Consider the following 72089-nt stretch of genomic DNA (forward strand, 5'->3'; position numbering starts at 1 on the left):
GAGTTTAATGAGAAAATAATAATAATATCCGGAGAATATGTTGTATCGTTACCATTTTTTGCGATTATTAGGATTGAATCTGATTTCGAGCTCATCCATAGACTTATGAATGAAATTTCAAAATTTAGGTTCGTTGTTAAAAGAGTTTGTACTCACGTAATAGCATAAACGTACGTGTTATTTTCACTTTATTTCGCAAAAAATATATAATGACCGAAATTTGAAAAGAATATTTTTTATAACTGAAATCAAGTGAAAATTAAGTTTACTTTATAACTATTTATGTGAGGCGTTGCAATAGAGTCGATTGTTTGTCCGGTTTTTGAAGACGAATTGAAGTTGGCGGGACACCTTCTTGTTTCGTATCAATTTGCTAAATCAACTTGGTGTATTATTACTAATTGGTGTAAGGTCCCGACAACATTTGCTTTTTTGATTCAGGATTTGTTAGAATTACATAAAGATACATTATTGGCGAGTAGAAAGGCAAAGACATTCCACGTGGTGTGCTTAACCACAATTTGGTGCCTTTGGGGTGCAAGAATCCTATGGTGTTCGAGAGAAAATCGCCTAGATTAAGGAGTGTGATCGCTGAGGTCAAGGTTATAAGCTATGTGTGGGTAAAAATCAGTCTAAATGGTCGGATTTAACGTGTGAAAGGTGGTGTGGGTTTAATGTATACTCATAATTACAAGTGTAATCGGGGCGGAACTTGGGAGGTGTGTAGTTGTAATTTCTTAATTGTACGGGTGGACTTGGTGTTCGCTAGTATCTTGCTAGTGTTTTGAATAAAATTTTTTTGGTCACTAAAAACAACTATTTATGTGAGTTTAATTGACTTTTATATAAAAAAATGAAAGCTAAGAGTGTCGTTAATTAAATTGACAATATAAAATAGTATTTGTTATTATCTTAGGGCATTTGGGGCATTAATCGGTGAAGCGGTCGGTTTGGTCGGTACCATCGGCTACAATGCTGCCACCATCTTGGCTTGCTTCACCAAGTTGTACTTTGATTTAGTGAAATCAATTGTAAGTGTGTGAGCCGTGAATGAATAGCCTTGCATTGGGTTACTCGACTGGCTCCCCTGGCTACTATATGTGGGTATCCTAGTCTGTTTGTGAAATCAGTTAGGTGGATTGCGAATTGATCCGGGTTTTAATTTATACCCCGAGCATCCTTATAGTTTAAATTAATAAAATGCAACTTATGATTTTTTTAAATCAAGTAGTTTAAAATTTTTAAATCCAGAATTTTTATCGAAATACTTTTCTATATGCTAACTTTGTTAGAATTTTTGTTTATACAACTAAAATAACCAATTTCTTTAAACTAAAATGTAAATACATTAAATTAAGATAATAATAACATTTAGTAACGATGTGTTATTAAGATTTCGATATCAAATTTCTTCATGATAAGCGATATATATAGAAGCTGCTCACCGTAATCCTTTATCACTGGGTGGAGATCCTTGCATCGATCATTGTCGTAGAAGCCACTCATCAACACTACTTCCATATGTTGTTCTCACAATTGCCCTCTTTCCCCCTATAATTGCGTCTAATGTTGCTCTTTCTTTTCAATGTCCCTTTATGGTTGTGTGACCCTCGTGACATACATATCATCATTAATTGCGGTGGCGTAGACTTGCATATTAGGTTGTATCTTGTAACCTTTTCTCTCTTTGTGGTAGAATACTAGAATACTAGGATATTGGCCTGTGCTACACACGGGTGAAAAATATTTCAAGCGTGTTGAAAGATCACCAAATTATATTTTTTCTGGTAATTTATTTGTTTCAATTCAATATGATATATTTGGTTGTTTTATAATTCTAATATTTGTTCTTTTATTTTTATGAGTGTTGGACCGGGTCTAGATCTTGTTGGGCTTTACAAGGAGCGATGCTTATGGAGCTTGGGCTTAAGGATATACTATTGGGCTCAGTCTGAAGAAACTTACTTGTGATATTATCCCTTTACAGGGCCTCATGTGTTATGTGGTTCAGTGGGCTTCTATCACTATATAAATACATGTTTCTGCTGAAGAGAAACACACACAGATATTATAATCGTCTCTTAAGTTTCTATTGTTTTCGTATAGTTAGATCTATGTGTGTAACAATCTAGGGTTAACTTCAATGTATAGGTGAATCGTTAGTATGATAGATTGTTGAGAGATGTAATCAGATCTTTGTATTGAAGAGTTGATTGGTTATTGTATAAGAGTTCTTGGTTTGTATTATAATCAAGATCAAGAGATTGAAAGTATTAATAATAGAAGAGTTTATGGCATACCTTTTGACATGGTATCAGATCTTGCAACGCTCTGATTCTAGTGGTTTTGGTCTTCGATTTAGCTTGTTGTTAATTTAGGGTTTTCGTTGAAACCCTAGTTCTTGGAAATTTGATTGTGATTACCCTGGAGGTGTCTGATATACATCTATTTATACATCTCGAATCCCTTGTAAAATTATGTGTATTTAATGTTTTGAGTTCAGTTTAGTTCGTGTTTTGTTTATCTTTTATTTTTTAAGGTTTTGAGCCAAGTATTTTGTATTTATCATGTTTTAAATCTTTTGGTGTCTTGCATGTTAAGCTTTAATTCTTTCTATCATTCATGTGAAGTTTAAGCTCGTTTTCGCTCATCATTGGCTACATGATTAGTTCACTTAGAGTTTTGATTTTCTTTCACGTAGATGGTGGCTTGAGAGTCAAGGAAAAGAAGGCCTAGAAGGTTCCTATCGTTGCTTGGAGTTTAAGGAAAAGATCTAGCTTGATTTAGCAATAAAATAACAAGAAAAAAACAAACTCCCCTCCTGGTACACGCCGCGTCGCGCGACCAGGGAGGCCAAGCCCGGTCGCGCGGCGCCTAGGCCTTCTGATCAGCCAAATTTTGCAAGTAAAGGCAGCTCGTTTTTATACACATCTCTTTGCAAACCTAGACGGGATTATACACTTGTTGCAGCCGATTTTCCAAGGGAGAGAGCCAAGATTGAAGGTGTTTTAGAGGCTAGGAAGAGAGAAGATCATCAAGCTTTCATACGGGTGTTCGAGGGTTGATTAAGAGGGGTTCTCTCGTTCTTTTTCATTGTTCTTGTTCATTATCTTTCATGATTCCACTCTTTGTTCTTTGTTTGGATTCGTTTTTAATAATGATTCTAGGCTAGACTTCATGTCTACCTAGGTTTGATGAACATGTTTGACGCTTGATTCTTGCCTTGGACTATTGTTTTGATTATGGTTTTGTTGATTTAATAGTATAGACTTGATTTTGTTTTCATGATGCATATGAGTGTTTGTTATCTTGATTGATTGTTAACTATTGCTTCACATGGATCTTGTTTTCTATTGATTGTGTTCTTTAGATATTAGGGTTTGTGTTTAATCAATTACTTGGTGTTTTGATTATTGTGATTGAATAGGCCTATTAGATCATAGAAGCTTGTTGATCGTTGATTAGGATTTTGAATGTTCTGCTAAATTCCAATAGCTGTGAGGTGAGGAGTTGTTCATGTGTCTTGGTCAATTGCATTCTAGGTTAGATTGGTGACAGTATTCTTGCTTGGTTATTGTGTTGATCCTTGTTCATGATGTCATGATAAGCTTATCAAGTTATCTAGGGTTTAGTGTTTCGTGAGATTACTTGCTTTAGATACTATTAATTAACCCTATTTGATAGTTGTGAGGAAATCAATATAACTGATTGCTTAATAATCTAATAATTATTATTTGGGATTTCGTTTGATTCGGTTAAGGGTCCTCTAGGGTTTGTTAGATGAATATGTTTAGAAATCAGTCTCCATATCATGTTAGTTGTCCATTACTTGATGATTGTTGATACATGGGATTCTTACCTAGGTAGATTCCTTCTCTTATTGGTTTCGATCTTGTGTTTGATTGCTTGTTTCTAGTTTACTTGTTTATTTAATTTCTTAGTTTAATATTAGTTTAAAAACCCCTTAAAACATTAATAATAAATAGTCGTGTTGTAAGTCGAGTATAATTAGTTAATTTACGTAATTTATAGAGTCCCGTGGGTTCGATATTCCGAATTTACTTAGCTTTAGTACAATTGATCGGTTTACTTGCCGGTGTTTTGTGTAGTCCGGTTGTGCCTAAGACTGAGACCTGGGCTGCCTTTTTGAACTAATTACTTTCATTTGTGTGTAGGGTACATCCAAGACCATTCCTGGTGAAAACTGGATCACGGATAGTGGATGTTCTCGTCATATTACTGGGAATCTCAACCTCTTAACAAATGTGAGTAATATTCAAGGGGGTTATGTGGCTTTTGCTGGGAATTCTGGGGTTATGATTACACAGGAAGGTGATGTTTCGAATGGGAAGATTACTTTTGAGAAAGTTAACTATTGTGATAAAGTGGACCATAATTTATTGAGTGTATCGCAAATCCCGATAAGCAATACACTACAGTTTTTACAGATAAAGAGTGTCTGATTTTGAAACCGGGTTATGTGATTCCCGAGGACATGGTTGTCATGCGATCACCTCGATCAAATGCTATTTATGTCTTAAATATGAATTCTAAAGTATCTACATCGAACGAAACATGTTTTGTCTCGAAAGCAACCGAGAAAGACTCAGTGCTTTAGCATTGAAGAATGGGTCATATACATGTTCGAAAAATGAACTACTTGATGGCAAATGATCTGGTAGAGGGTGTGTCGTTAAAGAATTTTAAGTTATCCGATCACTGTGTTGCTTGTAAGAAGGGCAAACAGAAGAAGAAACCGCATCCATCTAAATTATTAAATTCCATTGATACTCCGCTTGAACGACTTCATATGGATTTATTCGGTACTGTGAATCGTACGAGTATTTCTGGAGATTGGTATTGCTTAGTAGTTACAGATGATTATTCACGATATTCATGGGTCTTGTTTATGAGTTCAAAAGATCAAACACCGGGTCTTGTTCAAAATCTAATCACTAAGATTGAATCACTATACAAACTGAAGGTGAGGAGAATCCGAAGTGACAATGGTACTGAATTTAAAAATACTGTATTAGATTTCTTTTGTATTCAAAAAGGAATTCATCGAGAATACAGTGCCCCATATGTACCACAACAGAACGGTGTCGTTGAAAGAAAGAATAGTACATTGATTAAAGCTGCTAGAACGATGCTTGCTGATTCAAAGCTTCCTGTCCAGTTTTGGAATGAGGCGGTGAATACTGCTTGTTATACACTCAATCGAGTTCTAATTGTTAAACGACTCAAGAAGACCAGTTATGAATTATTGAGTAATCGTAAACCTAATTTAAAGTACTTGGAACCATTTGGGTGTCCTTGTACTATGTTGAAAAAGGATGTGGGAAAGTTTGATGAAAAAGCCATTGAAGGTTATTTCTTGGGGTATGCGTCACCTAAGAAAAGAGTGTTTAACTTTACGTCCGGTTGTGTTGAAGAATGGTACCATGTGGACTGTCAGAAGTACACTACTCCTTCTCAAGGAAAAGGTCCTGACTGGATGTTTGACTATGATGGCTTATTTAATTCTTTTACTCCAACAACTGATCATCCAGATGAAGATTTAGTTCGTGCTTATTTTGAAGAACATTTGGAAATTCCAAGGTTTGCAAGTTCAAATGATGTTGAAGCTCCATTTGTTTCTCCAACTGAAGAACCTAATAATGAGTCTCCTGTTCATTATGATAATGCTTCTACTTCATCTGATGATAATGCAGTTGTGGATCAAGTTATTGAACTTGACAGTGATGTTTCATCTCCTGAATTGGGTGGACATTACACTAATTTATTTGAAAATGTTGTTGTTTCTGAGAATCCTACTATCAGGATTCACAATTACCATCCATAAGAAAACATTATTGGAGAACTTGATGTGGGAGTTCAAACACGATATCAAGTTGCTTCTTCAAGTGAAAATAATGTCTTATGTGCTTATGCTGACTTACACTCGTCTGGGATTGTAAATCTTGCTAAATTCACTTGTTTTCTATCTCAATTTGAGCCAACGACTCCTCGTGTGGCACTTCAAGATCATTCTTGGGTAGAGGCTATGCAAGAAGAATTACAACAATTTGCACGTTTAGGTGTTTGGGATCTTATACACAAACCTGCTAGAGTCAAGAAAGCGATTCCGACCAATTGGGTATACAAGTGTAAGAAAGACGACCGTGGGGTAATTGTGAGAAATGAAGCACGATTAGTTGTGCAAGGTTTTCATCAGCAAGAGGGTATTGATTACACTGAAGTATATGCTCCAGTTGCAAGATTAGAGTCGATTCGAATCTTTCTGGCATATGCTGCTTACAAGAATATTAAAGTTTATCAAATGGATGTCAAGAGTGCTTTTCTCAATGGTGAACTTCATCAGAAAGTGTTCGTCTTACAGCCTCCAGGTTTTGAAGATCCTGATTATCCTGACCGTGTTTACCGATTAAACAAGGCATTATATGGTCTACATCAAGCCCCGAGAGCTTGGTATGGCACGCTCGCCGACCATCTGATGGATAATGGTTTCAAACGTGGAACTGTCGACTGCACTTTGTTTTATGAAAATATTGGTGATGATCTTCTACTCGTTCAGATTTATGTTGATGACATAATCTTTGGGTCTACAAACGACACGTTGTGTAAGGAGTTCGAGAAGTCTATGCAAACCAAGTTCGAGATGAGTTTGATGGGAGAGATAAATTTATTTTTAAGGTTGCAGGTTCATCAGTCTGCGAAGGGAATCTTCATTCATTAGACAAAATATGTGAACGACGTCTTGAGCCGATTCAAGATTACTACCGGAAAAATCCCTTCTACTCCTCTTCCCGTGGGTCACAATTTATCACCGGATGAATTGGAAGATACCGTTGATCCGAACCTCTATCGTGCTATGATTGGTTCTTTAATGTATTTAACTGCTTCTCGACCCGACATAATGTTTGCTGTTTGTTTATGTGCTAGGTACCAAGCTAGTCCCCGAGTGACTCCACTGGCAGCGATCAAGCGTATTCTGCAATATCTGAGGGGAAATCCTGACATCGGGTTATGGTACCCCAAAGATGATACTTTCGATCTTACTGCTTATTCAGACTCAGACTATGGAGGATGCGAGATCAATTTCAAGTCTACTACAGCGGGATGTCAATTCTTAGGAAGCCGGCTTGTTTCCTGGCAGTGTAAGAAACAGACAACGGTCTCCACTTCAACCGCTGAAGCTGAGTATGTTGCAGCCTCGAGTTGCTGTTCCCAGGTATTGTGGATAGAATAACATCTTCGCGACTACGGTTTGAAGTTTCTTACTACTCCCATCTTGATTGATAATTCTGCTGCTATTAGTATCATCAAAAATCCCGTACAACATTCTAAAATGAAACATATCGAAATTCGATATCATTTTATACGGGATTGTTATGAAAAAAAATTAATTGATCTTGAGGAAGTACATATGGATTTTCAGAAAGCCGATCTATTTACCAAAGCCTTTTATAAAACGTGTTTTCAATTTTTGCTTGGTTTAAATGGATTGAAGACCCTTGTTGAGATCATAACTTTAGGATAATTATCTTTTATTTTCGTTTGTTCTAGTTTCAATTTTATTTTGCTTTTTAGGTTTTAGGGGGTGAATCTTAGAAAATACAAAAAATATTGTGTGCTTTTTGTTTGTATAGATAAAACCCAAAAACATTAGAAATTTTTGAAAAATAAAAAATAGTGTGATCTTTCCTGTTTTTAATATTTGAAAAACCAAAAACATCTTAAAAATTAGAAAATACAAAAAGATTGTGATTTTAGTTTGTACAGAAAATTTTGAAAAGGTCAAAAAGAATGTGAATTTCTCGTTTTGTAAAGAAAAATTCGAAAAGACAAAAATATTGTATTTTTAAGTTTGTAAAGAGAAAAACCAAAAAGATTTTTGCTTATGTTCACTGAAAATTATGTCATTTGCTTATATTTTGAAGGACATATACTCGTATATGTTTGGTCCTGATAATTTCTTGTAAATTTTCGGGTTAGCCATTCACCTGACAAATGGAAAGTACTTGGGGCGTTCATTAAGGTTTCTATTTTATTTTAGATGAGAATTATGTCAGTTATTTAAGTTTGTGAAGCATGCTTGCATGTATTGGTCCTATTATCTACTTGTAGATGGATAGGATAGCCGTTAATTTATGAACTTAAATTAACTGGGGCAATTAAATTCATTTTGTTTTACGCTCCTCAAAATTTTGAGTTTTTGAAGCAAAAAGAGAAAATGATAGTACATTGATTATTTGACCCCAAATCCAGAAAGAAATAAGCTTAAAAGGTTGTGTGCTTAATCTTTGGTGCATTGATAGGTCTTAAAAAAGCTGTTAGAGTAAATTAAGTGATATAAACCTAAAGAAAAGCCAAATTGAAGGAGGTGTTAGTCTCTAGCAAAAGTTTCGGTGATGATGGCAGAAATGTAATAACCGGTCATACTCAAGCCTTATAGCTGTTGATCTCCCAAAAATACAATAAAGCAAATAACAAGCGTTAGGATTCTGGACACTATGAGTCTTTATGCGGCTTAATCATCTGGGTATTCATATGCATGAATATTTCACTCGCTTTTAGAGCAAACCCAAAGTCATTAAACTTGATCACTGCTATACTTCGTACAATCCAAATTACTAACTTGATCAAAATCCGCTGTTAGTCATACAATTGTTCCTCCCTTGCGTGCGTCTTAATACCAATAAGAAACGGACCCCATGGGATACAATGTATGTAAGCCGACAGATGGACTCGTGCATACTCACTCACGGTAAAGGAAACTTGATGCATTGCTCAAAATTTCACAATTGATATTCAAAAATTTTTTTTTATCAACACTATAATGGTTATAAGTCAAGTTGGGGTGATTTGGCAAAAATCAAATTAAGCTTGAACCAAGATTAGGGGCTGGTAGTTTCTAATATTTTGTGCGCTAATTGAACCATAAATCATATCACAAAAATGCTCGAAGGTTTGTTATAAGATTTAAGTGGACAATAATATCAATGACCGACTTAACGCAAGTCATAATATCGCTGAAATATAAAAATGTGATGGAAAGGCATTTTGGTCAATATGATTTTCTGCTCAAACTCAACAAAAACACAAAAATATGTACTGTTTTTGAAAAACATAGAAAAACACAAAAAGATTGTCTATTTTCTAATTCGGATATTTCTGTAAATACATTCTTTAATTCTTTCACAAAATACCAAAAAATATTTTATCCTTTTACTTTACATATTATCTAATATTTTTTAAGTTATGTTTCGAAAACGTGAAACGTCTTTAAAATATTTGATTATCGGGATAAAGGTTTTCGGTAATTCCTTTAAGTTAATTCATTTATTTATTTATTAATTGGATAATATTTAATAAATTCTTTTATTAATTCATTTAATTATTTAAGTTAAAATTAAATAAACTTTGAATTGTTAAGTATGGATAACGAATTAGGTGGTTTTCTGGCGAACTACTTTCTAGTTCGCTCACCTAATTCGCTTCCGCACTCTGTAACGAACCACTTCTAATTCGTTAAACATATTTAACGAATCAAACGGCGAGTCAAATATAATTCGCTACACTACGTGGGTAATTTGAAGAACGAATTAGATAATTCGTTAGTTCAAACTCATAGCGAATCGGTCTAATTCGTATCTTGGAAAATGTGCAAGGGCTGTGTATAGAGGACAAGAGTAATACGAATCGTCCTTCACTGTTCCTATTTCTTCCTTATACCTAAAGCAACCCTTTTCAAATTTTTCTCTGAATTTTCAACCTTCGAATTTCGAATTTTTGAGTATTCCATTGTGTTGCTAAGGTATAGATTATCACATCTTTGTGCTTTACGTCAAAAATGACACTGTTTTGATGGTCTAATTATGTGATTTTGTTCTAAGGGTTTTTACAGCTTGATAAGCCCTGGTTAATCGTTGTCATACTGTGTTAATGTAGTTTATTTATGGTTCATTGAGATCGGAATGTAATTCCGAAACCCTTGGTAGACTTTAATCAATGTTTGATTATTGTTTGCCAGGTCGATTGAATGTTTATGTTTTCGGGGTTTTAGACTTTGTTAGCACTCGGAGTATACTTAATTTATTTCATGATTTTGAGCCACAATCTCAACATCATGTGCTTCGTAATGTGTTTCCGAGATCACTGCGCATGATGATTCGGTTATCCATCGATGATTATGGACTTATAGACACTGGATTCATATTGTTGACTTTCTATGTTCATAATCCTATTTTGACTTTGATTATGGGAGTTAAACATCGAGTCTTTATCGACCATTCGTTAACCTTAGGGAATTGGAACTGCTTTCGTGTCCAATTCGTTAAGGATACATACGAATTAGCTCAGCGAATCATTTTATCAACGAATCAAGTGTGGATTCGTCAAAATTGGAGCGAACTGGAATTTAGTTCGTTAATATTTATAGTTAATTCGCTTGGTCTAATTCGTTAACTTATTTACCTGATAGCGAATTACTTGATTAGTTACAAGTCTGTAACGAATCAGAGTGATAATCTAACGAATGACATTTTCCTTTTAAATATTGAAATTAATTAACTTTTGTAATTAATGATTTATTCCAATCGTCTAAACGCATAAATTACACACGACATATAAAATTAAATACACCATCTATAAAAATATAGATAAATATATGTTAATTGTATTATTTCTCCACATTACTTATACTCGTTCCAATTTATTCAGTAAAATGGCTGATCAATTGAATCAAGATCCACCGATTGCTGATCAAGAGCATCAAGAACAACCACCACAAGAACAACCACCTCAAGAACAGCAGGAAGTAATCATTTTATTACCTTATGACACAAAACAAAACATTTGTGCTTATGTTGATCAAGATGTTGCTGATGTTCCGGTGTTCGGAGACATGTTGGCATTCTTAAGACGCTCAGTGATACATTATGCAATCACTGCTCTACCTAAAGTTTATCTGAGCATTATTAGGCAGTTTTGGGATACTGCTGAGTTTGTTGAGGTGGAGAATCACATTCGAGCCATGATTAATCTAACTCCTATTAGAATTGATGTGGAAGTAGTTCGCCGTGTGCTTCGTTTTGTTGACAATGATGACAACCCAAGTGAATTGACAAGCAGCTGATCAAGGGTTTGTTTACTCGTCTTCGTTACGGTGGTGGTATTGATGAATCTATGTTGAACATGAATGGATTATGCCCACCATACAAGTATCTTCTACATGTCTTAATTCATTGTATGATTGGTCGTCGTGGTGGATTTGATCAATGCAGAAGCAGTGTGCAATCAGCTTTTGTTGCACTTATCCTCAACAAGCCATTTAACTACTCCGAGCTAGTTTTTGATCATCTGAAAGAACAAGTTCAGCAAACACTTCAAAAGAATAAATTTTTAATGTATCCACGATTTCTACAACTGATCATTCAAGACTTAATCCCCAATTTGGTTATTGATCAAACTCTGGTGAATGATGTGCTTCCTATGGAACATATGAAGGCTGATACCGTGCATCGAATGTTGCTTTATAGAAAGGAGAAGCCAAGGGATAAACGAATGATTGGTCACATTATTAATCCTAATTATGTGTGTCCTCCCAATGAACACTGGATCCACGATGACTCGGATTCAGAGCGTGAGGGGGGGGAGAAGGTGGGAACAATGATGACAATGATGGTAATGATGATGGAGTGGTGGTAATGGTGGTGCTAGTGATGCTGCTTTTCAAGAGCAACAAGATGCAGTAAATGTTGCATTAGCTGCTACCATTGCAGCTCAACAAGAAAGGAAAAGAAAAGGGAAAGAAGTGGCAACTGGAGAACCATCAAAGAAGAGACGTGTGTCAGCTGGGGCTGGGGTAATTATAGGTGTGCCACCGCCTCGTCAAACTATGCCTCAACGCCCGGTAGTGCCGCCTACTACTAGCACTTCGGCGCTTACATTAACAACAACGATGGTCCATCATGAGCAGCTGGGTATAATTCCACATATAGCACTAGCTGAAATACCAACGCCTTCTGCAACACTGTCCACTATTCCTCCAACACTGTCCATGAGGCCTCCTCCACCTAGTGATGTCTCATTCATGAGAATTACAAGGCCTCAGGGACCTATCCAACCTGTTCATCCATCCTTGTACAACATGCCACAGAATCGTCATACAGACATGTTATTGAACTTGCTACACTTGTATGAGAATCAGATGTCTGTTGATCGTTTGAATCAGGAACGTCTCATGGAGAACCAAAAGAGACTTATGGGATATGTCTCCTTCTGCCAAAGAGAGACAAAGGCCCTGCGTGAGATTGTTACGTCTCAGGGGGTGAAATTAAAAGAGCAGGAGGAACTTATTCTGCAACTTACTTGTAAGGATGATGCACTGAAAAGACTCAAGAATGACGATGAAGATCCTGATGAGTCTGGTGCTGGTGGTGAGACGAAACAAGCTCACGATTCATTTACAGGTGCAAGTGCAGGTACTAGTGGTGGTGATGACTCGGGTAAACAGGTTGTTGTGTATCAGGATTCAACTGCTGTTAAACCAATTGAAATGATTGATGCCAACACTGTGATATTTGTGGATAAATCGGGGGTGGTTAAAAGTGTGGTAAACAGGGATAGGTCTCTGACATGGGAGAAGATTTCCATAGTGCTTGGGTTGAATGATTAACAGTTGACTGTGTTAGAGTCTGAGCCTGACATCGAGGTGGTGAATGAGGAAGGTATAACAGATGATTCGTCTATTCAAATGAATCCGGATTTTATTTATGAATACGAGGATGTTGAGATGGAGGACGTCACTGCTGAGGAGTATCCTGACTTGTTTCAACACACAAACGTTGATCAAGGTGCTCCAGTATTCAATGAACAAACGGTTAAAGCAGCTGAAGATGATTTAGAAAAGACGTCCAAGGGTAAAAACATTGTGGACACTCGTTTCAACTCGATTGAGAACCCAACTGATGCCGATATTGCTAAGTGGTTCAGCTACAAAGCGGCGGGTAAGATTATCAAGGCGTATCGGTATGTTGATCAAGAACGAAAAGATGTAGCTGCAGCTTGGGTCAAAGCAAATCAGGTGACCTCATTCAAGACTGTATCCAAGGTACATGGTGATATCGTCTCGTGGCTATATGATGCCGAGCTTAAGGTATGTATAATTAAATGGGAAAAGGGAATCCAGTACTACGAAACGATAATGGACGTTCTTACACTACCGCGTTGGGATGTTCGTACCCTCGCGTGTCGTCAATTTATCAATCGTGGTGGCTACCGGACAGCTAAGTGGTTTCATCAACACTTACTGTTCGAGGTTAATCATGGTTTCAAGTTCTTCAAGCCCCAGGTCCCGAGACGTAAACGTATTGATGAGATTGATCCAAGGACTGGCTGGAGGAAACTTGTTCTTAAGGTAAAGCCGCCAAAGACGATGAAGCGGGTGCCGGTAAAGACGATGCACCAACACATGCATCTCTCATTTGACCGCTGGTTCTACGACAATCGTACTAGCGAGGCCGTCATTGTGCTTGGTAAAGGATTGAAGACTGAACTTATCAAAATAATCGACCCGATGTGGTTAGTTAATTTATCTGAGACCGACAATGACGTGCTGCACATGAACAAGATTTTGTTTGAGCGCAATGAAGACTATGACCTGGCTATGCAATTCCAACGCGTTGTGCGTGTTTGCCATGAAAATGGAATTCATAGTTGTAGAGACTGGCAGTCCAAGCGTTTCAAGTGAAGACCAAAGACAAATAGCTCAAGACGAGGGGGTGTCTATTAGTGCACGGTTTTGCGTCTTGAGTCTTTGTAATTATCGTTAACGTATTTGTCGTTTGATTTAATGTAATAAACAATTATTTAGTTAGTTCGCTAATGTAAGTGTCTAGTTCGCTAAGGTTGTTTAGTGAACTAAGCCGTAAGTTAAGTCTCCCCTGATTCGTTAAGGATGTTTAACGAATCAGGGGGTGATTCGTTAAATTATCTATTTCGTAATGTATGTAACGAAGCGGACTCTAGTTCATTAGGGGATGTTAACGAACTAGGTCCGTCTTCTATTTATAGGTGAACACTGTTCACGATTAATTTAAGTTTTGAGAGTTAATTAATGAATTTCTGTCCAAATCGCTCTCGAGTTAATTAACACATTATCTATTTCGTAATGTATGTAACGAAGCGGACTCTAGTTTATTAGGGGATGTTAACGAACTAGGTCCGTCTTCTATTTATAGGTGAACACTGTTCACGATTAATTTAAGTTTTGAGAGTTAATTAATGAATTTCTGTCCAAATCGCTCTCGATCTTCATCTTAATATTATTAACACATACAACTACTAATACTGATAATATATATACATATAACATATAATCAAACGTAATTATGAGCTAGATCCGAGTTAAGAATTAATCGAATACACACAGATCCGAGATCAATTATAGTTATAGTGATTGATTCAGGGTTCCAATAAAGTTATAGATTTTCACTTTTTGTTTTTATTTTAAGTAACAAAACAAATTAGACTCGAATTCATTATTTTGGGCCAATTGTTTTTCAGCCCAAAAACTTTAGCTCAAATTGCAAAACCAATAAAAACCAAAACCAAACCAAAATTGAAAATTGAAAAAACCGAAACCTTGTGGATTTCACAAATTCAAAAACCAAAGTTTTGCTTTTTGGTTCAGTTTTAGCCCAAAACTGACCCAACCGAACAGGGCACACCACTGATTAACATCATAGTTAGTTAATGAGATATGAAGTGAATACTATTACCAAGCAATAAGCATTTTAAAACAGGAATATGAAATGACAGATGAATAAGCATAAATAGTTTTCCCACAATTAGTAAAACTTTAACCTGGGTGTTTGCTAAATATGGTGTGAAACCAAAGGGTAAAGTGACGTCTATAGAATCTATAATAATAATAATAATAATAATAAAAGTTAACTTTCGGAAATCCTTAACTTCATTCACAATCATGACAGACAAAACTATAATAATAATAATAATAATAATAATAATAATAATCAATCAACAACGATTAACCTATCACCGTTATCACAACAAATCAGCTAATTAATACACAAATCTCAAATTAAACATATTAAACCTAAACCTTCAATCAATTTAATATATAAATTCAATCAAAACATACAAAACGATGAAATCGACATGTTTTGTGAAATTAAAGACAATTGAATAATATTATTAGATGAAGAAAAGAGTTAACAATAATAATATTATTACCAGGTGAAGATGAGAGAAAGAGATTTAGAGGTTTTGAGGTTGTCGGCTGCTGCGAATGATGGGTACTGTGTAGATATAGTGGAAAGGGGCGATAGTAGTGGTGGTGGCGGCGGCAGTGGAGAGGGGCTATTTCGTTGCCGTCACTGGTGGTGGTGGAGGCCATGGAGAAGGGCTATAGTACGATGGAGTTAGGAGAATTTTGGGATTCAGGGTTTGATTGGGATAGAGTAGGTTTGAATAACAATAAAGTGAGTTGGTAATGACCCACGGAGGATCTATGTTTTAGTAAAAGAGTTAAAAAAAATATAAGAATAAATGAGAGTATGACAAGTGGCATTAGTAGTTATTTATTAGAGCAGTAAGATAAGATAGTTCAATAGTCAATCATACCACAATGTTTTGTAGCAAACTTGCAATTGTCCCAAAATCATTTTAATAATAATCAAAATTGTTTTTATTAATAAGAAGGTTGTGCGTCAATAGAGTTTACATATGTATATAGCTAACATTAAAGTACAAATACAAAAAAAATGATCAATTGGGGCCCCAACAACAACTCAAGTACATAACTTTTCTCAATGACTCTTCTGATTGTTCAATGCTTGTGCTTGAAGCCGTAGCCGCGGATGATGATAACTTTCGCTTGGGTGACTGACCGGAGATTGGATTTAGCATGGTGATGGATGGTTCTGACAGCGTAGTTCCACCGTGCAAAGCCTTGATCTTTTAAAGCCTCCACCAATCCAACGGTACCGGCCACCATCCATGCCCTTGATGTTGAACTCATGGTTTATACTTAAATTTAGGACTCTTGAAAATCGTTAAAATGAAGCAAGTTGTGTTGTTAGTCGACAAACGTATGTAATATGTGTTTGGTGATGAAGTAGTACAAGATAAGGATCGGGTATTTATATATAGACAACACCAAGTTTTTTGGGGCGAAAACGGTAGGCTGACATTTAAAAACGCAGATGGTTTTATAGGGGAACAATAGTTTTGTTTTACTGTAGTGCCTTTAAATAAAAAATATGGCTGGCACTGGCAGTGGCACACACCTTTATTATTTTAGAAAACAGGGGGTGCACCATACAAAACGACAAATTTTGAAACGCTACTCTTTTGGGTTTTCTCTCCATAATCCTTTTCTCTAAAATCATGAATATAAAAATCCCAAAACTAAAATTTTCATCGGAAATTAGTAATTTGAGCGGAGAATAATCATAGAGCTGAGGTTATTCTAGAGGCAGGGGTTATCCTAGAGCAATGTTATTCCTACATTAGGAATACCTTTAGAGCATCCATAACGGTGCCAATGTGGCACCGTCCGGATCTAGCTGGAAACAAGCGGACGGAAGGTTGCCGAACTTTACCGATGTAGGGTTGGTATTTGACTGCAGTTTGTAAAGTAAGTTTGCATACACAAACTAGAGGCGGACTCCACGTGGCTATTAATCTTCTTTTTATATTTTATCATCCCCGAAGAGAAATTCCTGAAGGTCTAATTCAGTCAGATCCGAGTTACTGGCAAGGTCGGTTTACCGTTGAGAAATTCCGGAAGCAACAACAGCTTTCTGGCGAAGGTTAAAAACTGATAGATTGGGTGTTGTACAATCAGATCTGACCAGATTTATAGATTTAGTGATGTTCGGTTTCTCCGACGAAGAACACTCTAGCAACCGAGTTCCATTTTCTTTTTATATAACTTCTTAAATATGGAAATTGCTTATTGTTTTCTTACTAGTCATGTGCCCGCGCGATGCAGCGGAAAACATACGTAAAAGTTATTAGCAAGCCAAGTCTAGCTCAAGCTCGACTCAACCTTCAATCCGAGCTCAACCTCAAGTCCTCTTGACTATTGTTAGTGCACAGAAATTTGACACTGTGGATATGTTATCCTGACATATGTTTTGGATCAGTTATCCTTAGCGTGTGTTCCAGATCCCGTCAGGATCAAGGATCCACAACTTATTATCTATTAACGGTTGTTCTCATGTGTAGTCTTATATTTAGCAGGTATAATGGTTAGAAGACTCAGTCTATCCACTAACTTGCAGTCAAGAAGATATTGACGTGTCTGGATCAATTATTCTTCTGAAGAATTCCATAGCTACGTCAAGATCAATGATCCTCAGTACTTATTGTTTATTAACGATTTTCCTTTGTTATGTTGATATTTTTGGCAGGTATAACGGCTAATGACCAAGTCAAAGCTATAATCTCGCAATCTAATTAATATACCGCGTGGATAATGAAGGAAACAATCACAATTAAGGAATGGCTTGATTGGCGGCTTAAATTAGGGATATTTGTTATTCTTTTCTTGTATATAATGAAGATGTGATCAGCTAGGTTAAACACATGTACGAACACACACACTAGAGCAGAAGCAAACATTCTCTCTACACACTAGTTTACTTTGTAATCTCGATCATATACTCCACAACACTTGTAACCACCTTTTATTATCAATATAATCGACGGTGATAGTTTTCTCCGTCCGGGGGTTTTTTGTGCCGGAGACCACGATAATCATATATTTATCGACCAAAGGTTACCTTGTTGATCATTGACTAAAGTAATTCGACCAAAGATTATCTTATTAATCCTTGACCGAAGTTATTTTACCAAAGATTACCTTGATAAGTTTTGACCGAAGTAAGACTATTTTGGTTAAGGGTTTTTTCCCTCGTGATCAATCCATTGTGTTCACCAAGATTTCGATTACACATTCAATATTATCATCATAGCACTAGACCTCACAATTACAAATTTGGATACATTATCCTTAAGTGATTTTTGTCCAATACAATTTGGCGCCCACCGTGGGGCAATTGGTGCTATAATCCAGAAAATACCTTATCAATATTCAACCTTTCTTACCCATATTACTATCAATGGCCTCTCAATCAACCTCTGCTTCATCAACCATGCCATCTTCGGTTTCTCTCTCATCAAAGACTTTGCCGCCGATGCCTCCTCCAATTACGGGAGTATCACGGGCTGCTACTGCTGGAAACAAGACACAAATTCCAGTCTTCCAGAGCTCAAAGACCACTGCTGCCACATCGGTGGTTAACTCTAACAATGATGTTCCTGCTATGTTTTCACAAGTTAAAGCATACATGGAGCAGTAGAACAAGACTAATCAGAAGATCCTTTGTGAAATTGAAGATCTCAAGAAAAGAAAGAGATCACTGGAGGATGAGACTCCTTTGATGCCAAGGATTCTGGATTTCACTACTCCAGGATCCATGGCTCAACAGACTCAAGGATCCTCCATCTTTCAGCAAGGATCATCTATCCTTCAACTAGGATCTATGGGTCAGAAAACTCAAGGATCCTCGTTCCTTCAACAAGGATCATCTATCCTTCAATAGGGACCCATGGGTCAGCAAACTCAAGGATCATCATTCCTTCAACCAGGGTCCTCTGGGATGTATCACCAAGGATCCTTCAGCTCCCAACCTCAAGGATCCTCAGGGGTGCAACATCAAAGATCCTCAGAAGTTCATGAAGGAGACATAATCCCCATGCAAACCATTGCCTATGGTGGACCAACTCCTATAGCAGATGCTTCTTATCTTGGCTACACTACTGGGATACCAACGTTCAATCAACCGAGAGGTAACATGTATAATCATATATCCTTAGACACTAACCTTGGCTCTATGCAGGATACAGGTATCAACCTGGCTATGGCTAAGGAACTTCAGAAGCTTAAGAATATGATATCCAGCGTGCCAGGAGTGGTCCGTCCAATTCCTGAAATACCAGAAGGGAGCCATAAGTTGTCCAGATTTGCTCCACCTATTTGTGATGCTGAAGTCCCGAAACGTTTTCAAACCCCCAACATGAAGGTGTATGATGGGACCACTGATCCGGAAGAGAACGTGGCTCAATATAGGGAGAGGATGGAGATCAATCCAATTCCTGAAAGACTCAAGGAAGCATGTCTATGCAAGGGTTTCGGATCCACACTAATAAGATCTACACTTAAATGGCTGCTAAGTCTTCCTCCCTATTCTGTTACTTCTTTTTCGCATTTAGTTAACTTGTTCGACAGCCAATTTTCTTTTAGTAGGAAATTTGAGAAGTTAACTAGTGATTTGTATAGAGTTGTCCAACCTTATAATGAATCCTTTAGGGATTTTGTTACAAGGTTTGGCAGGGAGGCCCTAGAGATCCCTAGTCTTGATATGGCTACGGCTGTTGAAGCATTCAAGATGGGACTTCAAAGGGGCTCCCCATTTTATGATGATCTTGTGATGACTCCATGCAGGACTTTAGATGAAGTCAGAAACAGGGCACTCAGATTTATAAGACTAGAAGATGACAAGAAGATTCAAGAACGGTTAGGAGCTCCAACGAAACAAGAGTCACCTAACCAGAAACAAGGATCCTCATTCAGGAACAACGACTCAAATCCGTACTCAAAATCCAACAATCAAAATGTCAGGGCAGTTGAAGAAGGAGAAGATGATGAGGACTACCCAAGTATTTCCGAGTATTGCTTCTCTGTTGATACCATGGTTTGATTTGTGCCATGAAGGATCTTGGAGAGAAAGCAAGGTGGCCTCGAAAAAATGAGAAAACAACATCCTTCATAGACAAGTCCAAGTGGTGTGCATTTCATGAAGACTTTGGCCATCAGACAGAAGGTTGTATTGGTTTAAGGAGGGAAATTGGATACCTCCTGATCAAGGGTCATTTCAAAGAGCTCTTGGGAAGAAAAAAGTCTAAGATCCAGGATCCTGAAGATGTACCACAAAAAGCAACTCCGCCCCCACCAGATGCACAAGTAATCAACTTCATCTCCGGTGGCTCAGATATATGCGGTACTTCTTTCTCCTCAGCAAAAAGACACGCCAAAAAAACAAAGTTGGAGAACGGAGACCGACCAGTCATATCCACTACTTTGACGACTGACAAAAGAATCTTCTTTAACGAAAAAGATAAGACAAGCATCCAGGATCCTCACCACGATGGTTTGATTATAACTTTATTTATTGCTAACCATTATGTACGCAGGATCCTAGTCGACGGTGGAAGCTCGGTCAACATCATCCAACATGACGTACTACAGAAAATGAACATCCCGGACTCAGAAATCTTCCCAAGAACGTCGGTGTTAGTGGGTTTCAGTGGTGAAACCAAGAAAACATTGGGGGAAATCAAACTCCCAATATACATCGAAGGGTTAAACTCATACCAAAAGTTTTGTGTTATTGACAGTCTTTCTTGTTGCAACGTTATTCTTGGAAGACCTTGGATACATGGAATGAAGGCTGTAGCCTCTACTTACCATCAGTGCATCAAACTGCCAACTCCTTGGGGAGTAGTAAGGATAGATGGTGACCAAGTGGAAGCCAAGAATTATTATTCTTCATCAATGAAGCCGACAGCTAAAGAAACGATAGCATAGCAATTACAGCAACATCCTAGGGATGTGCTGGGAGCTCGGGAGCGAGATGTGAAAGAAGTATCTTTAGATCCTGAAGATCCAGACATGAAGGTGTTCCTAGGATCCTGTATCCCTGACGAGATCGATGAGGGTATAGTATCCTTCCTAAAGCAACTAAAATCCACGTTTGCCTTCAGACATTCAGACACGACAGGTATTTCTAAGGAGGTAATTACTCATAAGTTGGGCCTTGGTTATTCTATTAAACCCGTCCATTAGAAGCGAAGGAAATTTGCTCCTGAGAGGAACGCGATCATACAAGAGGAAGTTGAAAAACTTCTTAAGGCCGGTATGATCAGAGAGGTTAAGTATCCTCGATGGTTACTAATGTGGTTGTTGTTTCTAAAAAGAATGAAAAGTGGAGGGTGTGTGTCGATTTTACCAATTTAAACAAGGCATGCCCCAAGGATCCTTTCCCGTTACCACATATAGAATCCATGGTGGATGCAACGGCAGGGCATGAGATGCTTACCTTTATGGATGCTTCCTCTGGATTTCAACAAATTCAGATGGAACCATCTGATCAAGAGGATACAGCATTCATGACTCCTACCGGAATATATTGTTATATTGCTATGTCGTTCGGACTAAGAAATGCAGGGGCAACATATCAAAGATTGGTCAACGTGATGTTCAAGGATCAGTTAGGAAAAACCATGGAAGTCTACATTGATGACATGGTAGTGAAGTCGAAGAGGGCTGAGGATCATCTTAGAGATCTTGAAGAAGCATTCAATATCCTTGATCAGTACAATATGAAACTGAACCCGTCAAAATGCCATTTTGGTGTTAAGGCTAGAAAGTTTCTAGGATACATGGTGACCAAAAGGGGAATAGAAGCGAGCCCCGAGCAGATAGAAGCCATCATTAATTTAAAGTCTCCTGTAAATGCTAAAGATGTCCAGAAACTGACGGGAAGAATAATTGCTCTCAACAGATTCATTTCCAGATCCTCAGAGAAGTGCAAAGACTTCTATGATATCTTGAGGAAAAATATAAAGTTTGAATGGACTCAAAGGCGTGAAGACACACTAAAGGCTCTTAAGGATTATCTATCCTCAGCGCCTGCTTTGATGAAGCCAATAGATGGTGAGCCGCTGTCTCTGTACTTAGCTGTGTCAGGTAATGCAATTATTGTTGTTCTTGCCAAGGATCATGAAGGACAAAAGCACCCGATATATTATGTAAGTAAAAGCCTGTTAGACGCAGAGGTCGGGTATTCTCACCTTGAAAAATTAATTCTTGCTTTGATTATGGCCTCAACCAAGTTGAGACACTACTTTGAAACACATACTATTATTTTAAGAACTAATTATCCTGTTAAGAATGTGCTTAGAAAACCAGAATTGTCAGGAAGGATGGCCAAATGGGTTGTGAAATTGAGTGCATATGATATTCAGTATGAGCCCAGAACAGCCATTAAGTCACAAGCGCTTGCAGAATTTGTGGCTGATTTCGTAGGGACATGCAAAAGGAAGCTGATTTGGAGGTTCAACAACTGGAAGAAACCAAGGATCCTTGGATCCTCTTTACTGATGGAGCATCCAACGTAAGAGGAACATGATTGGGTATCCTACTGAAATCGCCACAGGGGGGGCATAATACCCCAGTCCATTGCATGTGCATTCCAAGCTACCAATAATGAAGCGGAATACGAAGCTCTGAACGCAGGTTTGCAATTAGCTAAACACATGAGGATCAGGTATCTTCAAGTATATGTAGATTCTTTATTGATGTCTAACCACTTTAATGGCTCATATGATGTTAAAGGTGAAAAACTAATCAAATATCTAGATGTTGTGAAGGAACTATCAAAGTTCTTCGATTCTTTTAGTATTATACAGGTACCAAGAAAAGAGAATGTTGGGGCAGATGCCTTAGCAAATTTAGCTTCATCATTGAAGATTCCAAAAGATATGAAGATCTCAATTATCCGTGTACTCTCACCAGCAATAGGAGAACAAGAAGTTGGGGAGATAACAACTGACAAAGATATTGTGTCTTTGGATCTATTATCCTCAAGTAATCAAGGATCTTGGATCCTCCCGATCAAGAAGTTCATTCAAAATGGAGTGATTCCAGCCACAGAGAAACCTAAGTCCTTCAAACTTAAGGTATCACAATACATTTTATTAAATAATATTCTGTATAGGAAATCTCTTGCAGATCCATACTTAAGATGTATCGAAGATCCTGAAATTCAAGAGGTGCTCAAAGACTTTCACGAAGGAGATTGGGGTAATCATACCGGAGGTAGAGCCCTATTCTCTAGGATTCTGAGAACATGATACTTCTGGCCTACCATGAAGAGAGACGCCATGGAGTACTCAAAGAAGTGTGATTCATGTCAAAGATATGACAATATTCTGCATCAACCAGCAGAGCCTATGTATCCTATATCCTTATCATGGCCTTTCATGAAGTGGGGCATGGATATCGTGGGTAAGCTACCTAAAGCGCCAGGAGGAAAAGTATTCATGCTTGCAATGACTGATTACTTTTCAAAGTGGATAGAAGCAGAAGCTTTCGTTCAAGTCCGCGAAAAAGAGGTGATATCCTTCATTAAAAGAAATATTATTACTAGATTTGGTATCCCTTCAGAAATTATTTGTGACAATGGTTCCCAGTTTATCGGGAAAAGAACCACTAACTTTTGTGACAGTTGGGGCATTAAGATGATTACCTCCACACCTATTCATCCTCAAGCTAATGGTCAAGCAGAATCAAGTAACAAGATTATTATCAACAACTTGAAGAAGAAACTAGGATCCAAGAAAGGCAAGTGGGCCGAAGAGCTACATATGTTCTTTGGGATGATAGAACAACACCAAAGAATGCAACAGGTCAAACACCCTTCTCATTGATGTTTGGCTCAGAAGCTGTAATCCCTACGGAGATGGTGGTTCCTACTGCCAGAACAAGCATCCGTGATCCTCAAGCCAACAACGAAATCCTTCTCCAAGATCTGGATACTGTTAATGAGCTCAGAGACCTAGCTAAAATCAGAATGGCAGCATATCAACAAAGGGTAGCTGAGGCATACAACAAGAATATCAGGATTCGAAGATTTCAAGAAGGAGATCTAGTTTTGAATAAAGCTTTCCAAAACACAACTAATCCAGCAGATGGAAAGCTAGCACCCAAGTGGGAAGGCCCCTACTTGATCGAGTCAGAAGCCGGAAAGGGGGCATATCACCTGCTGACTATGGAAGGCAACAGGTTACCTAGAGCATGGAATGCTATTCATCTCAAGAAATACTTTTTCTAATCAGGATCAAGTATCCTCAGAAGGATCAAGGATCCTGAAATTGGTAATATCTATCCGATCAGTTATTCATTTCAGATTCTTATTACTTTAAGGATAATATATTTTTAACGTTTGTCTTTTTCCAAGTTTTAAATAACAATGCAAATTTCAATAAGAGGTTCAATGTCTAAGAGGTTGGCCACCTCTCCCTCACACTTAAGGTACTTTACTATTTCCTTGGCCTAGCCCACGATTGGATATGACCCCCGATGGTCATATCCCCTAAGGTTTAAAGGTTTTCACCTTTCTTATAAATTAGAGTTTCTACACTCTCGCCTGGAGCTCACGCTATCCAACGTATAGTCCGGGGCAGCGGGACCAGTAAACGTTTAGTGGCCGACAATTTCGTTGTCTTCGGCTATATGGAGGATCCTACGATTTATGGTAGACGTACCATACCACCGGTTTATAACGTTTTCACGTTATCTCACGTTTGGGCTAAATCCCGATTTGGGCGAGTCCCCAGTTAACATCCGTATCTTTGGGCCAGTCCCCAGTTTGGGCTTGTCCCCAGTTTTTTGGGCTTGTCCCCAGTTTGGGCTTGTCGCCAGTTCACGGGCTTGTCCCCAGTTACACGGGCTTGTCCCCAGTTGCACGGGCTTGTCCCCAGTTTATTTGGGCTTGTCCCCAGTTTGTTGGGTTTAATCCCAGTTAATATCATAAGTTATTTGATCAGGTATCCTAAATTCAATTACGAGGATCACAAAAGGATCAATACTTATGGTAAAAGGATATACAGCCGGAAAGGAAGTTCCCATGGAAACTCCATGATGACAATTATATCCAGCTTATCAAATCTCATCTGTTTTGCAGGAAGTTTGATTTCAAAGGCAAAATGACAGCTGTGATCTTATCAAAACCGCCATTTTGGGGGCAATTGTTAGTGCACAGAAATTTGACACTGTGGATATGTTATCCTGACATATGTTTTGGATCAGTTATCCTTAGCGTGTGTTCCAGATCCCGTCAGGATCAAGGATCCACATTACTTATTATTTATTAACGGTTGTTCTCATGTGTAGTCTTATATTTAGCAGGTATAACGGTTAGAAGACTCAGTCTATCCACTAACTTGCAGTCAAGAAGATATTGACGTTGGATCAATTATCCTTCTGAAGAGTTCCAGAGCTACGTCAGGATCAGTGATCCTCAGTACTTATTGCTTATTAACGATTTTCCTTTGTTATGTTGATATTTTTGGCAGCTATAACGGCTAATGACCAAGTCAAAGCTATAATCTCGCAATCTAATTAATATACCGCGTGGATAATGAAGGAAACAATCACAATTAAGGAATGGCTTGATTGGCGGCTTAAATTAGGGATATTTGTTATTCTTTTCTTGTATATAATGAAGATATGATCAGCTAGGTTAAACACATGTACGAACACACACACTAGAGCAGAAGCAAACAGTCTCTCTACACACTAGTTTACTTTGTAATCTCGATCATATACTCCACAACACTTGTAACCACCTTTTATTATCAATATAATCGACGGTGATAGTTTTCACCATCCGGGGGTTTTTTTTGCTTGAGACCACGATAATCATATACTTATCGACAAAAGGTTACCTTGTTGATCATTGACTAAAGTAATTCGACCAAAGATTATATTGTTAATCCTTGGCCGAAGTTATTTTACCAAAGATTACCTTGATAAGTTTTGACCGAAGTAAGACTATTTTGGTTAAGGGTTTTTTCCCTCGTGATCAAATCATTGTGTTCACCAAGATTTCGATTACACATTCAATATTATCATCATAGCACTAGACCTCACAATTAAGAATTTGGATACGTTATCCTTGAGTGATTTTTGTCCAAAACAACTATTTTGATATTTATATAATTTAAGTTCTTTTAATCATATTTTTATAAAACATATTGAAGAAAAAAAAATTAAAGTTGAGTAATTTAGATAATAATAAGTGGTCAAAGTTGTAAGTATTTCTTAAACTTTGAATTATAATAAGTTTGTTTATGTTTTTTATAAAAAAGATAAAGCGCTAGATATGTAATTAAATCAAACATGAGATTGTAAATTTTATCCTTTAGAAATTTGTACATTCATGCATAATTTCATGCAGTAATGACTTGTACATTTTAAACCGTTCAACTGTTTTGATAAAAATTTGTACGAAACGTCAACAAATATAAACACGTTTAAATAGGTATGTTTGAAAAATTTTTAATCTTATTTTTGTAAGGCATATATGAAGAAAACCAAAAAAATTAAAGTTGAGTAAAAAGTGGGTAATCATGAGGGATCAAAGTTGTAACTATTTTCTTAATTAACAAAATTTAAGTAATGTTAAGGTACCATACTTGTAATTATATTGATAAAAATCAAATGAACGTGGGTTTTATGGGTGTAAAAACAAGTGTATTCTTACTTAGATTTGTATATAATGCTTTGGGTGTTATAAATCCCTTAAAAATCTAGTGTCTTAATTTCCCCCTTTTTTGGTGTATTATATAAAGATAAAGATAAAGATATACCATTAACCAAAACAAAACATCTATACATACTATTAAACTAATAGGCTTTAACTAAACTCCCCCTCTTTCTATTGGTTGTTGCTTAGACTTTCAATGTATATCTATCACTTGTCTAATTTTCATGTTAATAAAATAAATCAAAAATAAATTAAATTACTATACAATCAATGATTATTAATAATTCATGTGTATAAAAAATGTTAAAATAAATTAAAATAATAGACAATAAATGATTATTAATAATTATTAAAAAAATTTAAAATCTGGTCAAACATCATAATTAACCTATTAATGTAATTATGATATTAATTATTTTAATTGTTATAAGTATTCAAAAACTTACTAAATCATCTCATTTACATTATATAAATCTCAAGATTGAAAAACTCTAACCATTTTAATCTCTCTCTCTCTCTCTCTCTCTCTCTCGATCTCTCTTTGTTTCGTCTCTCTTTCGGCTTATTCCTCCACCGTCTCTTATATTCCGGTAATGGTTGATTTTGTTATATGTTTTTCCAGTAAGGTTCTAGTGTTTTCTAGTAAGGTTTTCTGGTAATGTTTACATTTATTTTAAATGTTGTATGCTTTTTTTATAATCTCTTTAAGTTGTACATCAAAATCCAAGATTTAATTGATATGTTGAAATTATTAAGGTTTCCCGGTAACGTTTTCCGGTAAGGTTTTAAATTTGTTTTAATATTTATATTAGATTGTTATAATATTATTCCGGTAAGGTTTTATATCAATTACAATTAATTTTTGTTTGTATTTATATTAATAATTATATGTTTTTTTTTCTTATAATCTCTTTAGGTTATATATCAAAATCAAAGATTCAATGGAGATCTTCACTATTTCGTTTTTCCGGTAACACGATTCAAATTTTCCGGTTGTAAATTAAAACATCAATTTTATTTTTTTCACATGATTCAAATCTTCCATAATTTGTAATTTATTTATTATGTGATATTAATATTAATATTTAATTTTATCATTTCAAGTTATTGTTCTCAACATGATATAGCTAATTTCATGTATTGAAGATTGTTTGATAAGATGTCTTTTTATTTTTATTTAGTATTGATGTATATTTCTGTTAGTATTCATGTATTTATTTATTTTTCATAATTTATATAATTCAATTGATTATTACATAATCCGGAAATGAAATTTAGTTTATTATTCATTAAATTACCTATAGTAAAATAATCAATCTTATATTGTTGTTGGTCAAAGTCCAATTAAATCACCAATGTCAACGCAATTTAAAACATTATTATACTTTTGAATATTATCTTACTTTACATTTTTAGATTTATACACATTTAATATGACATTTTAAAAACCGATTTTCCCCATTCAAATATCACACACACACATACATATATATAACTGAATATCAAAATTCAATTCTCACCATTTATATGAAATTTACAAAAATATGTTATAGAGGTCTAATTTCACAATTTGTTAAAAAACTTGATTGCATTAAAATAATTTTTTTAATAAAATATGTTATAGGTTAGAGCCTGATGGTCTGGTATTTTGTATATATATTAGTGTATTAATTATGTAGTTTTATTGAGTATACTGTTAGAACTTTGGCACTTCATACGTGCTTTTGTATTTCAGGTCATTGATCGTTAAAGATGCTAAATGAGAGACCTGTACGAGCATGGAATGATATCTTGGGGAGAACAAAGCGTGATTTGATGTCTTGGGAAGTGTTACAAGGATTCGGGAAGAGTATGGATGAGAAATCATAAGCCAATGCTAAAACTGAACAAGATGGGTTGTCAAAATGCGACCCTGAAGTAAAACGAGCATATCTTGGGCTAGAAAATGAGTTACGAGAACCATAATATATGAATTTTGGGTTTCTCGATGAGAGGAATCCAAATATATGGTTTTCTTAGGTCGCGTTACGCGACGGGTAGGGTCTATGGCCATCGCGATACGCGATGGTCTTAAAAAACATGAAAAAACGGATTTTGACCTATATCTTCGATTTTCCGAACCCTAATCAAGATGGACGACCAGCAGCAGCTATTAGGCGATTTTGGGTGAATTCCAGGGCTACCAATAATCTCTTGATCAATCCTAATGGCCTCCCTCATCATAATTGAAGATCTAATGATGTCAAGGCTCGGCTAATCTCCTAGATCACACCCGGGATGTATAGTTTGTAGTCTTTACAGTTTTTCTCATGTGACTATGAATACTAGTGTATGATTATTGATGATTGATATATGATTATTGATGTTTGGTATTTCTATGTGTTCAGTCGGTTTAGGTTTACGTTAGTCTGAACGATTAGTTACCAGTTGCCAGATAATTGATCATATGACAGTTTGATTTGGCTTAATACGATAAAACATAAAATTGCCCTTAACTGAGTCACACTAGCAATGACTGTTTGATAACCAGTGCCGTGTGTAAAGTGATTGTTGATATCTAAGGTTTTGTCTGATTGATCAGTTTGTAGTTAATCTGTTAATCATTAATCTGTTAGGTTGCATGAGATAACTGTGAGTTGCTTACTTGAATTCCCGGGTGTGATTTGCTTTGTTAACTACTTAAAACTCGTTTACTTGTTCATTGCTTAGTTCTCTAAATTCACTTAAATTGCTTGTGTGATCAACACTAAACACTAGTTAGTTCATAATATTAAATCTGTACACGAATTGCATTGACCACATACTCCTTGTGATACGATACCCTACTTGCTCTAACTATTTAGTTTAATTAGGTTTTTGATTGACTCAAACGACAGTCATCAAAGCCCGTGTTCCATACGTATGGAAATTGTAATAAAAAATATATTATATGTAATACGTAAATTCAGTTATTTCATATGATAATGTTTATTTATGACTTTTATTTTATATTCATTTAAATCAAGTTATAACTTAAAGTATTAAAATTGAAATACATGTATATAAAAAAATTAAAAGATTTGTTCATGATTTTCAGCATTTGATAATTTTTCAAGATTTAGCCATAGTATTGATTTATAAAGTCGAATTTTAGTTATTGAATTAAATGATTATAAAATAAAATTAATGAAGAATTTTATATAGAATTGTAAAAGGTTCAAGATTAGTCTTTCTAAATTTATATGAATAAGTTAATATAATTTTAGAATGATAATTATATGAAAAGAAATGGATAGAGGATTTTATGCATTTAATGAATTGTTATACATTTTAATAAATGTTAATTAGGTGGAAAATGTATTTAAGAGTATTGCGTATGTGGAATCCAATGTGGACACTCTATAATGATGCTATGTGGAAAAATCATTTTGTTTTAATAGTATAGTTAGATTATGCATAAATTAAGGAACAGTTAAAAATATTTGTGTTTATTTAAACATTCATTTTAAAATAATTAAAATGTTTTAATCTTCTTATCACTATTATATGCACAAATTAAGGACTAAATGGTTTTATTTTAAGCCATAATTTTGACATAATTAAAATACTTTATTATAATCTTGCATTAAAATTCTAACAATATTATATAACGATTAATTGGTATTTAAATAAAATTTTAATAAAAAGATGGAAACTGTTTTGAGGATGGAAAAATTTTAATACGAGTTTTATTTTTACAATTAATTTTTCCATAATTAAAAGATTCAAATTTTTATTTTACAACTATTTTATGCATAATTATGTATAAATTAAGGTTTAGGTAGTTTTATTTTAAGCAACATTTTTTACATAATTAAAATATTTTAATATTATCTTAAATTATTCAAATAACATTAACCTGATTAGTATTTTGAGATTTAAAAACTTGTAATTAGAGTTTTATTTTAAGCATTCAATTTTATATAATTAAAAGGTTTTAATCTTGCAACTATTATACGCATAATTATGCATAAATTAAGGAACATGGGGTTTTAATTTAATCAATAATTTTGACATAATTAACATATTATTATAGTATAATATTGAATTCAAATTCAATTAGAATCGTGTAATCATTAATTGGTATTTTAATGAAATTCTAAAAAAGTCTTTATAATATTTTGATATTGGAAAATATTTAAATGCTGATTTTCAACTTCAAATAACATTATGTAATCATTAATTGGTATTATAATGGAATTTTAACCTTAAACTGAAAAGTATTTTAAGATTGGAAAATTTTTAATGCATAGTTTTATTTTAAGTATTCATTTTGACATAATTAAAATGTTTTAATATTAGAACTATTATTCAATCTATAATTTTGAATAATTTAAGGATCATAGGGTTTTATTTTAAGCAATAATTTTGAAATAATTAACATATTATAATATAATCTTGATATGAAATTCAAATTCAAATAGAATCGTGTAACATTAATTGTTACTTTAATGGAATTCTAAAAAAATGTTGGAAAGATTTTGAGATTGGAAAACTTTTAATGCCAGATATTTAACTTCAAAATGTATACAAAATGGAAAGATTAACATAAACAATTCAAATTTAACAAACATATTATGGCGATAATACAAAAATAAATACAAGAAAATATCAATACTTTATAAATTTAAAACCAAGAGAAATTATGTAAATGGTTAATTACAATACCTTTCTTTGATAGAACCTATTAAAAGAAAAAAGAAAGTATGGTTAATTACAATGAATAATTATAAATAAAAAAAAGGAAAATTGGTTTTCAATATTTCCAACTATGCCCTATTGGCAAATAACAGTCATAACTTAACACTTGGCTGGTGACGGTCCAAACTAAAAGTGTATTTGTTTTCAACGGTCCACAGCTAACGGAATGTTAACTCTGTTAGTTTGACGCTTACGTGGCAGCATAGGTGTCAAATTTGTGGGCCGCCTATTTTCTAATTCATATTTTTGCCATAAATTAAATATAAACTATTGATAAATCAGATCAGATGGGAATCATGGGGCTAACTTGTCCCGACCATGTTTGCCTCATCTTCATCGTTGTTGCACTTCTCCGACGGTATTACGGCGAAACAATGACGGTGGTTTCTTTTTTCCAAGGTAGAAGAATGATGGAGATGATTGCTACCGGAGAGTAGGGGATTTCTATGGTTGTGGAGGAGGTAACAGATGGGAAAAAGATGACCTGCACCTCCCATTTTTCCGGCGTAGTCGTCTTCTCCGACGATCTTCAATTCCATTTTTCAGGCGACGCAGATCTCTCACTATCCGCACCACCTTTAATCGCCGGAGTCGCCGCCGGCCCGGATCTCGTCTCCCAACTCCAATCATATCTGATCAGTATCAGCAATCAAGATTCCATTCTGATTCCAGCAACAATGGTCGGGGTGGTGTGTTTGGGCATATTAGACAACGATGGTGAGTGATGTTTCTTCGATCAGAGAGGAAGACAAATGGAGAAGACGATAGTGAGAGAGGAAGGGTCATAACAATATTGGTTTTCAATATTTGAGTTTGAGAAGGTGGTGGTTACTCGCCGGAGATGGTGGTGGTGGCTCGTTGGACTGCCGTAGATGAAGTTGTGACTGTAGAAGGGGGTGGGCTGGGTTGTGATTGTAGAAGGGGGTGGGGGTGGGTTGTGACTTGTGACAGGGGGTTAAATAAATTTTTAATATATTATATATAATATCTTTATAAATAATTAAAAGAGACACATGCCATATAAGTGCCACATAAGCAAATTTTGACACCTATGCTGCCACGTAATCGTCAAACTAACGAAGTTAACATTCCGTTAGTTGTGGACTGTTGAAAACAAATGCACCTTTAGTTTGGACCGTCACCAGACAAATGTTAAGTTGGGACTGTTATTTACTAACAGGGAATAGTTGGGATTATTTAAAACCAATTTTCCTAAAAAAAATGAAATACATACTTACTGAAATATACCCATTTGCAGTTTATTTTATGATGATTGTAAAACACAAGGGCATCGAAAAACCAGTTGAAGTTGCCTCGTTGGATGGAGTTCTAACTGTCCATTTGTTGTCATGTTCATTTAAAATAAATATAATCAATTATTTTCGACGAACACACATCAGCGAGTATTTCAACCAATCCATTTGCAAAACATACACCTTTACAATATTTGTTAACAAAACATTATAAGATGACACCTTATAATGTTGAATTTGAAGTGTTTGAAGCGTATCTTTAAACTTATCGTACTAAAAGTTTATTAATATTCCAAATGTATATTAATTTTATCTTTGGCCCAATCTAAATTTATTTTTATGTTAATTAACATGTAAAACTTTATTTGATTAGATAGAAAAAAATATATCTTATATAAAGCTATAAAAAAACATTTTATAAGGATTAAAAAAATAAATAATATAATATTTAAATACATAATCAAATTTATTTACGTGATGAATTTCCTAATTTCCACATATGTACTACACGAGTTAGTAACCTAGTTTTGGATAAATTAATAATAAACTAATGTTTGCTGGATCCCATGATGGTAAATATATATAAAAATTTAGTTAGTTTTTAAGAAAACCGTTCAATTTCTATAACGATTTTTCTCCATTTATTTTATTATTAAACAATTTGTATATATACAAATCACATAGTTTAGAAGAACAAAAATTAATAACGAGAAGATAAAAAAAATTGTTTTGGTTATTCATTAAGAAGATAAGAATACTATTTATTTCTTAAATTTTATTAAATACACATTAGATAGTAAAAAAATATTGTAAAAGTAATTTGATTTATGTTAAATAATTGTAATAGTATGTGATGATGTTGATAGTTAGGCGGGGGTTTGTGAAGTTTGATGTTGTGAAACAAAGTGTGTGCTTTAAAAAAGTTTAGAATCTAATATAGCGGTTTGTAAAAGTTTGTTGTTCTGGACTTATCAAAAGGTATTTTGTATGTTCAGCTAAGCCTTAATTTTTTCACCATATAAATATTCTCTTATTCTCTTATTGTACATGTAACATTTGTGGCTTTGTGTTGGGAGGCGGAGCACATAGTAGAAAGATAACTAGTTGTGGAGAGTGGATGTTGATCAAATATGATTAAACAACTATATAAATCTCTTGTGTTCATATTGTTATTTCAGATTAATGTGTGTCCGTGTGATTGAATCGTAACCCCCATCGATCCTAGCAGAGATGCACTTAAACTTGTATATAGTAATTTTATCATCATATATACAGACATAGTTCACTATAAGATCGAATGTGTAAATAGGTGGAGAGCCGTAGATCATTTTGTCCAATGGTGGTTGCGGCCTTGTGGGCCTAGGTCAAGGATTTAAATCACGCAAGTAGAATATTAGTTAAAAAAAAAGTTATATAGAAACCGTGATTCATGATTAATGTGTTATGAACTATAAAATCCGAATAATTTTCATTTATATCATCTATACAATAAAATGGATATTTAATAAGGACCCCAACAACTTAAGTACATGACTTTTCTCAAAGACTCTTCTGATTGTTTAGCTTTCGCCGTTGAAGCCATGGTCTTTGTCGCCGGGGATGATAACTTGTTAGCTTGAGTGACTGACCGGAGATTGGACTTGGCGTGGTGGTGGATGGTCCTCATGGTGTAGTTCCACCGTGCAAAGCCTTGATCCTTTAATGCCTCCACCAATCCAACCGTTCCGGCTACCATCCATGCTCTGGTTGTTGAACTCATGGTATAAATGTTTGAGATGTTTGTGTTTGCAAAGTTTTTGATGAAAGCATGGATGCTGGAGTGTGGGTATAAATAGATGGACACCCAAATCATTGAAGGAACAAAACAGTAGGAAATGCCAATGGTTTTAAGGAGTTTTTAATAATACGGCCTACAAGCTAATAGTCACATGGCAAATAAGAATGTCATGTAAAAACAAAAAAGTGTAATCCATTTGTTTACGTTTATTTAGTGAAACAACTCTAAACATTTTTAAATAATTAAATAAAAGAACTCAATAAAACCATTTGAACTGAAAGAGTGAATCAACGGAGCTTTTCAAAATTAAAGAGTGCGATGACCTATGAAAATCATTGTTTAAAAAAATAAAATTTGAAATGAGATATTTTAGTAAATTTCATCTCTTTTTATAGCATCTTCAATGCAACACATACATCCTTATTTAAAAAGGAAACCCAAATAATCTAATCTGAATTCTTATTCGAATATTTTGATCGGATCGATCCGAATATCCGAATAACTAATTTGAATTGGATAAGTATTTGATGATTCGAACTATTCGGATATCCGAATAAACAAAATAAATAACATGTGAATAATTTATTTGAAGTTTGGCTTTATTCGTGTTGTGTTTTAACTTTTAGAATTATGATAGATCATAGATTTAATTAGACTTTGTTTTGAAGTTTGAGTTTTGCTTGTGTACATTTCATATTTAATTCTTTGGTTTTGTATATTTTTATTTAAATAGACGTTTGTTTGAATGTTTGTTATACAATTTATTTTGGGTTATTCGGATTATCCGAATCCGATTCGAAATCAATTATGATCGGAGATGAACACCCCCTTTTCGGATAGGCTCCTAAAGTTTCAAATCTGAACAATCCAAACCGAATAATCCGTTATCTAATCCGATGAACACCCTTACTCAACATGCCATATCAGATTTCAAACTAACATAAACTTTTATTTCTCCTCCAATGATTATTACTTGTTTTTTTTTAAATTGTCACCTCATTACTTTCTTTTCCTTTTATTTAAGAGCATTCATGACAGTTTCTTTATATCTATAACTAGAATTTTTACCCAGCGCAACGGTGGTAAAACCCAAGCGTTGAGCTAATAAGTCGACATGAATTTGGTTGGTTTCGATGACGTGCGTCAATGTACCGGAACTAACACCAAATATAAAACAAAAAAAGTTATAAAAATTGAGGTGGATCAATGTGGTGGTGTCGGTCGGTAAAACTCGAATGTTGGCAAAACCCGACAGTTGTCGATCTTGGGCATTGAGATGATGAGTCTATAGAAATTCGATCGGTTTCCTTCATGTTTATTATGACACCGAAACTAAAAAATAGTCGATTTCTATTACGTTCGTTACGATAACTAAGCTGAAAAACAAAAACAAAATTTACGGACCAGTTCGGTGCCGACAAATGGCCCTAAAGGGCACTTCCGGCACCAAACTTCTTATTTGTTATATATAATAATTGCACTAAAAATATTATATTTTATCTCTTATATACAATTAAATAATATTTTTTTACATCTTTACTATCCGTTTCCTTTCATCCACTAACAACCACTTTCAAATATATTAAAAATAAATTAAGTATTTTCTTCAAATTTACTCCACTCACACCCACTTACATCCCTATAAAATAAAAAAAAATTAGTGATTCATCTCATATAAACATAGAGAAGCGGCTAAGAATGCTCTAATATATATATATATATATATATATATATATAGATATATATATATATATACTAGTTTTTATCCCCCGTTTTACGCGGTTGTTTTATATTGTTTGTTCTAATATTTATTTATTTTTTGAATTTATGTTTTTTTATTGTATAGACGTTTATAATATACTTATGGTTTGATGATAAATTGTTTCACAAATAAATGAGATGGTTATAACTCGATTTAAAAGCTATATGGTTTTGATGAGACCCAAGACCCGTTAATTTTTTTTATTATAAAATTGATTTTTTAATTATAAATAATATTTATGAAAGTTAATAATATACTTATGATTTGATGAGACCCGAGACCCGTTTATTTTTTTTACTATCAAATTGGTTTTTTAATTTAAATAATATATATCTTTTTTTAAAATAAATAAGATATTAATTTTTATTATATCCTATTTTATAGGATTTTTACATCAATAATTTGGTGAGAATACTTTTTAATTTAATGAGATGTTATAACCCATTTAAATAATATCTGGGTTTCATAGGAACCATATCCATGAATTCGGTTCAAATGCATGAGAAGTCTCCATTTAAAAATTAAGTAAATCTGGTGACTCCAAAAAAGGGGGAGCGACCACATCGCGACACGTATGATTTTTATGTCTTCGTTAATATATATTACTAGTTTTTATCCCTCGTATTACAGGGTTGTTTGTTTAATGAATATCTGGGTTTGGTAATACCCATACCCATGAATTCGGGTCAAATGTATGAGAAGTCTCCATTTAAAAATCAAGCAAATCTGGTGACTTTAAAAAAGAAGGAGCGATCACATCGCGACATAGAATTTTTATGTCTTCTTTAATATATATTATAGATAGATTAGTTTATAAGTTTATATCTTCCGTAACTAATCAGTTAAATAATAATTGAACACATAAAATAAAATAAGAATTCACACGGACCATTCTTGTCAAATGGTGATTTGTTTTTTCTCAAATAAAAATAGACCCACATTACTTTATTTAATTTTGATTTATAAATAAAGATGAGCCATTGGCTTTTGTATTATTTAAAATTAATTTGAATGACTTGAGCCCACAAATCATTTTTGTTGGACAGTATTGTTTCAATGATGTCACTGGTTTGTTACTTTAGTTTGAAATTTCGGGACGGTGACATGTAGCACCATTGAAGGTACCTTAACTTAGGTATTTTTTTTAATTAAAAAATATTTCCCCTTTCTTTTTTCATAATGTATATTATTTTTTAAATGGATGTGTTATTCATACACCCTTTATGGGGGTGTATATAGAGTTTAAATGTGTGTTAAAAGGGTGCGTGAATAACTAAAAAGGGTGTATGAATAACCATGGTCTTTTTTAATTCAAGCTACCCAGTCTCACCGTTACTAAATTATATAGTTATTATTCAAGGTCCAAAATCCTTCCGTTATTTCATAGTTGTTCGAGTGTTTTGTTTTCCAATTTCTTGACTATTTAAAGTGATGCAAACACCTGTTTACAAGGTTTATTTGTTTTAATATGATATAACTTGATTCTTGTAGGTAATCCGATGATTTGTTACTCTCGGTCTTTTCTTAGCGTACATTGAGTTATTCAAACCATTAAATTCCTTAACTCCATTATATTTCTTGGTCTTTGCTTAGCCTTCATGGTATCAAATCATCTGTGACAAATTAAAGTAGATTTACCTTTTCCCGTTTTCTTTCCATGCACTACAATGGTCGAAATGAAAGTAAATTTCTCAAGGCATTCGGCCAAACAACAAAAAAAAAATTAATATTACCATCACTACAAGCCTTATTTTTGTAAATTTAAATAATGAGAATTACCCCGATACAAACATCAAATGGTGATCATGATTAAAATTTGCTACTACATCGGCACAAGAAGATAGATGGGAATTTGTTGATCGGTATGTATCAGCATGTTCTAATGCTACACCATACCCGGATATAATGAGGTTCAGTTGTCAAACAAGTCGGTCTCATAGTCGAAGTCGGGCTCGCAGTTGATTGTCAACAAGATAATGTACAAACTTGTTGAACTTCTCAACTATTCCATCTGTGTTGTCCCGTCGGACGTCTTCGACTGTTCCCAGCGGGGAGTTGTACAGCTTCAAAAGATCTTCTTTGCCGAGCGCGGCAACCTCGTACTCATCAAAGAAGCGGAGATGATGCATGTCTTCACAGTGGATGACCACTTTCCTGTGCTGTTGTCGAACTCTCAACAGATGAAGCGCTCGAACAAGTTGGGCAAGAAAGGTTCGCCATGATTAATCGCTTGCCCGTCTTTCTGAGTCTTGTATTGCCACATCTTTTTATTTTTTCCTATGACTGGATCAACCTCTGTTGGGTGCCAGAAGGATTTACCTTGTTGAGTTTGAAGTCAAGGTAATCCTTCTTTCATTTCTTGCTGTAAATACGTAATGTTCATACATATTTGATCAATACTTTGATTAGATCTATATCTTAGGATCTAGTTTATGATATGCTTATAATTAGTTATATATATGTATTAGTAATTGTAATATGTGTATTAGTAATACTTTAAGGAAGAATTGAGTGAGAGAGAATTCCAGCGGAGGTTTGATATAATTAACTCTAAACTTCAATTATGAGGGTATTAACACCCTTTAAATAGACGATGGAGACCAATTCGTTACACAACCCGTAACTAATTGGCTCCAGTTCATTAACTTACAAGACACAAAAGGAAAGCATAACGAATCAGTGATTCGTTATGCCCCCATTCGTCAACATTCCATGACGAATGGGAACTTACATAACGAACTACATTCCATTCGTTAAACATCCTTAACGAATGGGCTTTACACATAACGAACTGGCTAATTCATTAAACATTCTTAAAGAATTAGCCTTTACATTAACAAACTAACTTAAATTCCAAAAATACCCTTCATATTAAAATATAATAACTTACAAACGATTATTTACAAAGACTCGAGACGACAAAACCGTGCACTAACAAACACCCCTTCGTCTTGTGCTCTTTGTCTTTAAGTTACTTGAAGAGCTTTGTCTGCCAATCACTACAACTATGAATCCCGTACTCATGGCATATACGTGCGACACGCTGGAACTGCATAGCCCGGTTGTAGTCTTCTTGGCGCTCGATCAGTATCTTGTTCTTAAACAGCACGTCATTGTCTATTTCAGATATGTTAACGAGCTATATTGGGTCGATAAATCTAATAAAACTGGTCTTCAAGCCTTTACCTAGAGCAATGACGGCCTCGCCAGTACGATTATCATAGTACCATCGATTAAACGATAAGTGAAGATTCTGAGGGAACGTCTTCACCGGTACATGTTTCATCGTCTTTGGCGGTTTAACAATAAGCACGAGTTTTCTCTAACGCGTACGAGGATCGATATCGTAAATACGTTTACGGATTGGAACTTGTGGCTTAAAGAACGTGAAACCACGGCTTACCTCAAAGAGCAAATGTTGATGAAACCATTTTGCCCGACGATTTCCACCGCGATTAACGAAAGGTCGACTCGCGAGGGTACGAACATCCCAACGCGGTAGTGAGAGAACGTTAGTGATATTTCATAGTACTGAACACCGTTCTCCCACTTGGTGATACAGACCTTTAACTCGAATCATACAACCAAGACACAATGTCCCCTTTTACTATCGACACAGCTTTGAATGTTGTCTTCTGATTAGCTTTAGCTCGTGCGATAACATCTGGTTCCTGTTCTTGATCAACATACTTGTACGCCTCAATAGTCTAACGAGCTTTCTTGCTCATGTACGCAAACCAACCCTGAATATCAGCTACTGACGGATCAGGATTTCAATCAAACTTCTTGCCTTTATTCTTTGATATCTTTTCCAAATAGTCTTCAGCAACTTTGACGTTTTCTTCTGTAAATGTAGGAACGCCCTGATCAACATTTGAATGTTGAAATAGATCAGGATATTCCTCTGATGTCACATATTCAACCTCGATCTCCTCATCTTCGTTAATAGACGACATATTCATATGAGGAATAGTTGTATCCTGTAAGACTTCCTCGTCGTTCACTACCTCCACATCATCCTCGGCTTCCAAAGCATCGAGTTCTTCATCATTCAATCCCAGCAGTAATGAAATCTGCTCACGTGTTAGGGACCGATCAACAAATTGACCCACTTCAATTTCATCGGCATTGACCATACTTCGTACCACCCCCTTTTTATCCATAAATAGCACATTGTTCGCCTTGATCGACTCGATTGGTTGTGCATTCGTCGAATCATGATAAACAACCAATTGTTTATCCACGTTACCACCACCGCTCGTTCCAGCACCAAAGGATGAACCGTGAGCTTGTTTCGGCTCACTACCTCCAGCACCCGAGGCATCAGGATCTTCATCATCATTCTTCAGCTTTATCAGTTCATCATATTTGCATGTGAGCTGAAGAATAAGATCCTATTGTTCCGTAATCTTCACCCCCTGAACCGTGACAATCGCACGAAGCTCCTTAGTCTCCTTTTGGAAAAAAGAGACATAACCCATCAAACGATGTTGATTCTGCATGAGCTGCTATTGAGCTTGACGATCAGTTGCCATTTGATTCTCATATAAATGAATCAAACTCAATAGCATGTTCATCTGATTTTCTGGGGGCAAAGCATGAAACGATTGAGGTACCGGCTACACATGTCCTTGAGGATGACTAATTCTCATAAACGAGACATCCATAGGAAGAGTCGGCATCATGGTCGGTGTTGGAGGAATCACCGAAGTAGCATCAGTAGGCCTTGGTATCAAAGATAGAAAAGATTGAGGAATCATACCAAGCCTATGATCCGACGTAAGAGTAGTCGTCAATGTAAGTTCCGGAGTGCTAGTAATAAGCGGCATCGCCGAACGTTGAAGATCGGACGACCTAGGCTCGCTTGGAAATATTTCCACCCTAGATCCATGAACCACATGATGCTTGGGCGTTGATCAGACGCTAGTTCCTTGCCCTTACGTTTTCATTGTGCAGCAGGCGAACTTGCCGCCACAACGTCAACACGTCGTTGGTCACCTCCATGACCACCATCATCATCATCATCTCCATCATCACTGCCTTTGTTCCCACCTAGACCCTTTTCTCATTCGGAATTCGAATCATCGTGGATCCAACGATCATTAGAGGACATACATACGCCGGATTAGAGATATGACCAATCATACGTTTTCTCCTTGGCGTCTCCTGCCTATAGGACTTCATCCTTTTGACAGTATTAGCAGTCATATGCTCGAGCTTCAATATATCATCTCGCAGCGTCATATCAATCTCCAAATCAGGATAAGATCTTGAATGATTAGCTGGATAAACCGTGGATACATAAGAAATTTGTTTCGTCTTTCCTTAAATGATAGAAGATCATCTCTGAGAAATTGAACGGCTTGTTCAAAATTAACGCGACTAATGCAGATTGTAACATGGTTTAGCATTCATCGTATCCACCTTTACGACCTCCAAGGCTGTGTATAAGCACATGTAATAAATACTTGTACGTGGGGCACAAGCCAGCCTTGTTGTACATGGAACGGTCAAGATCGCCAGCATAGAACACACGACGGAACAAGCCTCGAATCAACCCTTATTGAACTCACACGGGTTGTCCATGTTATCATCGAACCGCATCACCCGTCTTATAACCTCAGTTGTAATTACAATCGGCTTCTTGTTCACCTCGGCAACGATTTGGTTTTCATACTCAACGTATTGAGCATAATTCCAAAATGGTCGTATAATGCTGAAATGAATCTTCGGTCAAGATCGCCAGCATAGAACACACGACGGAACAAGCCTCGAATCAACCCTTATCGAACTCACACGGGTTGTCTATGTTATCATCGAACCGCAACACCTGTCTTATAACCTCAGTTGTAATTACGATCGACTTCTTGTTCACATCGGCAACGATTTGGTTTTCATACTCAACGTATTGAGCAGAATTCCAAAATGGTCGTATAATGCTGAAATGAATCTTCGTGTCAGCAGTCACCACATAACCTATACGAGAACGTCGTATGAAGGGTAGCATATCACCAAATACGTCTGCATCAGCAAAGTTTTCCCCCACGAAGGCACAAATGTTATACTTCTTATCAAATGGTAATAACGGGGGTTCAGGCTCCTGTTGTTGTTGCACTGGTTGTTGCTCAGCATCAGGACCATCCTGGATAACTTCGTCAGCCATAGCTGAGAATACATAAACCCGATATTCAGTAAAAGCGAAAATCAAATAATATAAATATATTTATAACTTTTAATTTTAAATTTTCAAAATAATTCCAAGTATGATTCATGAATGATTCGTTATAACGAATTAGGTACTTCGTTATAATGAATTGCTTAATTAGTTAGACATAACGAATCACCCTTAAATGAATAACGAATTAAAGAACGAATGTGGTGTAATTCTTTATCAAATTCACAAAAGAGTTGATTTGTTATGACATTAGTAAAGAATTGAACACGAATGAGTGTCCATTCATTAAAGCATAACAAATGGTCACCAATAATGTATAATTTTGACAAGCCGAAGTCCAAGTCAAAACTGATATGAACTTGGAGAGTCAAACATGCAACCCAAAATCAATTACACCATGTATAACGATGTAACGATCTATAGAATACACTAATCATTTCGGAAACACATCGATAACCGATATATGTTTCCCATTTTGGTTAATTCTGAGTATAGCATAAGTTAATGAAGGTTTATATGTTTCACACTTCAAGAAAATCAATTAAAATCAAAATACACTAGTCATGTAAATCGAAGAAAATCATTGGGTTTTGATCCTCATTACCTTACGAATCTTAATTGATAATCAGAATACGGTTTTGTGATGATCGGATTTTTTGGAAAAATTTGGCAAGAGTTCGCTTAAGGAAGAAGAAAAGGTTTTGAACGAATGAGATGAATCGTTCTCAACAGTTCATTATATAGGACGAATTAGAACACATTCCAAGACAACAAATAAGCTGATTCGTTAATTCAAAAATAACGAATTAGCCAATTTGTTATCTCATTCGTAATACGTGGCAACGAATGAGTAATTCGTTAAAACTTATCACGAAGTAATAACGAACTAGGGGTAATTCGTGCTTAATTCGTTAAATATCATATGACGAATTGGGTCATTCGTTACAGAGTGGCGGAAGCGAATTAAAGTATAACGAATTGAAGTAATTCGTTATCCATTGATAACGAATGTACTATCAAAGTCCTTTTCCTTTTCCTTTTCCTTTTTAATTTAATGTTAAAACAATTAAATAATTAAACAATTAAATAATTAAATAAAAGAATTAAATAAATGAATAAATAAATCAACGAAACCCGTATCCCGATGATCTTTTACCTTACGATCCTTACCCGTCGTGGTAAGATGTTATATTTTAACGTGTTTACGCTTAAAAACACATAACTTAAAAATAATTGAATAATATTTAAAAGAAAAAATAAAAAAATAAAATCTTTTTGGTATTTTTCATTTTCTTGTCAAATATTTAGATTTAAACCCGAAAAGCAAACATAAAGTAGAAAACAAAATATTTTTGTGTTTTTGTATGTTTTTTGAAATCAGTACATAATTTTGTATTTTTTGTGAGTTTAAGCAGATAATCATGTTGCCCAAATTGCCCTTTCATCGCACTTTTATATTTCAGTGATATTATGACTGGCGTTAAGTCAGTCATTGATATTGTTGTCCACTTAACTCTTTCAAGCATTTTTGCGATATGATTAAATGTTCAATTAAAGCACAGAATATCAGAAACTATCAGCCCGTAATCTCGGTTCAAGCTTAATTTGATTTTTACCGTATCACCCCAACTTGACTTAAACCATTATGTTGCCGATCAAAATTTAAGATTTTATATATTTTGCTTGATGCACCAAGATTCCTTTACTGTGAGTGAGTATGCACGAGTCCATCTGTAGGCTTACATACATTGTGTCCCATGGGATCCGTTTCTTATTGGTATTGAGATGCACGCAAGGCAGGAACAGTGTATGACTAACAACGGATTTTGATCATGTCAGTAATTCAAGTTGTACAATGTATAGCAGCGATCAAGTTTAATGACTTTGGGTTTGCTCTAAAAGCGTGTGAAATATTCATGCATATGAATACTCAGATGATTAATCCGCATAAAAACTCATAACTTCTAGAACCCTAATGCTTTTTATACAAACATTTTATTTTTGGTGATCAGACAAAGATAAGGCTTGAGTATAACAAGCTATTACATTTCTGCCATCATTACCGAGATTTTTGGTAGAGACTAACAGCTCTTTCAATTTGGCGTTTCTTTATGTTTATATCACATACTTTACTCTAACGGTTTGTTCAAGACCTATCAATGCACCAACGCAATTAAGCACTCAGTCTTTTAAGCGTATTTCTTTATGGATTTGGGATTAGATGATCAATGTACTATCATTTTCTTTTTTTTCTTCAAAACTCAAATTTTTTTAGGAGCATAAAATAAATTCAATCTCCCAAGTTACTTTTAGTCTATAGATTAATGGCTATCCTATCAATCCACAAGTAGATAGCAGGACCAACACATGCAAGCATGTTCCACAAACTTAAATAACCGACATACTTTTCAGCGAAAGAATTAAATAAAAATGCATAACAATCGCCCCAACTACTTTCCATTATCAGGTAAATGTCTATCCCAACATTTACAAGTAAATATCAGGACCAAACATATACAAGTATATGTCCTTCAAATGTGAGTAAATAGCATAATTTTAAGCGAAAGTATGCAAAAATCTTTTTGGTTTTTCTCTGTACATACATAATAACACAATCTTTTTGTCTTTTCGGATTTTTCTATACAAACGAAAAACACAATCTTTTTGCTTTTTCAATTTTCAAAACAAAAATCACAATATTTTTGTATTTTTCAAAAATTTTAATGTTTTTGGTTTTTCTCTATACAAACAAAAACACAATATTTTTGTATTTTTCATATTTCACACCCAAAACCCAAAACATAAAAATAAAAAAATAAAATAAAAAAAAGAAAACAAAAAATTAAAGATAATTATTCTTGTTTATTGACTTCAGCAAGTATTTTAAGACCGTTTAGACCAAGCAAAAAGTTAAAACGAATTTTGTCAAATGCCTTGGTAAACATGTCAGCGCGTTGAAAATCCGTGTGCACCTTTTCAATATAAATTAATTTCTTTTCAAAACAGTCTCGATGGAAATTATATCGAATCTCAATATGTTTTGTTTTCGAATGCTGCACAGAATTTTTGATGATATTATAGAAGCAGAGTTACAATTAAAATTGGAGTAGTAAGAAACTTCAAAATGTAGTCGCGCAGATGTTGTTGGATCCATAGAACCTGTGAACTACAACTCGAGGATGCCACGCATTCTGTCTTAGCAGTTGAAGTGGAGACCGTTGTCTGCTTCTTACACTGCCAGGAAACAAGCCGGCTTCCTAAAAATTGACAACCCACCGTATTCGATTTAAAATTTATCTTGCATCCTCCATGATCAGAATCAAAAACACAGTGAACTCAAAGCTATCGTCCTTGGGATACCATAACCCGATGTCAGGATTACCCCTCAGATAGTGAAGTATACGTTTACCACCGCCAGGTGAGTCACTCGGGGACTTGATTGATACCTAGCACACAAACAAACTGCAAATATTATGTCAGGACGAGAAGCAGTTAACTACATTAATGAACCAATCATTGCCCGGTAATGGGTAAGATCTACGGTATCTTCCAATTCATTCGGTGATAAATTGTGACCTATGAGAAGAGGTGTCGAAGGGATTTTTCCGGCAGTTATCTTGAATCGGCTCAAGACATCGTTCACGTATTTCTTCTGATGAATGAAGATTCCCTTATCAGACTGATGAACCTGCAACCCTAAGAAGAAATTCATCTCCCCCATCGAGCTCATTTCAAACTTCGTCTACATCGACTTCTCAAAATACTTACAAAGCTTGTCATTTGTTGAACTAAATATGATGTCATCGACATATATTTGTACAAGGAGCAGATCATCATCAACATTTTATAAAATAGAGTGCAGTCCCCAGTTTATCGCCTGAAGCCATTATCAGTAAGATGATCAGCAAGAGTGTCGTACCAAGCTCTCGGGGCTTGGTGTAGACCATACAAGGCCTTGTTCAATCGGTAAACATGGTCTGGATAATCTGGATCTTCAGAACCAGGAGGTTGCAGAACAAACACTTCTTCATGTAATTCACCATTAAGAAATGCGCTTTTGACATCTATTTGATAAACCTTAATGTTTTTGAAAGTAGCATAGGCCAAGAATATTCGTATAGCCTCCAAGAGAGCAACATGAGCATATACTTCTGTGTAATCAATGCCTTCTTACTAATGGAAGCCTTGAACTACTAGTCTTGCTTTGTTTCTGACGATCACCCTTCTATTATCCTTCTTGCAATTAAATACCCACTTTGTCGGAATGGGTTTCTTAACTTTAACTAGTTTATCAATGAGATCCCAAACACCCAGTCGATTAAACTGTTGAGTTCTTCTTGCATCGCTTCTACCCAAGATGAATCAGCAAGAGCCACACAAACATTTTTCGGTTCTACTTGAGATAGGAAGCAATTGTATTTCGCGAGATTCATGATTCCTGAAGAATGCATATTAGCATACGCACACAATATGTTAGAATCATTAGAAGAGCAAATTGATGACGTTTTTGCACTCCTACATCAAGATCACCAATGATGTTGTCCTGTAGATGATACGAATGAATCCGAAGAGTTGGATTCTCAGACACAACAGCATTGTCAGATAAATTAGTTAGATTCTCCTCAGCATCATGAGATGATTCACCTATCGCATGTGTTTTAGGAAATGGAGCCGAGTAAGAATCAAGAAAATGACCATCATCAGATGAGATAGAAATCACATCAGACGTATCAGGAAGATCATCTTGCGAAACATCAACATAAACAGTACCAGTAGATCTTGGAGGTAAGAATTGATCTTCAAAATAAGCACGCACAAAGTCTTCATCTGGTTGATCGACTATTTGAGTGAATGAGTTAAATAAACTCTCATAATTGAACATCCAATCAGGTCCTTTACCTTGGGCAAGTGTGGTTTATCTTTGACAATCAACATGGTACCACTCCTCTACACAGCCCGAAGTAAAATTAAACACACGTTTCTTAGGTGATGCGTGATGGGCGTGTATAATTCTTGTATTTAACTATTTTAGTTTGTTAGTTTTATTTAGTTTATTAGTTAGAAAATGACTACTTTAAGCATGCTTTTGAATTTCAGGTTATGGTGCGTTAAAGATACATAATATGGAAGGTTTACATTATAACGCCCCAAATTCTCGTAAACGACGTTGTTCAGTTCGTGTATTAAAGTAGTTATACGAATTTGTTAATGGAAATTAATTTGATAACCAAATAAATATGAAAGGATATATGGAGGGGTGATTGTGAAAATGTGAAATTAATTCACTTTCTTGAAAATCTATGTCACGTTTTTAACCAGGAAGGAAAAAATAAAATAATGCCAAAGGAGTATTGGGCTTGTGTATTATTTATATAGAAAGAAAAATCAAAAGGATATGGGCCCTAAAACAAAAACGGATTTGTTTTAGTAGGAGGTGGAGGCACTTGGACGGGAGGCCTTTTTTTGGACGGCTGTTGGGAGGACGCACGGAACAGGAAGAGGAGAAGGCAGCCTAGGGTTGCGTGTCACACAAATCGAAAATCAATAGCCGTAATGACGCAAGGCTAATCTCGTTGTAACTTTCTTCGGGTGAACGGTTCGTAGGGTGTACACTTTTCTCAACTTTATTCATGTTTGGATTTGTTTTTTACATTGACAAAGTTGTATGAACATATTGATGTGTTGGTTTATTAAACTATTTGCATGTGTTACTAATCCCTGCTTTAACAACGTGTTCGGTTGATGACAAAACCTAGTAGCTTGTTGGGTGACATAGAGTAGGTTGATTCACACTAGTAAATCGGGTAATTGAATTATAAAATATTTGATGACAAAGATCTGTTTTTGATTACCACTTAAATTAACCGACTTTCCAACACCATATCTATGTGGTGTCCAATTAATGAAACGAGTTTTGCGTAAAACCTTGAACCTGAAACCTGGAGGATGTTGCATTTTCTTTAAATTGTTTTTTTAGTCAATTATATAATTTTCGCTTGACATCGTTTGTCCATCTTTAGTTATAGTTTTATATTAAAATAATCAAACAAATTTGTAATACTGACCACATGCTTCTCGTGGATACGATACCCTACTTACTCTAACTATTTAGTTTAATTGGGATTTTAAATGACTAAAACGACGGTCATCAAAATGGCGTCGTTGCCGGGGAGCTAGTGCGCTTAGTGTTACGTTTAGTTGTTTGATTAAAAATAAAAATAAAAATAATAATATATATATATATTTAAAAAAAACACAAAAACATTTTTTTTATCTCTTTTTGTTTAAGTTTGGTATTACGCGTGGTATTCTTGTCTTTGTTTGTGCAGGAACTTATTATCATGTTGGCAGCGTACGTATAGTTCGGTTATGAGTTATTACAGTAATCAAAGTCCACCAGGTAGCCCATTGTACCCACCATTCTCACAACAACAACAATTTTCAAACTTTGACCTGCCACATCCTCAAACCCAAAACCAATATAAATATGATGAGTTTGATGAGATTGTGCCTTCAGTGCCACCATTTAATCAAAGAGGTCAGAATCGGGTCAAGTTCGGTCGACAAAGGTTTAATGGTGATCAACAGAACGATTATGGAGGATATCAAGATCAGGATGAGTATGTGGATGAAGTGCCTAGGGCAAAACAGAGAGCCCCTGTTAGAGGAGTTGCCAGTAATTTTGTGCCTATAGTACCAAAGGACGCCTCACTGTTCGTGCCACCACATCAGAATGCAAGATCTTTTGAGGCACCAATTCAGAATTTTTATGAAGGAGGTCAAAGTAACTATCAAAGAAACTTGCATAATCAAGTGAATTGGCAAACGGGTCAACATGGTTCGACTGATAACTCCATCAATGAAAAATTGGATAGAATTATCGAGTTAATGATGGATATTCAAAAAGGCAACGAGATCAGAGATAAGGAAATCAAAACATTGTCACAGCAGGTTAGACAGTTAACTGAAGAAGTGGCAGTTATCAGAAGATATTAAGGTAAACTTTGTAGTGATACTCAGATATGTCCAGCTCACAAACCGTCTAACACACCGAGTGTCCACATAAATGAGGTAAGTATTCGTCCTCTTTCTAAAATTTCTATTGTTGAAACTCATTCACCACAATGAGTTGAGGGTGGGGTGAATGATATAACCGAGTCTAAGGGTGATAGTGAACATGATCAGGAAGTTAAAAGTTTTACAAAGTTTGAAAGTGATTCAAATAACATGTTTTCTGAAATTAGTAATTTGAATGTGAATGTTCCATTTCCAATGGCTTTACTTGCACAAAAAAATTTAAGTAAACGGGAACAACCTAAGAGTGAAAAGTGGGAAAATTTTGAAAAAGTGAAAATAAATAAACCATTGCTTGAACAAATTAAAGCGAGTCCTGATCATGTTGAGTGTTTAGAAGAGTTAAGTACCCACAAGCGACGTCACAAGTTTCCTAAACAACTTGATTTAACTGTTAGTGTGAACGCCGTTTTGATGGGTACCCTTCCCCCGAAACTTCAAGATCCAGGAACACCTATTATTCAATACAAATAGGTGATATAAAATTAGATAGGGCTTTGTTGGATCTTGGAGCTTGTGTAAGTATTTTACCTGGGAGTTTGTATGATCAGTGTGATTTTGGGCCACTACAAAAAGTTAAAACAACAGTGGTGTTGGCTGATCAAACTCCTAAGTGTCCTAGGGGGATTGTAAAGGACGTGATTGTAAAAGTTGGTGAATTCTATTATCCTGTGGATTTCCTCGTGCTTGATTGTGTATAGAATACACAACCGACTGTTATTATGGTTAGACCGTTTTAGCTACAACAAAGGCTATTATTAATTGTGCTGAGGTAACAGTTAGAATGAGGTTCGGGGAAAAGAAAATGAGTTTAAAGGTGTTTTCTAATTTATCTGGTCATAAAACTGACAAGTGTGGATCTTCTGACAAGGAGAATCAAACAGAAAAGAAAGAATGTTTTATGATTGACAGGTTAAATGAAGAGAAAGTGAAGAAGAAGTATAGGAGAAGAAGGAAAAAGGTCAAGAAATCATTGGAGTATGACTATTACAGTGAAACTTGCAAATTTTATGATCTAGTCTGGGAAACTAATGATGAGAATGGAACAAGTTTAGGAGCGGAAGGAGGCAAGCACCCTACGAGACCACCATGAACGACTCGTAAGGTACGGTCTGGCTGAAGACATTTACAAAAATTTAGCACTAACCGGGGGCAACCCCGGCCTTGTATTCAGGTACGTGTATATTATGTTGTATTTAAAACTTTGTGGGTGTAGTTTCCTATAAACCCTCACGAGACCTACCTCGTCCACCCGTGCTACCGGGGGGTTTAAAGGGCTTGTTGCATACGCTAAATGCAATCGTGTTTCCTACGAAAGTGAGTTAGGTCTTTTAACAATTTTACTATTTTAACAAATTTAATTATGAAATTTATATAACTTTCCTTGGTAATTAAAATTAACGGTTTTGCAAACGTTTAAAAAACCTATTCTAACAAGTGTGAGAAGCGTGCTTCTACACGTGTGAGAGTTTGCAGATTCTGTTAGTGAATTGAGGAGCCGGGTTCGTTGAGCACAAGCACAAGTATATTTGAGTGGCTTATTATTCTTATCAGGTGATTTCGTTTTCATAATTCTTTTTGTTTTATTAGTTTTATTGTTAAAAGTGTAATTGTATATTGTATAAGTGTTAGGACCATCACATTAAGCTCTGTTTTAAAATTTTTAATCAGTCAATTTTAACCCCGTCCTCAATAATATATTTTTATTGCTAAATTTTGAATAGACAATGTCAACCTCAAGTGTGGGGATGGGGGTAAAATTAAATTTTTTTGCTTTTGAGTAGCTTGATTGCACGCAAAAGCCGGAATTATAACTTGTTAATTGTTATTATTAATGCAAAGTAGAGGTCTTTGGTCATGGTCAAATTTTTAAGCTTCTCGAAAGTCTTCCCATGCAAATGTTTTTCAAAAATAGAAAATTAAAACGGACCGTTTAGATGGGGATAATTTTCGCTTGACATCGTTTGTCCATCTTTAGTTATAGTTTTCTATTAAAATAATCAAACAAATTTGTAATACCCTACTTACTCTAACTATTTAGTTTAATTGGGTTTTTGAATGACTAAAACGACGGTCATCAATGCGTAACCCGAGAAATAACCTTCAATTGCAATTTCCTCAAATTTCCCCGCATCTTTCTTCAACATAGTACAAGGACACACAAAAGGCTCTAAGTACTTTAAGTTAGGCTTATTGATGTAACACAAAGTGTAAACCTTTTAGTATCAAATTATCCTCTTATTTTGGTAAAACTCCATGCAAATTCGTTGTATTTAGTACTTATTTGAGTTATTTCAGAATTTGCGGGTCCGGGCGCTCTCCCGAAGAGGAAACGATGAAAAGATGGCGTTTTTCGGACAAAATAAAAAATCTGCCAAAGGTGCATGACCATGCTAAGAAAGTGCATAACCATGCAGAGCAGGTGCATGACCATGCTAAGGAAGTGTATGGCCATGCTGACTGCACCATCATGCACTTTATGGGTATGATTGTGCACCTTTATCGGAACCCGTGCACATCTGATACCGTGCCAAAAGTGCATGACCATGCTGTGAAATTGCACAATCATGCTCTTTATGTGTATGATGGTGTACTTTTATCGGAACCCGTGCACATCTGCTATCGTGCCAAAAGTTAAACTACACCATCATGCGATATTTGGGCACCACCGTGCACTTCCGAAGAGACGAGCCCGTGCCGAGAACAAGACAGTCAACTAAGATAGTGCACTAGCTAGTGCCAGTAATGCAAGACCATGAACTTTTTGTGCATTACTGTGCACTTTTTTGTACCTGCAACTCTGAACAGCCGAAAGTGAAAGTTTGACTTACCCAATTTAGTGCACGACCATGCACTTTTGTGCATGACCGTGCACTTTTTGTGCATGACCGTGCACTTGGTTCAGAAGCTTAAACACACTCATTTTAACTTCATTTTGGTGTGTGGAGTCTTGGGGATTCTCTCTCAACCAAGTGCAACATTTTTAGGGGATTCTTGGAGGCTTCCACCAACACAAGATTCATCTTTCCATCCTTCAATCATTGCTTGATCTTAGTTTGCATTCCTTTGTTCTTGAAAATATTTTGTAAGCTTATTTCTAGTTTGATTGTAGTTGTATTAAGCCTTATGGGCTAATTACTTTTTCTATCTAGACAATGTTTAAGCTCTTGCTAATGTTATATATTATCTATGCATGATTTTTGTAAAGTGGTGGTCTTTCAAGAATATGATTGAGTTTATAAGTTGATATTGATGGTGTTCATGCTTCTTATAGTTACTTAACCTTGTTAGTTTTGCAAAGGTTTAGGCATTCATGTTGGAAAACTATGTTCTAGATGTTTGTTTGGAAACTTTGAATGTTCATGAAATCTTTGTTTACATTACTAAGTTAGGAATGACTAGTAAAAATTAACTTGGTTAAATAATTATTGATGAGTATGAAACCCCACACTTAATATTGGAAAATTGATGAGTGTTGTTATAATTCTTGACTTGGTGATGACTTACTCGTTAAAGTTTCAAAGTTTATATTAATTTCATGAATGTGGCTACTTTAGTGTAATCTTAGGTGGTTAGAATGTTGTGTATGCTAGCTTTCCTTTGATTATGAGACTTTGTTTTTTTCACAAACATGTTAGTCTATATTTATCTCTTTATTGAAAACCTATCTTGATGATTATTTTCTAGTAATAGGTTGCTTTATTGAAATCTAGTATTTATGTTTAGATTTATGATGTTTTGCCATATCATTGCTATTTTGTCATGTTAGTATAGTGGATTCTTGTCTAGGTAGTTTGTTGGATTGATTGTTTTTCTTGTATTTTTACTTGCTTTGTTTTCATTGTATGCTAGTTTAATTAGTTAAATATCCAAATCAAGATTTATTTGTTCGGTTGGTCATTTACAAAGATTTAGTACTAGAAAGTTTTCGTGTCCATGGATTGATACTCGGTTCTTACCGACACTATAGTACAAACGATAGGTACACTTGCCTTTCGTGTGTGGTTTAGTTGTAGGTGAAAACCTATTTTAAAACCCGATTTGTGTGGAACTTTTACATATATTTTTATATATGTATTCACACACGCTAAGTTTTTGGCGCCGTTGCTGGGGATACGGTGACTTTTCGAGAACGATCCAAGTATTCGATTTAGCCTTGTTTATATTTTCGATCTATTTTATTTTACTTTATTTCGTTTTTATTCATCTTATTTGTATTTCAAATTTTAGTGTCTTTTATTTGTCTAGTTACCTTTTTATTTCTGTAGCCACTTTGTGTATATGTGTTATTTTTTTTATATATCTTTTGCTTTATTCATTATTTACTTTATTTTTATTCATGTATATTTGGTGCTCGTGATCCTTTTTGTTTGAGTGTTCCTTGCAGTGATACCTATGGAGCAGCACTACTACGGAGATTATTGTGAAGGATACCATTATGATGACGGGAATTATCACATGGAGGTTTGGTGCGAGATATGTGGGGAACCTCATCACACACATGATTGTAATTATTCACCTGGGTGTCCCATCGATTTTAATGATGAACCTTACCCTTATTCACAACCATTTGAGGGTCCCAACATACCACCTTCCCAACTCGATCTTAGCACGGGATTTCTAGAGTATTGGGCACAAAGAATGAAATGTTAGGACGCGATGGTAGAAAAAGGCATGCAAGATATTGGGATACCGTTACAGATACCCGATACTCATGAATCCGAGGAATAACTCCGTAGATTGGAGACCCAAAGTATTGTTAACAATGAACTCTGTGCAAACCATCGACGGGAGAGTTTGCCTGTGACACTCGTCAATTTCAGGTTAACTCCGTTAATCCAAACGCCGTCAATTCAAACTTAAGATCACTAGAACTATAACGCACATCCCATTACATTTAAACTAGGGTTTTAAATGACGCTTGACAATCACTACACATGTAGTCTTTCGGGATTGCACCGAAACGCAAACGAGTTGACTCAAACCATTGGTGAACAAATGACAAATATCAAAACGACAAATAATTGATAATAATGTGTTAAGTTATATGCTACTTGATATTTATACAAAGAACACAAAATTCAAGAGTCAAGAGTTATTATTTACACTAGAAATTTAATAACTAGAAGTAGAGGGGCCATTGTGTAACATAATTATTATTAATTAATAACAAAACCCTACACTCCCTTCCCCCTCACAAACCCGATCGGCCTCTCTCCCTCTCCCTTCCCCTTGGCTGCCGTAACCCCACACACACACACATGCAAGGATTTTCAAGTTTGGTTGAAGAATTAAGGTGCTAGGAAGGTATTAACAACTACTCTATGCATTCTAGGTGTTTAATTTTAAAATTGAATGGGTTAATCAAAACCCTAATTCTCTAAAATTGATGATTAAGATGAGTTAGGGTTTGATTATATGCCTGATGATGATTTGTTAGTGAATTGATAACTATTTGTGTAATTGTTGCTTGTTAATCACTTGTTCTTTGATTTTAAACTTTCAAGAAAAACCCTAACTATGTGTGTAATGTGAAACTGATATGCATGGTTGGTTAATCTTGTGTCTAGAGTGTTATATGCATGGATTATGATTCATAGATTGTTGTTATGTTGAGTTTTGATGTAAACTGGTACTGGACAGATTGTTAAATTCATGTTTAGACGACTGTAACTGAATGTTAATTTGGTAATTGGTCGAAATTTTTAATACTAAAGTGTACTAGGTTGAGTCTAGTTTCTAAAAAGTCCAAGTTTGTAATTTTTGGACGTGTAAAAGTTAACTTTTATTATTTTACAAAACTGATGTGCAAGTCTGAATTGTGAGGTCTGCTGTTAGGCTGTTTTGAAATTATCATATCTTATTAACTACAAGACCAAATGGGTTAGTTCCACTTCTGGAAGTTAAAATTTTGAGTTAAGAATCAAACCCAATTGGTCTTGTATTAATTGAATTTAGCATTTAACGGGAATAACTAATATCATTCTGTTGCGCATGATTTTGACTGCTGTGAGTTTACTGTAAAGATTTGGTCTTTGTGAGAAAACTATGTGGAATAAAAATACAATAAAAATAGTTCTGGAAACCTAACTCATGTGTGCTTTTGTGAAGATTTTTGGTGAATTAATTGATATTTTATGATCTGTTGAATTGAGAAATCTTTCAAGTAAAAATCTGTCTTGATAAAACTAGCTGTTGAACTATGTGAAAATACATGAAACGTGCTTGTTGTTAGATAATTGCTATGCTTTTGACTAAATTGCCCTTGTGGGGAATAATTAATAGTAATGTACAATGTTAGTACTTGATACTTATGTAGTTGTTTACACATGTAACGTGTCACCAATGTGTTTGTCGAGTCACACACAATTCAAAAACGAAACACGAAACGTATCTCATGTATAGGTATTATGTGCCGAATCTAGAGACTCAATAATAGTTCCAACACTTAGAAAATCTCATTCTTGTTTTAGAGCGCTAGTGAGGATTTTCTGTGACGCGCATCTCTCGGTTGACTTGTTTTTGAATTCTTTGCAAACAGTGAGTTTTCACGTTCCCCTTTTACTCTTTTAAACGCTTTTTACTTGGGGGAAATAACATACTCCAAACGCTTTAGATCTTGTTATTAGTTATATATCACTTGTAAGGCTAAATGGCAAACAAACCAACTAAAGTCCTTCATAACATCGAACCATTTAGTATTTGTATAATAGCGAGTCACTGTTGAGTAGTGCTACTGGGTTTGACAAACTCCACCCAACTCTAAACTCGACGGCAGGTCGAGTGGGTGTAATCTTGGCTAACACATTTTCCATGGTCGTGGTAGACATGGTGGCAAGGCAATTGATAAACAGTCAGTTTCGGTGTCGAACACTTAGTAAATACTTGTCTTATAGGCTAGCTACCTATTGATGTATAATTGATTTAACACTATCTGGTAACGCAAATGCAACCGCAAAACGCAAACACTTAAACGCAAACATTTTTCTTTATTTATATATGTGAACTCACCAACCCTGTGTTGACACATTTAGTATATTATTCTTAGGTAGCCGAGGCGGGCGCGCGGTATAGGAACATGCATTCTTTGAATACCATCGTTTTGAAAAACTTGTTTTAAACTTTTATTAATTGGGTTTTTAAGTCGTCATGCGTGACGTAACACTTGGTTTATGATTTTACGCTTCCGCACTTATATAAATTTAATGTTTTGTGGTTTGAAAACTTTATTTATGGTGTTTGATTATAACTAATGATTCCGATCCTGTTAGTTCACACCCTCTGACGGTAAAACTCCGTTAGTGGATTTTGAGGGTGTGACAGATTGGTATCAGAGCCACTCTTGTGCCGTTCAGGATGTTGGGACGCGCCTCATCGAGGACGATGAGTCCAAAGTGGGGTTGTCTGTAACACCCTTGGCAAACACAACATTGTCCCACTCTTAGACTATCCCACATCGGCCGTGGACAAGAGTGATCACTGGTTCATAAGTAATGTCCTGCCTCTTCAATCACCAACGCGTTTTGGGCAACCAAAAACAAATCCGTGAGCTCTTCGTGGGCAGAGCGGACAATATTGGTGGTGCGAGGGGCCGGGGTGTTACAGTTGGTATCAAAGCCATTGGTTATAGCGAACTAGAATTTGCATGCATACTAGACTATAACCGCAACGACCCATTAGTTATAATTTCTACGCACTGCATATATATTTTATCAAGTCTTTTGATATCTTTATCTCTTTACCTCATTCACTCATACGCGCGCATACACGACTTACCTGTAGGGATGTCGACGCCACCATCATCATCATCCGACCAGGTGACTCATGCGCATGGAAAGGAACCGCAACTACCTACCTCATCGCCACCCTGAGTAGTCCCGGAACTAGAAGCCTCTGCACCGAAGAGGTATCGCCTATCTGGAGGCATGTATGACGACGACGTTAGCTGGGATTGGTACCCGAGTCTGATAAGACGTATGGTTTACCGCGAGCAAGTTCCCCCACTACCTCACCCGAGCCATCCTGCATACCCCAACACCCTACCACCCATAACCGAACCAATAGAGGGTGTTCTCGCAGCTGTTGTTTCCTGTTTAGAGCGTGACGCGGGTTTTATGCGCTCGGCGAGAGCGAACGTTTCCGGATTGATAAGAGATGGAACCGAGGCTAGGGAGGAAATTTCCCGTCTGACTGCGGCTATGAAGGAAGTGCAGGATGCTAATGATCAGCAGATGAAGATAATGAGAAAAATGCAAGCAGAGATGATAGATTTGCAAGAGCAACTCCTTGTGGCGAGATCCCGGACAGAGATAGCTCTAGAGCGTTGTGATATCTTACAGACGCAAATTGCCCAGAATGCAGCAGAACCCGAGGAAGAACCTGAGGAAGAACCCGAGGAAGACCCCGAGGAGGAACCCGAAGAGGAACCGGAGGCACACTCAGAGGTGTCCTCAGAAGATGAATCGAAGAATGTTAACACCTAGATGGAGGGGTTGTCTCCATCCAAACTGTTATTTTCTATGATTTTAAGGATTGGTTTTAAATATTTTGTAGCGAATACAATGGTTTTAATCATGAATTATTATTTGGATTATTATATGGTTGTGATGTGATGTTTGCTTCTTTTTTTTCTTTCTTACTTACCTTTTATTACATGTATGGTGTGTTGCATATGAAACTGAGAATTCATGTCTAACATTTTATGCTGTGATTCTAGGAGATGGCCAGAAGAAACGCTGGGCATGGTCGCGGTAACATCAACCTAACCGCAGCAGAACTCCAAACCCTATTGAATGACCATGCGGCGGAAGCTCTAGCCGCACATGTTCAGAATCAAGCCGGAGGTCCAGCCGGAGCCTGTACACTCAAGAACTACCTGGATTGCAAGCCCAATTCGTTTAAGGGCACTGAGGGAGCCATAGGTTTCCTGTGTTGGGCTGAGAAGGCAGAGTCAGCTTTCGAGATGTGTAACTGTCCACCCGCCAGCAGGGTTAAATTTGCTACTGGAACACTGGAAGATTCTGCTCTCACTTGGTGGAAATCCAATGTGCAAATTCTTGTGTTGGATTTGGTGAATGCTATGAACTGGGAAGAGTTCAAGAATATGATGCGGGAAGAGTATTGTCCTATAGAGGAAATCGCGAAGTTGGAATCTGAATTTTGGTCGTTGAAAATGCTGGGTTCTGAGATTGAAGCCTACACCACCCGTTCCCATGAGCTAGCAGTAATGTGTCCACGGACGGTAGACCCGCCGAGTAAGAGAATCGAGATGTATATCGATGGGTTGGTACCACAAATTCAGGGTATGGTGACGTCTTCCAAACCGGCTACAATTCAACAAGCGATCCGATTAGCTCACAAACTGACGGACCAGGCAGTGACACAAGGTGCGTTACCACCTAGAGGTTCCACCTCTAAAACCCGAGACAACTCAATCACTGACAACAACAACAACCCGAGTAATGGAAAGAGGAAATTCGACAACACCAGGTCCTCATCATCGAACCCCCCACAGCAACAACACTACCGTAAGCCCGAACTCGCTCGGAGCTTCAATAATCAGGGTTCCAACAATAACAACAACGGTGGCGGGCAGGGTTCGAGTGGCTATGCTGGGAAGTACCCGAAATGCAACAAGTGCAACTATCACCATGCTGGGTCATGCGACCGTATCAAGTGTCTGAGATGCGGAAAAATGGGTCATCAGGCCAAATACTGTAGGGGAGACCTAGCGGCAAAGGGTGCTCCTAAACAGCCTACGGCGACTAAAGGGTGCTTCGAGTGTGGTCAAGAGGGTCATTTCAGGAAGGATTGCCCCAAACTAAAGCAGAATGAGAACAATGGAGGCAGCAACAGTGGCGGAAGCAGTGGTAAAGGTAGAGCTTTCGTCATCGGGTCGGGCCAGGCCCGCATCGATCCGAATGTGGTTACCGGTAAGTTTCCTATGAATGACTGTTTTGCTTCTGTTTTGTTTGACACTGGAGCTGATAGGAGTTTTATATCGAAAGCCTTTAGTAAACTCTTAGACTTAACTCCAACCCCGTTAGATGCTAAGTTTCCTGTTGAATTAGCTGACGGTAAGTCTATAGAAACAACTCACGTACTAGAGGGATGTAGTTGAAACTGTCGGGTCATACTTTCGATATCGACCTCATACCCTTTACACTTGGTAGTTTCGATGTCGTTGTTGGCATGGACTGGCTATCCGAGAACCTAGCGGAGATTATATGTCACGACAAGATAGTCCACATCACTACCCTTTCCGGCGAAATCATTTCGATCCAGGGCGAGAAGAGCGGCATGACCACCAGCGTCATCACCCTCATGAGGGCACAGAAATATTTATGAAAGGGTCATCCAGCAATTTTAGCTCATATTGTCGAGAAACCCGCGGAGGAGAAGCGAATCGAAGACATACCGATTTTGCGAGATTTTCCGGAAGTTTTCCCGGAGGATTTGCCTGGACTCCCTCCGATTCGACAAGTCGAGTTACAAATCGAATTGACCCCCGGTGCAGCACCCATAGCACGAGCCCCATATCGGCTCGCACCGGCGGAGCTTCAAGAGTTGTCCACTCAATTACAAGATTTGTTGGATAAAGGTTTTATCCGACCTAGCTCATCACCATGGGGAGCCCCTGTCTTATTTGTCCGAAAGAAGGACGGGACTTTCCGCATGTGCATCGACTACCGAGAGCTGAACAAGGTGACGATCAAGAACCGTTATCCCTTACCCCGAATTGATGATCTGTTCGACCAGCTTCAAGGATCGAGTTACTACTCGAAAATCGATATGAGATCTGGTTACCATCAACTGAGAGTGCGCGAAGAAGACATTTCAAAGACGGCATTCAGAACTCGGTACAGTCACTGCGAGTTTTCAGTTATGCATTTTGGCTTAACCAACGCACAAGCCGTATTCATGATTTCATGAACAGAGTATGCAAGGCGTACCTCGACACGTTTGTGATTGTTTTTATTGATGATATCCTCGTCTACTCCAAGAACAAGACAGACCACAAAGAACACCTGAGGTTGATCCTAGAATTGCTAAAGAAGGAACAACTGTACGCTAAACTCTCGAAATGCGAATTTTAGCTTCGCGAGGTTCACTTCTTAGGACATGTAATCAATGAGAATGGTATCCATGTCGATCCTGGCAAGGTAGAGGCCATCAAAATCTGGGAAACACTTAAGACTCCGACTGAGGTGCGACAATTCCTTGGACTGGCTGGCTACTACCGGCGTTTTATTGAGGGATTTTCAAAGATTGCTCAACCCCTCACCGCCTTGACGCACAAGGGTATTAAGTACAATTGGGGTGACGCGCAGGAGTCTGCCTTCCAACTGTTGAAAACCAAACTCTGTAGCCCCTATCCTAGCCCTTCCCGAGGGAACAGAAAATTTTGAAGTGCATTGTGACGCATCGATACAGGGTCTCGGTTGCGTGTTGATGCAACTCGAGAAGGTTATAGCGTATGCCTCCCGACAACTACGGATTCTCGAGAAGAACTACATGACCCATGACTTGGAACTCGGAGCTGGGGTGTTTGCTCTTAAGATATGGAGGCATTACTTGTACGGTACCAAGTTTACCATTTACACCGACCACAAGAGTCTCCAGTATATCTACGATCAGAAGGAGCTGAACATGCGACAGCATTGTTGGGTCGAGCTGCTTAAGGATTATGACTGTGCCATCAAGTACCACCCTGGCAAGGCCAATGTAGTGGCCGATGCTCTCAGAAGAAAAGAAACCGATAAACCTAGACGAGTGCGAGCATTACAACTCACGATTCACACCAACTTACCCGATCAGATTTGTGATGCTCAACTCGAAGCCTTGAAAGACGATAATCTCCCATCAGAAATCATGCGAGGCATGAACAAGCAACTTGAAACCAAATCGGACGGGGTCCGATATTTCGAAAACCGGATTTGGGTCCCTCGATACGGAGATTTGAGAACCCTAGTGATGGATGAAGCACACAAGTCCCGATATTCCATCCACCCTGGCTCAGATAAAATGTATCACGACCAAAAGGCACTTTACTGGTGGCCAAACATGAAAGCCGACATTGCCATCTACGTGAGCAAATGCTTGACTTGTGCAAGAGTCAAAATAGAATATCAGAAACCATCTGGTCTGCTACAGCAACCGGAACTCCTAACGTGGAAATGGGAACACATTTCCATGGATTACATCACGGGATTACCCAAAACACCGACGGGATGCGATACCATCTGGGTGATCGTTGACCGGTTGACTAAGTCTGCACACTTCTTAGCAATCAAGCAATCGGACAAAATGGAAAGACTGACTCGCATCTATATGAAAGAAGTAGTGTCTAGACACGGAGTGCCTGTCTCAGTCATTTCTGATCGAGATTCCCGTTTCACTTCGCACTTCTGGAAGTCACTACAGAGTGCACTAGGCACCCGCCTTGATTTGAGCACAGCATACCATCCTCAGACGGATGGGCAAAGTGAGCGCACAATTCAGACTTTGGAGGACATGTTGCGTGCATGCGTGTTGGATTTCGGAAAAAGTTGGGAACCTCACTTACCTTTGGTAGAGTTTTCGTATAATAACAGCTACCACGCAAGCATTAAAGCAGCGCCGTTTGAAGCGTTGTACGGACGAAAGTGTCGATCACCTCCCTGCTGGGCAGAGGTGGGTGATAGCCAAATCACTGGTCCAGAATTAGTACTTGAAACCTCTGAAAAGATTGTTCAAATCCGAAACCGCATGGCAGCAGCACGAGATCGCCAAAAGAGTTACGCCGACAAGCGCCGAAAGCCTCTTGAATTTCAAGTGAACGACCAAGTATTACTCAAAGTCTCACCTTGGAAAGGTGTGGTTCGCTTCGGAAAGCGAAACAAACTCAATCAACGATACGTTGGTCCTTACCGGATAACTGAGCGCATTGGTCCGGTAGCGTACCGACTGGATTTACCAACGGAACTCAGTAGCGTACACAATGTATTCCATGTATCAAATTTGAAGAAATGTCTTTCCGATGAAACCCAAGCAGTTCCTTTGGGCAAGTTGCAAGTTGATGAACAGCTACGCTTCATCGAAGAACCAGTCGAAGTTTTGGATAGGGAAACCAAAACACTCAAGCACAGCAAAATTCCAATCGTTAAGGTTCGTTGGAACTCGAGACATGGACCAGAGTTCATGTGGGAACGCGAGGACCAAATGATGAAAAAGTATCCTCACCTTTTTGAAGGGTTGACCAAACACCGAAAACCGCGAAAGCCGTAAAACCGTCAGAAATCACCAGAGGTATGAATTAAATTTCGGTACAAAATTTCTTTCTACTAGGGGATGATATGACAAACTGAAAAAAAAAATTCTTGCTTTTTCAGACACCCATCGCGACTTGACTCAAATTTTTGGGACGAAAATTCTTTCAACATGGGAATGATGTGACACTCGTCAATTTCAGGTTAACTCCGTTAATCCAAACTCCGTCAATTCAAACTTAAGATCATTAGAACTATAACGCACATCCCATTACATTTAAACTAGGGTTTTAAATGACGTTTGACAATCACTACACATGTAGTCTTTCGGGATTGCACCGAAACGCAAACGAGTTGACTCAAACCATTGGTGAACAAACGACAAATATCAAAATGACAAATAATTGATAATAATGTGTTAAGTTATATGCTACTTGATATTTATACATAGAACACAAAATTCAAGAGTCAAGAGTTATTATTTACACTAGAAATTTAATAACTAGAAGTAGAGGGGCCATTGTGTAACATAATTATTATTAATTAATAACAAAACCCTACACTCCCTTCCCCCTCCCAAACCCGATCGGCCTCTCTCCCTCTCCCTTCCCCTTGGCTGCCGTAACCCCCCACACACACACATACAAGTATTTTCAAGTTTGGTTGAAGAATTAAGGTGCTAGGAAGGTATTAACAACTACTCTATGCATTCTAGGTGTTTAATTTTAATATTGAATGGGTTAATCAAAACCCTAATTCTCGAAAATTGATGATTAAGATGAGTTAGGGTTTGATTATATGCTTGATGATGATTTGTTAGTGAATTGATAACTAGTTGTGTAATTGTTGCTTGTTAATCACTTGTTCTTTGATTTTAAACTTTCAAGAAAAACCCTAACTATGTGTGTAATGTGAAATTGATATGCATGGTTGGTTATTCTTGTGTCTAGAGTGTTATATGCATGGATTATGATTCATAGATTGTTGTTATGTTGAGTTTTGATGTAAACTGGTACTGGACAGATTGTTAAATTGATGTTTAGATGACTCTAACTGAATGTTAATTTGGTAATTGGTCGAAATTATTAACACTACAGTGTACTAGGTTGAGCCTAGTTTCTAAAAAGTCCAAGTTTGTAATTTTTGGACGTGTAAAAGTTAACTTTTATTATTTTACAAAACTGAAGTGCAAGTCTGAATTGTGAGGTATGCTGTTAGGCTGTTTTGAAATTATCATATATCATAAAATACAGGACCAAATGGGTTAGTTCCACTTCTGGAAGTTAAAATTTTGAGTTAAGAATCAAACCCAATTGGTCTTGTATTAATTGAATTTACCATTTAACGGGAATAACTAATATCATTCTGTTGCGCATGATTTTGACTGCTGTGAGTTTACTGTAAAGATTTGGTCTTTGTGAGAAAACTATGTGGAATAAAAATACAATAAAAATAGTTCTGGAAACCTAACTCATGTGTGCTTTTGTGACGATTTTTGGTGAATTAATTGATATTTTATGATCTGTTGAATTGAGAAATCTTTCAAGTAAAAATCTGTCTTGATAAAACTAGCTGTTGAACTATGTGAAAATACATGAAACGTGCTTGTTGTTAGATAATTGCTATGCTTTTGACTAAATTGCCCTTGTGGGGAATAATTAATAGTAATGTACAATGTTAGTACTTGATACTTATGTAGTTGTTTACACATGTAACGTGTCACCAATGTGTTTGTCGAGTCACACACAATTCAAAAACGAAACACGAAACGTATCTCATGCATAGGTATTATGTGCCGAGTCTAGAGACTCAATAATAGTTCCAACACTTAGAAAATCTCATTCTTGTTTTAGAGCGCTAGTGAGGATTTTCTATGACGCGCATCTCTCGGTTGACTTGTTTTTGAATTCTTCGGAAACAGTGAGTTTTCACGTTCCCCTTTTACTCTTTTAAACGCTTTTTACTTGGGGGAGATAACATACTCCAAACGCTTTAGATCTTGTAATTAGTTATATATCACTTGTAAGGCTAAGTGGCAAACAAACCAACTAAAGTCCTTCATAACATCGAACCGTTTAGTATTTGTATAATAGCGAGTCACTGTTGAGTAGTACTACTGGGATTGACAAACCCCACCCAACTCTAAACTCGACGGCAGGTCGAGTGGGTGTAATCTTGGCTAACACATTTTCCATGGTCGTGGTAGACATGGTGGCAAGGCAATTGATAAACAGTCAGCTTCGGTGTCGAACACTTAGTAAATACTTGTCTTATAGGCTAGCTACCTATTGATGTATAATTGATTTAACACTATCTGGTAACGCAAACGCAACCACAAAACGCAAACACTTAAACGCAAACATTTTTCTTTATTTATATATGTGAACTCACCAACCCTGTGTTGACACTTTTAGTATGTTATTCTCAGGTAGCCGAGGCGGGCACGCGGTATAGGAACATGCATTCTTTGAATACCATCGTTTTGAAAAACTTGTTTTAAACTTTTATTTATTGGGTTTTTAAGTCGTCCTGCGTGACGCAACACTTGGTTTATGATTTTACGCTTCCGCACTTATTTAAACTTAATGTTTCGTGGTTTGAAAACTTTATTAATGGTGTTTGATTATAACTAATGATTCCGATCCTGTTAGTTCACACCCTCTGACGGTAAAACTCCGTTAGTGGATTTTGAGGGTGTGACATTGCTTTGCTACACGAATGAAAATATATATTAGGATGATGAGGATGAAATTAAAGCACCACAACCCTCATCCATTATTTCTCAAGCCCACAAAGTACAGCAAAAGTCCCACCTCCGGTTCATATTATTCCATCATGGGAAGACGAGTTTGGGGATGAATTGTCTGGTATACCGCTCATGGAAGTGAATGAAGAAGAGTTCAACCCGGTTGGTGATCTTAATGAATTGGAAGCATTATTATTTGGAAAACCAACCGTGGAAGTTAACAAAGCACCGAACCAAGAAGAAAATTTGCAAGTGAGTGGGTTCATCAACAAACTAATGACTATGGTGACATCTAATTCACTACCTTGCAATAAAGAATGTTCGACCATGGATGAGTATGATGGTGGATCGCCACCCAAATAAAAAACACCACGGGAGAGGGCATGGAGAAATCCGGACCAACCATAGTTCAAGGCGTGTCAATGGTCATATGAACACATCAAAAGTATAAAGGAATGCCGAGATGATCGCCTTCTTCACTACATAAATTGTATCAGGTTTGGTCCGGGTAAATTTAAGTGTTGGTGGCATGACCCGTTTATTTATATTTTCTAAAACACTTTTTATGTTTACCATCAATGTCTTACAAACCCATGGTAAACTCATCAAACTAAATGGGTCGTATAACAATTTTCAATATCAAAGAGCCACCCGTTAATAAGGGGTTGTGAGTCTAGCTATCGATTATTACGAAATGTAGCATGTTTAGGATTTTCATGTGTTTTGGTTATGGTAGTTTGCAGGGTTGCACCGTTATCCCTCGTTGGTGCAACCCATTTGTGTGTTTTTTTAAGTACTTTGTTTTGTGCAAACTATATAATGATGGTTTGGATTATGTTGGTTTTGGGATGATGTTTGTTGGATGCTTTTATTATATATGATGGGTTTATAATGTTTTTGTTAGTATGTCAGTGGCATGTTTTGGTTTCTTTGGTTTTAGATGCTTTCACGTGTTGCCGGGTATTTGGTTGTGGCATATTTCTGGATTTCAGGGGAGTAATCTGGTCTCTTTTTTGCACTTTACTTTTATAGTTTTTTTCTGTACATCGAGGGCGTTGTACAATTCAAGTGTGGGGAGGGAATTTGAACTTTGTTCGTCTAAAATTAAATTTTTTTGCAAAACTCCTAAATAAATATTTGTACCAAATAATAACCATTTATCAATTTTTAATTCAAACTTTAATTGCATTGTCCCAAAGCACAAATCTTTAAGACATTTAAGCCGAAAATCTTTAACAAGACTTACCTTTAAACATGACAAACAAAAAGACTCACATTCTAACTTTGCAAAAAATTACCCATTCCGCCCGTTTCCGTGAGTTAGCCTCGTCAGTTGTTTTTGCTCATGTTTTTGCGGGCAATTGAGTGAGCCGAGTGATTATTGCAAAGTAGAACTTGTTTTTTGTATGCATTTCAAAACATATACACATACATAGTATAAACCATTTGGGGAATTTAGGATAAACCCATGTCTAGCCATTTTTCACTTATATTTCCCTTACCCACATTATTCCCCTAGTAGCCCATGTTTAGCAATTTCCCGTGTTTTTCTTTTTCGCCCTATTTTGTATCGTGCACTTAGCCATAAAGCCTTCTATTTTTCACCCATTTTTTGTTAGAAATCCGGTTCGGTTAAGTTAGTTTGTTTTTCATTTCATTTTCATGTATTTTATCATTTGGGAGTATTATAAGCACAATGTTATCTCCCAAAGTGTTTTATTTGTTTGTATTCATTTGTATAGCTTATGCAAAAAAAAATGTTACAAGAAAAGAATAGAATAATAAGAAATTTGGTTCAACCCATATTGATGAAGTTTGATTTCAAAGAGCAATTTTTGGTTCGTTAGCTCTCGATTCGTTTAGACCACTTTGTTTAGTTAGTTAGATTATATTTATAGCTAGCTTAATTATGGATTTTCTAGCCTTTTAGCCACTTTTCCCAAAAATTCCTCACCCTAGCCCTAAGCCAAATTACAACCCTCAAGTACTCATGTTTTATGCTATGTATCTGTCAGTTAGATTTGAGCCTTAAACAAGCCTATACTTTGTTTGGTCATCGTCTTGACATCGAGTGTTCTCAACATACAATATTACATGTATGATCACTAAATGTAGCCGAGTGTATGTGTGAACATTGTGAGGTTTGCAAGGTGGGAATGTGATGGAAACAATTGTAATGTTCTTTAGACTATATCTTCATTTTTAATAGGCTTGTTTGGAAACATCAATAGTGCTTGCTCGTAAATCCTTTAAAAATTTGAGTGATTATTCCTTGCGGGTTATTCTTGTTTCTGTAGAGTTTGTTTCATTTGCTTAAGGACAAAAAAAGTTCAAGTGTGGGGATGTTTGATGTAACACAAAGTGTACACCTTTTAGTATCAAATTAACCTCTTATTTTGGTAAAACTCCATGCAAATTTGTTGTATTTAGTACTTATTTGAGTTATTTACGAATTTGCGGGTCCGGGCGCTCGCCCGACGAGGAAACGATGAAATGATGGCGTTTTTCGGACAAAATCAAGAATCTGCCAAAGGTGCATGACCATGCTAAGAAAGCGCATGACCATCCAGAGTAGGTGCATGACCATGCTAAGGAAGTGTATGGCGATGCTGACTGCACCATCATGCACTTTATGGGTATGATTGTGCACATTTATCGGAACCCGTGCACATCTGATACCGTGCCAAAAATGCATGACCATGCATAGAAAGTGCATGACCATGTTGTGAAATTGCACAATCATGCTCTTTATGTGTATGATAGTGTACTTTTATCGGAACCCGTGCACATCTGCTATCGTGCCAAAAGTTAAACTACACCATCATGCGATATTTGTGCACCACCGTGCACTTCCGAAGAGACGAGCCCGTGCCAAGAACAAGATAGATCAACTAAGATAGTGCACTAGCTAGTGCCAGTAATGCAAGACCATGCACTTTTTGTGCAGGACCGTGCACTTTTTTGGAACCTGCAACTCTGAAAAGCCGAAAGTGAAAGTTTGACTTACTCAATTTAGTGCACGACCATGCACTTTTTATGCATGACCATGCACTTTGTCCAGAAGCTTATAAACACTCATTTTAACTTCATTTTGGTGTGTGGAGTCTTGAGGATTCTCTCTCAACCAAGTGCAGCTTTTTTAGGGGATTCTTAGAGGCTTCCACCAACACAAGATTAATCTTTCCATCCTTCAATCATTGCTTGATGTTAGTTTGCATTCCTTTGTTCTTGAACATGTTTTGTAAGCTTAATTCTAGTTTGATTGTAGTTGTATTAAGCCTTATGAGCTAATTACTTTTGCTATCTAGACAATGTTTAAGCTCTTGCTAATGTTATATATTATCTATGCATGATTTTGGTAAAGTGGCGTTCTTCCAGGAATATGATTGAGTATATAAGTTGATATTTATGGTGTTCATGCTTGTTATAGTTACTTAACCTTGTTAGTTTTGCAAATGTTTAGGCATTCATGAAATCTTTGTTTACATTACTAAGTTAGGAATGACTAGTAAAAATTAACTTGGTTAAATAATTATTAATGAGTATGAAACCCCACACTTAATATTGGAAAATTGATGAGTGTTGTTATTTTTACTTGCCATATCATTGCTATTTTGTCATGTTAGTAGAGTGGATTCTTGTCTAGGTAGTTTGTTGGATTGACTGTTTTTCTTGTATTTTTACTTGCTTTGTTTTCATTGTATGCTAGTTTAATTAGTTAAATATCCAAATCAAGATTTATTTTTTCGGTTGGTCATTTACAAAGATTTATTGCTAGAAAGTTTTCGTGTCCATGGATTGATACTCGGTTCTTTCCGACACTTTATTACGAACGATAGGTACACTTGCCTTTCGTGTGTGGTTTAGTTGTAGTTGAAAACCTATTTTAAAACCCGATTTGTGTGGAACTTTTACTTATATTTTTATATATATATTCACACACGTCACTTACGCTTGTTTAGAAGTTCATAACTTTTTTTTATCCTTTTTTACAGTTAAAACACGATTAAGCATGTAGCAAGCAGTATTCATAGCCTCGTTCCAGAATTGAACAGGAAGCTTAGAATCAGCCAGCATAATTCTTGCAGCTTCAATCAATGTTCTGTTCTTCCTTTTAGCCACCCCATTCTGCTGTGGTACATAAGGAGCACTATATTCTCGATGAAATCCTTTTTGGATACAAAAGAAGTCCAATACATTATTTTTAAACTCCGTACCATTATCACTTCGAATACGCCTCTCTTTCAATTTGTATAGTGACTCGATCTTGGTGATTAGGTTTTGAACCAGAATGGGTTTTTGATCTTTCGAATTCGTAAATAAAACCCAAGAATATCTTGAATAGTCATCAGTGACAACTAGACAGTACCAATCACCAGCAATACTCGCACGATTCATAGGACCGAATAAATCCATATGAAGTCGTTCTAGTGGAGTATCAATGGTATTGGTTAATTTAGATGAATGCGACTTCTTCTTCTGTTTGCTCTTTTTACAAGAAACACAGTAACCGGTTAACTTAAAATGTTTCAAGAAAACACCATCAACTAGATCATTTGCCATTAAATAAATCATTTTCCTCACAGGAATATGACCCATCTTTCTGTGCCACAGAATCATGTCTTTTTCATTTGCCTTAGAAACAAAACACGTTTTGACAGAAGTAAGTACCTTAGAAGTCATGTTTAACACATAAATATCATTCGATCAAGGAGATCGCATAACTACCAAATCCTCAGGAATGATGTATCCTGGTTTCAGTATTATACACTCCTTATCATTAAATACATTTGTGTATATTTTATCACAAATTTGTGACACACTCAACAAATTATAATCTTCCTTGTCACAATAATTAACTTTCTCAAATGTGTTACTCCCATTGCCATGTTACACTTAAGATCCATAAGTTCCAAATCAGCGAGATCAATTTGATCATAATCTTCATCGGTTAACTCACTCGTGGCATCTTGCTACCCACCAGATTCTCATACGATATCATAAAAGCACACATAAACGAGAAATTCTGTTCAACTTCTTTCATGTTCACGTTTGGTGGTGGAGTGAAGTTGTTCATAGAGGAAGACCCACCAGATTTATCAGTGTGTCCAGATTCCATAAAGCATACGTTTGGATCACTGTAAGTTGATGATCCCACATTTGCATTTTGAGTGAGAAATGCAGTAATCGGAGCTGTAGTGCTGCTTAGAGGCATACTTCCTCCATAGAAATATGGATCTTGAATTTCTTTTGACGACTTCTGACACTTCAAATCATATTCTCTAGCTTCTACTTTCTACATGAATTCTGAAGTAGTCAGGTCTTCATTTTTGAAATAATTGTTTTCTTTCAAAACCGTTAGAAATGTTGAATAGGAACTTGGTATAGCATTCTTCACTGTGTCAATTTTATCAGGTTCAGTGGGCTCCATCTTCAATTTGAACATTTCAGAAATCAAATGGTTAAAACGAGTAAGCATCTCTTCAAGAGTCTCACCTTTTAATAAATTAAAGTTTCGAAATTGAAACTTCAACATCACTTTCTTGCTTTCTTCTGGGTTTCCCATGCTTCTCATCTTAATATGTTGGAACAATGAAGCACATATATTGATACTTCCAACTTTATGAAATATGTTATCAGGTAAAGCCATTGTCATAGTTGAGTATGCTTTGGTCTTAATCTCTAACGTTTTCTTTTCCTCTTGCGAGTATTGAGAAAATGCTTTTGGAGTAAAACCCGTTGTTTCATTACCAAGCATCGGAATAGTATAAACTTCATCAAGACAATGAGAATAGTCAAGATGAACAGAACCAAGATGTGCACGAAAACGTGGTTCCCATTTGGCAAAATCACTGAATTTCATCAGTCTTGTACATTTCGAATGAGATCCAATTTTCGCATCGAGGTGTAACATTTTTTGCATAAATACATTTTGAGCTGCCAATGCATAAACACCAGCCATGGTAGTTAAAAGTTTAAATTTAACAACAATCTAAACTTGAGGGTTAAAAGTGAAAATTCTGTCACGAATCAGGAACAATAACCTTGACGAATTGAGTGAAATATGGTTAACGAATTGAGAATAGTAACTTAACGAATCAGATGAGGCGTGGATAACGAATTGGGAATGGTAGTTTGACGAACTAGTAACGAATTAGATTACAACGAATCAGTAACGAATCAAAGACACGTCACTAACGAATTTCTAACGAATCAATATAACGTCTTAATAACGAATTGTTGATGAATTGAGATAACGAATCAAGAACGAATAAGTAACGAATCACTAAACGAATCAATAGACGAATTGATAACGAATTAGTGATGAAAGTGTAATGAATAAGGAAGCACGAATTGGGAATAGTAAGCACGAATCAGCTACAGTTGCTAACGAACAAGGTTGTTAGTCAGTTGTAAAAAACTCGCCACATGGCACGAATCAGTTAAGAAATAATACCGAATCAGACACGTGGTTAACGAAGTGAGTATAACGAATTTACATCATATTCAAATCTTCAAACAGATCTTCAAATCTTCAAGGTAAATTTCAGAAATCTAGAAATTCCCAGATTCAAGATCAACCAAAAACCCAAACCAAAATCCGTAATACTACCTCAATACACTACCAAATTATCCAAATTGAAGCTGAAACTACTCGTAAACCACTCACGAACCCAAATATATCTATCCCGTATCCGTTAATCGATCAACCAAACCTTAATTACCAAAATTCATTCCCTTGTTCTATACACTTACAGATCCAGTCCAAACTCAATCCAATTAACCTCAATTTCCAATCCAACTTCTCACACACGTTCCTCGAACTTTACCAAACACAATACGAACCAAACTCAATCCGTAATCAACACTATCAACTGTTAATTCAATCAAATTTAATGAAAACTTAATA

The 72089-nt window shown here is 36.3% G+C and overlaps 1 protein-coding gene and 1 pseudogene across 1 annotated transcript; both read right to left on the reverse strand.

Annotated features, from left to right (window-relative positions):
* Positions 1 to 15795: 15795 nt before the first annotated feature.
* Positions 15796 to 16219, reverse strand: LOC143576307 (uncharacterized; annotated as a pseudogene).
* Positions 16220 to 33894: 17675 nt separating this feature from the next.
* LOC143576309 (uncharacterized) lies at positions 33895 to 34285 on the reverse strand. The gene has a single exon (XM_077060427.1). The coding sequence runs from the start codon at positions 34248 to 34250 to the stop codon at positions 33900 to 33902; it is 351 nt and encodes a 116-aa protein (XP_076916542.1). The 5' UTR covers positions 34251 to 34285; the 3' UTR covers positions 33895 to 33899.
* Positions 34286 to 72089: the final 37804 nt, after the last annotated feature.

This window comes from Bidens hawaiensis, unplaced genomic scaffold (assembly GCF_021521415.1).
Source record: "Bidens hawaiensis isolate Kalapana, Puna unplaced genomic scaffold, B.hawaiensis_p1.1 tig00028059_1, whole genome shotgun sequence".
Taxonomy (NCBI): domain Eukaryota; kingdom Viridiplantae; phylum Streptophyta; class Magnoliopsida; order Asterales; family Asteraceae; genus Bidens; species Bidens hawaiensis.

Bases quoted from the DNA above. Each gene is read 5' to 3' on its own strand.
- LOC143576309 (XM_077060427.1), bottom strand. From the start codon at position 34,250: ATGATTTGGGTGTCCATCTATTTATACCCACACTCCAGCATCCATGCT.